This window comes from Primulina huaijiensis, chromosome 2 (assembly GCF_012295235.1).
Source record: "Primulina huaijiensis isolate GDHJ02 chromosome 2, ASM1229523v2, whole genome shotgun sequence".
Lineage (NCBI taxonomy): Eukaryota > Viridiplantae > Streptophyta > Magnoliopsida > Lamiales > Gesneriaceae > Primulina > Primulina huaijiensis.
Genome location: NC_133307.1, coordinates 21,126,160 through 21,195,084, shown reverse-complemented (window position 1 = coordinate 21,195,084; position 68,925 = coordinate 21,126,160). Strand labels below are relative to the sequence as shown.

General features: G+C 33.8%; 10 protein-coding genes and 1 long non-coding RNA gene across 15 annotated transcripts; 6 read left to right on the top strand and 5 right to left on the bottom strand.

Annotated features, from left to right (window-relative positions):
* Positions 1-3,241: 3,241 nt before the first annotated feature.
* LOC140959807 (GATA transcription factor 7-like) lies at positions 3,242-4,751 on the top strand. Of its 2 annotated transcripts, none has more exons than XM_073417825.1 (3): positions 3,242-3,376; positions 3,476-3,807; positions 3,904-4,751. In XM_073417825.1, exons 2-3 carry the CDS (start codon positions 3,502-3,504, stop codon positions 4,570-4,572), a joined length of 975 nt encoding a protein of 324 aa, XP_073273926.1. In that variant the 5' UTR covers positions 3,242-3,376; positions 3,476-3,501; the 3' UTR covers positions 4,573-4,751. The 2 variants fall into 2 exon arrangements, with proteins under 2 accessions (XP_073273926.1, XP_073273934.1); XM_073417833.1 differs by having other exon boundaries at positions 3,289-3,376; positions 3,498-3,807.
* A 3,292-nt stretch (positions 4,752-8,043) lies between these two features.
* LOC140959797 (cytochrome P450 84A1-like) lies at positions 8,044-9,993 on the top strand. The gene is made up of 2 exons (XM_073417814.1): positions 8,044-9,103; positions 9,284-9,993. Exons 1-2 carry the CDS (start codon positions 8,156-8,158, stop codon positions 9,902-9,904), a joined length of 1,569 nt encoding a protein of 522 aa, XP_073273915.1. The 5' UTR covers positions 8,044-8,155; the 3' UTR covers positions 9,905-9,993.
* A 2,803-nt stretch (positions 9,994-12,796) lies between these two features.
* LOC140969155 (protein FMP32, mitochondrial-like) lies at positions 12,797-16,632 on the bottom strand. Its single transcript, XM_073430424.1, has 7 exons — positions 16,092-16,632; positions 15,376-15,507; positions 15,177-15,236; positions 13,893-13,969; positions 13,752-13,808; positions 13,592-13,658; positions 12,797-13,046 (listed from the first exon to the last, which is right to left on the bottom strand). The coding sequence occupies exons 1-7, from the start codon at positions 16,317-16,319 to the stop codon at positions 12,918-12,920; spliced, it is 750 nt and encodes a 249-aa protein (XP_073286525.1). The 5' UTR covers positions 16,320-16,632; the 3' UTR covers positions 12,797-12,917.
* A 1,611-nt stretch (positions 16,633-18,243) lies between these two features.
* Positions 18,244-22,127, top strand: LOC140969142 (uncharacterized). Of its 2 annotated transcripts, XM_073430413.1 has the most exons (4): positions 18,244-18,365; positions 20,012-20,212; positions 20,620-20,712; positions 21,342-22,127. In XM_073430413.1, exons 2-4 carry the CDS (start codon positions 20,088-20,090, stop codon positions 21,874-21,876), a joined length of 753 nt encoding a protein of 250 aa, XP_073286514.1. In that variant the 5' UTR covers positions 18,244-18,365; positions 20,012-20,087; the 3' UTR covers positions 21,877-22,127. The 2 variants fall into 2 exon arrangements, with proteins under 2 accessions (XP_073286514.1, XP_073286505.1); XM_073430404.1 differs by lacking the exon at positions 18,244-18,365 and having other exon boundaries at positions 19,194-20,212.
* A 5,208-nt stretch (positions 22,128-27,335) lies between these two features.
* LOC140969124 (epimerase family protein SDR39U1 homolog, chloroplastic-like) lies at positions 27,336-33,014 on the top strand. The gene is made up of 13 exons (XM_073430381.1): positions 27,336-27,431; positions 27,568-27,638; positions 27,823-27,898; positions 28,076-28,135; positions 28,542-28,660; positions 28,922-28,966; positions 29,080-29,158; positions 29,313-29,374; positions 29,478-29,580; positions 29,885-29,945; positions 30,291-30,361; positions 32,459-32,598; positions 32,688-33,014. The coding sequence occupies exons 2-13, from the start codon at positions 27,597-27,599 to the stop codon at positions 32,790-32,792; spliced, it is 963 nt and encodes a 320-aa protein (XP_073286482.1). The 5' UTR covers positions 27,336-27,431; positions 27,568-27,596; the 3' UTR covers positions 32,793-33,014.
* A 226-nt stretch (positions 33,015-33,240) lies between these two features.
* On the bottom strand, positions 33,241-36,000 carry LOC140969134 (uncharacterized). Its single transcript, XM_073430392.1, has 9 exons — positions 35,741-36,000; positions 35,532-35,606; positions 35,082-35,106; positions 34,961-34,993; positions 34,719-34,840; positions 34,518-34,648; positions 34,050-34,273; positions 33,684-33,925; positions 33,241-33,488 (listed from the first exon to the last, which is right to left on the bottom strand). The coding sequence occupies exons 1-9, from the start codon at positions 35,747-35,749 to the stop codon at positions 33,396-33,398; spliced, it is 954 nt and encodes a 317-aa protein (XP_073286493.1). The 5' UTR covers positions 35,750-36,000; the 3' UTR covers positions 33,241-33,395.
* Positions 36,001-38,627: 2,627 nt separating this feature from the next.
* On the bottom strand, positions 38,628-40,699 carry LOC140969116 (uncharacterized). 3 transcript variants are annotated; one of them, XM_073430359.1, is made up of 3 exons: positions 40,458-40,699; positions 39,191-39,861; positions 38,628-39,160 (listed from the first exon to the last, which is right to left on the bottom strand). In XM_073430359.1, the coding sequence occupies exons 1-3, from the start codon at positions 40,621-40,623 to the stop codon at positions 38,873-38,875; spliced, it is 1,125 nt and encodes a 374-aa protein (XP_073286460.1). In that variant the 5' UTR covers positions 40,624-40,699; the 3' UTR covers positions 38,628-38,872. The 3 variants fall into 3 exon arrangements, with proteins under 3 accessions (XP_073286460.1, XP_073286470.1, XP_073286449.1); XM_073430369.1 differs by having other exon boundaries at positions 38,628-39,100; positions 39,254-39,861; XM_073430348.1 differs by having other exon boundaries at positions 38,628-39,861.
* Positions 40,700-50,941: 10,242 nt separating this feature from the next.
* LOC140969111 (probable alkaline/neutral invertase B) lies at positions 50,942-54,989 on the top strand. Its single transcript, XM_073430334.1, has 5 exons — positions 50,942-51,158; positions 51,703-52,177; positions 52,466-52,897; positions 53,499-54,057; positions 54,546-54,989. Exons 2-5 carry the CDS (start codon positions 51,722-51,724, stop codon positions 54,839-54,841), a joined length of 1,743 nt encoding a protein of 580 aa, XP_073286435.1. The 5' UTR covers positions 50,942-51,158; positions 51,703-51,721; the 3' UTR covers positions 54,842-54,989.
* A 1,255-nt stretch (positions 54,990-56,244) lies between these two features.
* Positions 56,245-59,713, top strand: LOC140969095 (uncharacterized). The gene is made up of 6 exons (XM_073430319.1): positions 56,245-56,608; positions 57,587-57,786; positions 58,267-58,407; positions 58,512-58,592; positions 59,098-59,222; positions 59,324-59,713. The coding sequence occupies exons 1-6, from the start codon at positions 56,386-56,388 to the stop codon at positions 59,370-59,372; spliced, it is 819 nt and encodes a 272-aa protein (XP_073286420.1). The 5' UTR covers positions 56,245-56,385; the 3' UTR covers positions 59,373-59,713.
* On the bottom strand, positions 56,633-57,412 carry LOC140969106 (uncharacterized). The gene is made up of 2 exons (XR_012173887.1): positions 57,272-57,412; positions 56,633-57,131 (listed from the first exon to the last, which is right to left on the bottom strand). It is a non-coding gene; the product is annotated as an uncharacterized lncRNA (long non-coding RNA).
* Positions 59,714-60,179: 466 nt separating the features above from the next.
* On the bottom strand, positions 60,180-64,394 carry LOC140969087 (5'-methylthioadenosine nucleosidase-like). Its single transcript, XM_073430308.1, has 8 exons — positions 64,104-64,394; positions 63,947-64,010; positions 63,526-63,617; positions 63,261-63,367; positions 62,683-62,757; positions 62,068-62,142; positions 60,952-61,044; positions 60,180-60,593 (listed from the first exon to the last, which is right to left on the bottom strand). Exons 1-8 carry the CDS (start codon positions 64,192-64,194, stop codon positions 60,396-60,398), a joined length of 795 nt encoding a protein of 264 aa, XP_073286409.1. The 5' UTR covers positions 64,195-64,394; the 3' UTR covers positions 60,180-60,395.
* Positions 64,395-68,925: the final 4,531 nt, after the last annotated feature.

Genomic DNA, 68,925 nt, shown 5'->3' with positions numbered 1-68,925 from the left:
ATCAGCGCAGATGAGGAAGGGATGAACTCAGTTGCCCCGATAGAGCTCGAGGCCCCGTACTCAATACTCAGAATGACGGCCTCAACGACGACCATAGCCTTCCATTTTCGATGGAGGAGAGGGGTGAGGTCTTCAGAAGGGAGAATGAGTGCCCAAGCTCCCTTTCCTCAACTTGAGCTCTTTTTTCAGGTTTTCGAGCATCAATAGCTACCTGAGCTTGCTCATTTCTTCTCCTCGGCCGCTTTCTCAGCAGTCTGTCTCTTGACAAAGGCTTCTACATCTTAACAGCCCGTCTCTTGAGCACCCAAAGCGACAAATTCATCTTTTGCTCTGTCCTAAGGTCCTCAGCCCGGACGCTAAACCCAAAGACTACCAAGTTTTCCTCAGAGATCAAGAGGGAGTAGGAAAATTTCTGCTTTTCTACAAGCTATTTGCACCAAGTATAGGGTTCTTCATACTTTTATGCCCTAGGCAGCTCGGGCTAGGTAGAAAGACTAGAAAGGAAACCTATTGGACACTCTGGAGGGGAGGGAATATTGAATAAGAATAACTGTCCTTTCCATCCCTTTGGAGAAGAAGGAATATCACGAATGAAACTTTTATAGTTCCGAGAAGTTAGAGAGAAAACACTCTCATTAAATCGGCAAATAAAGTAGTATTGAATTATGAGATGGTTGATGAGGAAGTTGTTCATTTTAAAGAGCACGAAGGCTGAGCCATCATGCGGAAGGAGTTGGGGGTAAAGTTGATTTATACGGACCCCAAAAAATTGGGCCACCTCAATATAGAAGAAAGGGATGGAAACCGGAGGTCACTACGGACCTGATCCTTGAAGAAAGTATAATATCTGTCTGGGGGCTGATCAATCTGGTCCGAAGAAACTTTAAGAATGATGGTATTGAAAGAGGGGATGGACCCAAGGACTCGGAGGTCCTCGTCGGCCCCGGGCGGAGAGTACCGACCATGGTAGAGAACCATAGGGTACTAAGGGCCTCGGTCTTAGCCTTATTGGGAGCCCGAGCTTTGCCTTTGCCTTTCTCTAGAACCTGAGAATGCCTGACAAATTCATGTGAGGACTTAGGTTTTTCGCATTTCTTGACAGGGAGGGCTAGTATGGATTTTTTAGAAGTGGTGGGGAAAAAGAAATGAGGGGAGCAGAAGCGAAGTTTGCCAGACTCCAGGTCCAAGGATCAACAAACATTAGTAACAGAAATAGAAAATGTAGAATTTGACATGATCATAGAGAAAAGAAAACTTACGGAGTAAAATGAAGGACTAATTGGTCGGAAGGAAGGAAGGAAGGATGAGAGTTCGTCGGAATCTCAGAAGCAGGAGAGCAGAGCGCAAGGATGCAAAAGTGTGAAATGGGGTGGAACAATCAATATTTACATGTGAGGGAAAGTGATACCATCCGTCGATCTAAGAATAAGCGAACGAATGAGATATACATCAGAAATTGCACCGGGTTATTGAATAGGCATGCTCGGAATTCTAAGAGACTTATGTTGGACATTTGTATTTTTGGCTGCTAAGGTTATCGTTAGGCTGACATCATCCCTACCCGTCAATTGAAAAAATATCAACTTGTTTTCCACCCGAATCCAATCTGATAACTCGAGACAACGAGTAAGACTCTAGCCCGACTATTCAAGGAGGGATTGATGATACCCCGGAAAGTACCTGGGTCATGTTATAACTCAAACTAGGGAGGGGTCGGAACCCAAGACATCCTATAACTCAAAAGCCATTATAAGAACCCGCTTGGGCACCATTCTTGAAATTGCAAAAACCAAATAAAGTAATCGGACCAGCATACGCTCGAGTGAGCCCGGGCTCTCAGCCAATGTAATAAGACTTGAGGAGATCGGCTATTCATATAGCGATCATAGCACAAGTATTCCAAGACGTGGCAATCTTGGGCTCGCGGGTATGAGAGGTCATGCTTTGAAATAATTGGCATTTCATTGAGCACACACAAAGTTGGTATGACAGTACCAGAGACAGTATGAGATGTCAGTTGTGACAGTACCGAAGGCAGTATGAGAAGTCAGTTGCGACAGTGTCTGAGGACAAGGTATGAGCAGCCATCAAGCCGTCAAGAGTGGCTGGACACTGAAAACAATGTCATTTTGCTTATACCTCAATAAATACCCATGTTTTGTTAATTATGAGGCATTCAATTCATTTACTATTTCCACAAGCACTCAATATACATTCTTGATATTACATTTTTCCTTTTCAAACAAACATTTGAATGGCTTGAACGTCAGAGTAGACATACTGGAAAACCTTTTGACGCCCCANATTTATTTTAGTAAATTTATAATTTATTCATAACTATCATATCATATCCGCCAAGAATCCATATGTTTAATAGCAAGATGAAGCCTCAAAACCTATGAAGTATTGAATTCACATATCACTTGTGTGAGTAGTTAGTTTACTAGTTTAAATAGTTTGGATAAGAAATTTCTCACCCACAATTATATATAAAAAATAACTGTCATATTTTTTTTCTTCCTAAAATTGAAATATCCACAAATTATCTTTTTAAAAATACATTATTAATATAATTATATTTTTATTATCCTTATAATAATTACAATCGACAATTAAATAATCACAAATCTTAGAAAAAAATAATTGTACAAGCGCAACTATGCTACTGGTAGATTAACTAACACAAAAGTATCACAATCTCATCCGAAACTAAATGCCCGCATCACCCATCATCCAAAAAATATTCTTTAACACCATATTTTTTTAATTAAAAAATCTTATAGAAATATAATATACAAGTTTAAATCTTAATATAGTTTTAAAATATTTACCCAAAAGTTGATTTAGATAAAAATATATATATATATGTAGAAATTGTATGACAAATATACAAATCATTTAATGAAATTCGACATTTTATCTAAATTTTACAAGAGTAGATCTCTTGTGAGACGGTCTCACGAATCTTTATCTGTGAAACATGTCAACCTTACCGATATTCACAATAAAAAATAATACTCTTACTATAAAAAATAATATTTTTCATGAATGATCAAAAGAAGAGATCCGTCTCACAAAAAACGACACGTGAGACCGTCTCACACAAGTTTTTGCCTTTTTTATCATAGTTAAAATTTAAAAATATTCATATTATCTGAATAGTCTCATCTTATGATCCAATAGAAATGCATATTTTCTGATTTTGGTAAATTTAATTTCATTTGAGACAGTATAATTAGATAAACAAAATAGAAAAAAAGAAAATTAGAGGGAAAAGTCCAAAAAGGAAAAGTGAAAAAAATCCCAATAACTAACCACCAGTTTCGCCCACGAACCAGTCTTGAATACCGTGCTCTACCTTTTCTTCATTTTTCAGGTATTTTCACTCCCCATGCATAAATTAACAAATTCTCGTCTTCGAAAATTCTTCATATTTTGGTTGGTTTCTCGATTTTTTTCCCTTTTTTATTTTCAGTCGTGGGAATTTGAAATTTCAGAATTATGGAATGCATTGAAGCGAGAGCGTTGAAATCCAGTTTTCTCTCGCAAATGGCCATGAAAACGAATTCACAGGTGTTTTACAACGATGATGGATGGTGTTTCGCTGGAATGAACAGTGTCAATTCCGATGATTTCCCCGTTGAAGACCTCCTTAACCTCGATTCTCCTGAAAAGGAGTTTCAGGAGGGCTGTGTTGAAAAAGCTTATGACGAGATCAAGAGGCTGCCCCAGGAAAGGAATGTTGAAAATTCTGACGTAATTTCCGGTGAATTTCAGAGCCTTTCCGCCGGTGACCTCGTGGTTCCGGTAAGCGTTTAAATTTTTATTAATTCGTGTTTAAATTTAGCCTTCGGAAATGGGGGAAAACTGATAAATGCATGGATTTTCTGAAATTTGTTGCAGGTTGATGAATTGGAAAACCTTGAGTGGTTATCACAATTCGTGGACGATTCCACTTCAGCGTTCTCTCTGTTGTGCCCAGCTGGGAATTTTTCTGGTAGAAATGGACGGTTCTCCGGGAAACCTCCGCCAATCAACATTTCTGCGATACAGAAACCCCGGTCACCGTGCTTCCCGTTGCCTCTTCCCACGAAACCAAGGAGAAACCGGTCCAGATCAAATGGGCGGCCGTGGTCACTGCCGTCGCTGCCGTTGAGCGCCGCCGAGTCTTCTTCAACATCCCTGTCTTCACACGGTTCGTCCACTTTCAACCCCTTGTTTTTCGAAAACCCGGTTCAGAAAACTCACTGGTTTTCACCTCTGGAAAAAACTCCGGCGAAGAAGCAAAAGAGAAAACCGGAACCCGACGGCGTCGTAATATCCGGAAGGCGTTGTTCGCATTGTCAGGTGCAAAAGACCCCGCAGTGGCGAGCCGGACCGCTGGGCCCCAAAACATTGTGTAATGCTTGTGGCGTCCGGTTCAAATCCGGCCGGTTATTTCCCGAGTATAGACCGGCTTGCAGCCCGAATTTCTCACAGGAAATTCACTCCAATAGTCACCGGAAAGTTTTAGAAATGCGGCGGAGGAAGGAGAATGTGGTTGAACCAGATCTGTTGGTTCAGAGTTTCTGAAAGCATGCTAGGTGTAATTTGACCGGTCTTTGAAAAAACCGATGGCGGTGGGAATTACCGGTTTTTGTGGCGGAATGTAGGGTGGTAAATTAGAGAGATTATACGCTTCATAGGACTAGGAGGTAAGAGTTAATAATGGACATGGATTTTGTATAATCAATTCATTTGCAGGTTCCTAATTTAATTTTAAGTACAATAATTATGAATTTCTAAAACAATAAAATTAAATTAATGATTAAATTTATTACAAATTAATAATTTTATGCACTCATAATACCATTTCAACTTTACTTTTAAATCATTTTAAAATTCCAATTTTCGAATTTGGACCATCTCTGCAGTCAAATTTTGTGAAAGAATTTATTATTCAAGGTATAAGGATATTATCCGTAGAAAAACGAGAATCTCTCATTTAATATAATTTATATTAAAAATAGATATTTTTAATTTTTCACAAATCAAATGGATGTAATTGATTTTTAAATTGATAAAAGAAACTTGTTACTTTTAATTTCATAATTTAACGAATGAAATTATAATTTATCTTTTAAAAAGGAAAGATTGAGATGAAATGGGCCCATTTATAATTTATCTTCTTTGAAATGTCTAATTCCAATCTACCTATCCATTTCGAATTTAATAATATTATTAATGACGATGATTTTAATAAACACAAAAACTCATACGACATGATATTATAAATCAATTTTTGTGAGACGAATATCCGACTCATTTATAAGTTTATGTTATATTTTTTTTATGNTATATATATAATGACCAAGGTTCCACTGTAACTGATAATTGAATTGGGGTGGGTAAAAGTTTTTATCATGTGGTTGGTTACCCATGAAATTAATCAATTATTGGTGTTCCATAAAGTTGCACTGCGGCATGCCATGTGAGAATGGTTATGAATCAACTACATTTTTTAATCACTTCTCTATTATTATGTATTATGCACATTTTTACTCAAAAAGGCCGTTTATATTAATTACAGTAGTATAATGGAATATAATTTTGGTTTTGTGGAATTAATCCATTAATTTGTTTAAATATCCTAAAATTTGAGAACATCATCTATAATAGTTGACTTGCAAGATCAAGACCAAATAATTTTTTATTTGTTTCTATATGAACAAAAATAATTTAGTGACAAAGTCAAATTAAAGCTATAGTCGACGAGTAAATCTCCAGTGTCATTGTCTCATATATCTATAACCATGAGATATGTTGAATCGATTCATATTTTAAAAAAAAACATATTTTTTTTACATAAAAAATAATATTTTTCATAGACTGGATCAAGTTAGAGATATGTATTAAAAAAAATTCATGTGATAATCTCAGAAGAATTTTTGTAATAGTTGACATAACCAGTGTAATTTTGGAATTTGAATTTTAAAATTATTTAGAGATGGATTCATTACATTTCAATAGCTAAATAGAGCAATAGAAGCTGCTATCAAGAGAGTTTACTTTCAAGACTGTACTTTGATGGCAGTGGTGTGGATGTGTATCTACCTTTGGTTTTCATGAAAGACAATTATCAACTTTCTTGTTTCTAATTTGTCGTTAGATGTCCCATCCTCTAGATTAGGATATATAAAAAAAAGAATTTGTCGTCGATGTAAAAAAATATATTGTACGACATAAAGGGTGTATTCAAAATTTATTTTAGAAAGTAATTGCAGATTTTTTGGATTAAAAACTTATGAATTTAAAAGAATTTTTTAAAAAACTTTGAAATATTTTTCCAAATTAAAATACGAGAAATTGGTCTTCAGTCCTCAGCCGTCGATTTTTTTTGTGTTTAGTCCCTGGGTACTTTTTTAGTACCACATTTCAACATNTTTTTTGGATTAAAAACTTATGAATTTAAAAGAATTTTTTAAAAAAACTTTGAAATCTTTTTCCAAATTAAAATACGAGAAATTGGCCTTCAGTCCTCAGCCGTCGATTTTTTTTGTGTTTAGTCCCTGGGTACTTTTTTAGTACCACATTTCAACATATTTGTACCACATTTCCACATGAAGTGTACCACATTTTGTATGACATAGTACCACAATTTTGTGGGTAGTGAGTGAACCTAAAAAAATATTTGGATTTGGGATTTTTCAGCAACTTCCCCATTAAAATATCCTTTAACAGTAAAAAAATAAAAAAATAGAGAAAAAAAATCCTTATTCTGATTTATGTGAATCAAATTGAGCCAGAATTCACCACACTATTTCTTGGGCTTACAAGCCCAACATATGTGTATAACCAACCTTTTATCTGTACAAAGCCAGAAGGAAAGAAATGATTGGATTTGGAAAAATCAATCTAATTTTTGGACATTCATATTTTATATATGAACGCATGGTTTATCTTTACCAGATAATTTTTTAAATTTATGTAATTAATCTATATTATTTATGTATATATCTAAGGACTGTTTGGTTGTTTGCAACTTCTACTTTTAAAAAAGTTATTAAATTTACAGATTATGAAGATATGAGGAAAAATCATTAGTGAGTAGGGTTGAAAACGAAAGTGAAAAACTGAAAATCAGAAATTAGTAGTATTTTCGTAAATAAATTATTATAGAGTTAATTTTTATAATAATCATTTTTGTAGAAACAAAATCAACATCCCACCAATTTTTGGGTTTAAATTAAACTAAGTAGAAGGTAACACATAATTTGAGTTTAAGGATTTTGATTTTTTATTTTTTTTTAATTCAAATGCCAAGCATTGTTATGACTTTTACTAACAACCTTGGTCACCATATATAGATTGCCTAAAATACCTTCCTTATTTTTGTAAAAAAAAAAATATAAATTGTAGAAGCTATAAATTTTATAATAAAATAAAAATCGAAACTTAAATTTGAAGTTCAAAATTCATTAAAAAAATTTATATAAAAATATAATGTTTAACGCGTGTGATGATTCTTAGGTATAAATGAATCGAGCGGTTCGTGAGTTTTTCGAGCCTGCTCAAAAAATATCGAATTTGAGCCGAACTTGAACACGTTCAAATTTTTTTCAAACCGAAAACGAGTCTAAATTATTTCGTTCGTTAGTTTGTGTGCCTTAATATTTTATCAATATAATATAATTATACACTAAATTAATAAATATCGAATTTTCGAGAACTAGAACTCGATCTTTAATTCAAATTAAACCGAATTTGAGCAATTTTTTTTTAAAAAATTTCGAGTTTCGAATCGTGCTCGAACTCGAATATAACTTATTCGATCCGAATTCGAACCTTACATTTTTCGTCATATTCAAATCGATTGTGTGTGTTTATAGCGATATCCTAATCATTTATAATATGTATATAAATGGACAGCGTATCAAATAATTAATTATTTAAAAAAAAGGAAGAATCATTTATACTCTTTAAAATTATCCAACCGCGGCAAAACATACGTCATGCAGTGATTATTTTCTTTCTGGAAGTATACCCATGCATTTAATTTAATCAGCCAAAGAAATTCTCCATTATAGAAGAGGATCGCAGTCATGGATTTTGGTCTTGCCACTAACTTTTCTTCTCTATATATAGATATGTGTATGTATATGTAGAAAAACCTGACATGTATTTGCACACAAACACAACAATGGAGAATTTTATCCCATTCAACCCAAACTTATCCTTAGCCTTGCCAATATTACTTCTCCTTTTCATCACTATCTGGTTGAGAAATTCTGCAAGAAGAAACCCTTTTCCACCAGGGCCAAAGGGTTTACCATTGATAGGCAACTTGCTCATGATGAAAGATTTAACCCACCGCAGACTGGCGGAGCTGGCGGAGGTCTACGGCGGATTGTGCCACTTGAGAATGGGGCAGCTTCACATGGTGGCGGTGTCCACGCCGGAAATCGCAAGGCAAGTCTTACAAACACAAGACAACTTGTTCTCTAATCGTCCTGCCACGGTTGCAATAAGTTACTTGACCTACAATAGAGCGGACATGGCTTTTGCACACTATGGACCCTTTTGGAGGCAGATGAGAAAGATTTGTGTCACTAAGGTTTTCAGTCGAAAAAGGGCCGAATCGTGGGCGTCTGTTCGCGAAGAGATCGACTCTTTTTTGAAGAATGTCGATGCTAGGATAGGTTCATCTGTCAATATTGGTGAGATGGTGCTTGGGTTGACTAGGGATATCACTTATAGGGCTGCGTTCGGATCCATATCAGAAGAAGGGCAAGAGGAATTCTTGAGGATCATGCAAGAATTTTCCAAGCTTTTCGGGGAATTTAATGTTCTCGATTTCATGCCTTGGTTGGGTTGGATTACTTACCAAGGGGCAGATTTACACAAGAGGCTTGATAGAGCTCGAGGATCGTTGGATGTATTTATCGATAAGATCATAGATGATCATCTAGATAAGAAGACAAATAGAAAAAGTAATGAAGTTTGTGATGGTTTTGAGGATGATATGGTTGATGAGTTAATGGAGTTTTGTGATGAAAATGGAGGAAAAAGTGATTTAGGGTCGGCTATAAGTATTACTAGAGACAACATCAAAGCCCTGATCATGGTAATACTATTTTAATTTATGTGTCAGCCTATATTTTTGGAGATGATCATGCTTTAGTTTAATCTTAATTATAATATATATAAATATATCTATTTGATTTCTAAATAATATTCTCCCCCAAAATATCGTAATCATTCCATTGACATATTTTCTTGTATGGTTTTTTTCCATTTTCTAAAGGATGTCATGTTTGGAGGGACCGAAACCGTGGCATCGGCCATAGAATGGGCCATGGCAGAGCTAATGAAGAGCTGGGAGGACCTAAACAAGCTACAACAAGAACTAGCTAATGTAGTGGGATTAGACCGAAAAGTCCACGAGTCCGACCTCGACAAGCTCACGTACCTCAAATGCGTCGCCAAAGAAACCCTCCGTCTCCACCCTCCGATCCCGCTCCTCCTCCATGAAACAACCGTCGACACCGTGGTTGATGGGTTCAGGATCCCGGCTAGGGCACGCGTGATGATCAACTCGTGGGCCATTGGCCGGGACAAAAATGCATGGGATGATCCCAGCACATTCAAGCCCTCAAGGTTCCTAGACGTTGGTGCACCGGATTTTAAAGGAAGTAACTTTGAGTTTATACCATTCGGGTCGGGTCGAAGGTCGTGCCCTGGTATGCAGTTAGGGCTCTATGCATTGGAGTTGACCTTGGCTAACCTTTGCCATTGCTTCAATTGGACTTTACCGGATGGCATGAAGCCTAGTGAGCTTGATATGAATGATGTGTTTGGACTCACCGCACCTAGGGCAGTCCAACTTGTGGCTATCCCGACTCGTCGTCTCACTCGACTAATATAGCGTGATAAATGGAATTATATTTTCGTACATTAATTTTTATTAATGTATATTGAAAATATTATGGATAAGGATTTTATTTTGTTGGTTTATTACAATCAATTCAAATCAAGTAAATCACATTCATGAGTGGAAGAATGAAGAAAAGAGGAAAGTAAAAAAGTTGATTATTTCATTGAAGAATATAATGAATACGCTAAGCTTGTTATTGATGTATTTACAATGGTTAAATAGGACTAAGTGGAAGTTATCCTGATGTCTATTTTTTATTTCTTTTTTCCTTATTATGAAATGTTTAATAAAAATTCAATATGTCTTACTTTGTTAATATTAAACTTGTACCTAATTTAATCTCAAAATCTAACTAAAGGGGAGGATTGTCTAAGTTAATATATGAAATTCCCAGGAACTCTATCTAACTGATTTGAGATATCTTAACACCCCCTTATATCTAGGAATAAAACTGGAGCGTGAAGACATTAAAGAGTGATCCAACTATAGACAATCTAACACATAACGGTGAGCATGAGCTCTGATACCATGTTAAGATTGAGACTTGGATCTAACTCAACCCAAAAGGCTAGCGCAATGGGTGGAGGATTGTCAAATTCCATATATGCAACTCTCATAAACTCTATCTAACAAATGTTAATGGACATCTTAACACACTCCTCTCACGCAAAAAATAAAAAACTGGAGCATGAAGACATTAATGAGTGGCTCAACTATGGTCAGTCTAAGACATAATGGTGGGTATCAGCTATGATACCGTGTTAAGATTGAGACTCGAATCTAATTCAAACCCAAAAACTAACTCAAGGAGGATGATTGATCAAGTCCATATATGCAATATAATTCTCAAGAACTCTATCTAACCGTTGTGGGATATCTTAACATACTTGTGACATGACAAATATTTTCAATGTAACATTAAATATAAAATTATCTAAAAACTTGAAAGAATTATGATTCCATGCAATATGAAAATCAATCAATCATCCTCTATAAAATAAAAGATCCAGTCAGTTTTACATCACCAAATTGCAACTGATTAGCACAGCTAAAAAGATCATAATTAAGCCGCCAATTGAATAAATTAAAATCACTCAATATAATCTCAACTAATCCACCAGCATCGCTTTCAAAGGACCAAATTGATAGCAAACTCTCTTCCTTTAATATGTCATAAAAAATAATATTATGTTGCACTCTTACGAAAGGATTTCAAGAATGAATTTGAAATAACACTCATATTGTGTATATTTCAAATCCATCATAATTATCATTATATCTGTATAAATTTAAAAATTGACGTATTTGAAATTCACCAAACATGGATGAAACACAAAGTTTCAAATTCTTCAATTCAAATGCACCCTTAAATTAAAAATATGAAAGGTGAAAGTTATGATAAATCCTATTTGGAAGTAATTGTGTTTTAGTATCTTAAATATATTTTATAAGAGCACACGTAGAACGAACGTATGCGGACCGAGATAAGAATGAAAACACAAGTGGCCGGCCCAACAATTTAGAGTAGTTGGTGAATAATTAAATGAATTTCTTGGAAAAAGAAATTTTTGACTACTCAATTACACTAATTCGAGTGGTTGTTTGTGACGGTTTCTTGAGTTTTCTTTGCGTTTCCGAAAGATTTCATGTAAGGTTTCAAGGGAGAACGTTTCATATAGCTTTTGAGATATTGCTATGAGTTTTCAAAAAGATTGGAGGAAGTTCAAACATGTCATTACCACAATCAAGGGGAACTTGAAGAATAATTTGCACCAAATTCCAAATATCGACTTAAGTTTAAAAAGAAAGTCATTTAATTGTTACAATATAAGTGTACATTTGTATCATTTAATGGAGGATTGTTTCTCCTTTTTTATGTGGTCAAATTTTAGCTCTTGAATCATCAACACAAATCAATTTTATTAATAAACTCACGTAATCTAATTATATTTGGATATCTCACGAATCTTTATCTGTGAAACGGGTCAATACTACCGATATTCACAATAAAAATAATATTCTTAACATAAAAAGTAATATTTTTTCATGGATGACACAAATAATAGATCCGTCTCATAAAATACGACCCTTGAAACCGTCTCACACAAGTTTTTGCCTAATACGAAATAAATCATTACAATTTTTTTGGTTATTAATTGAATACAAATCGATATATTTTAACATGCGATAATATTTTTTTGTGTTGAATATTATTAACATAAATTTGGACAAATAAATTTAATTATTCATTAATTTATAAATTTTTTATTGAATAAATATAAAATTATATATTTTCGACATGTTCGATCTGGATTGTACTCGACGGGTTCGCAGGGCAGGACAGGTCTCGTGTTTGACCACACCCGCCCAACCCGGAGCCATTGACATCCCTAAGTGATTCTGAGGTGTAGATTTCATCGAACCTTATCCTTTTTTACCTTTTGTTTGCAGTTAAGTATACATATAACACGAACTATATATAATGTTTACTCTAGTCTATCTCGATCTCTTAAAATAGGGGTAGGTATGTTAAGATTGGAACTTGGACCTAACTCAACCCCAAAAGCTAGCTCAAGAGAGGAGGTTTGTCCAAGCCCATATATACAATTCCCATGTATTTTATCCAACCGATGTGGGACAATTAACACACCCCTCTCATGTCCAGGAATGAACATCTAGAGCGTGAACTTTACAAATGAGCCAACTATGGGCAGAACGGGTGGTCCAACGCATAACGGTGGAACCTGAGCTCTGATACCATGTTAAGATTGGAACTTGGACCTAACTCAACCCCAAAAGCTAGCTCAAAGGAGGATGATTGTCCAAGCCCATATATACAACTCTCAGGTATTTTATCTAACCGATGTGGGAACAGGGTACAACTTTAAAAGAACACAACATAATGAATGATCACATTAAGGAACAAAACAATTTTACAACATGCTTTCCCAATATAAAGAAAGATAAATGCGCTAAGCAAGCTCAGAATGCCTGAATCATTGCCTTATTGTTTGCTGGCGAATATGCGAATCATTCCTATTCCAACAGCAGATAAAGATACGAGGGTCCCTATGCAGTACTTGATCACATCATACTTTGCTGCTTCAATTTGAGCCCTCAGTTCATGGATTTCCTATAACAGTCAATAATCCAATAATAATAGAGAATTAGTAATTTTAGTGTTTTTACTGATGACAATTATCATTTTTGGCACTAAAATGTTGTATAGCCAACACATTTGATTCTTCATGCTAAAAATAGTTAATTTTGTAGTCAATTCTTTCCTTAGAAACTATTTTTGCTAAAAGTATGCTGGACATTTCTCCAAAAAGAAAGTGATAAACTTGGAATCATCATATCGAATTCCAAAGTTTATCTTGAGATGGGGTTATATTTTTAATTTATGAAATATCAGTCCAATTTGAACCTACTAAGACATACAAATTACATGTAAAAAATATTACTCGTACCAATAATACTCACAATTTTCAGAAAAATGATAACATGTGTTGCTGCTCGAACAATAGTCACATGAATAAAAATGGAAGCAGCAACTAAGAGACTAAATTGGCCACTTAGGAACAAGAAAATGCTATTTTTCTATTTAACATGTGAAGTAAAATCACTTCCTAAACGCAAATGCAATTTTATACAAGTAAAAAAAAATGAAAAACTCACCCGATCAAGCTTGTTTGTAAGGTTTGCTGTTTCTGCACTCTGATTAGCAAGCTCATCACGAATCCGACTTTGTTGTAAAAAAATTAATTAAACGAGAACAATGGCATATAAAGTAATCAGTGAGATGAAAATACATCCAATTTTATTCTCACATCCTTACCTTCTTTCGAGATTTAAATCTAGGCGTTGTCCAGCAGTAGCTTTGTCAATTTCATACCTATCTCAAGGAGCATTAGTCAATTGACTGACTGTTGACATAGTTCATGCAAAAATAAAAATGGGATTTAATAAAAAGACAGACCTTAGTTCACCACGCATTTTCTCAATATCATTTCGGAGCTTTTCAGCCTCGCGTTGAAGCAAAGAAAAATGATGGTCCTGCATCATCAGAGGCAGCAAAATGGATGTGAATGATTGTGACTTCGTAATTTCTAGCAACTATAAAACCGTTTGACATATTACATATTTGTTTCAATTGACCCTAGGATTTAACTTTTGTGACTCGTGCTATTGGTCTTCCCTATGATAAATGCACAAGAACTTCTAATTTTGAATTCAGTTCGTGATCTAATGTTCACTGGTTTGATCAGAAATGTTCACTCAAAAGTTGATGCTAACCTGATGTTCATTAACTTCTCTTTTTACCCTTCCACAAAATGTTCATGATTTGGTAAAATAAACTGTTCAAACAGTTTCAATTCCCTCATCGTAAATTTCTAGGCCATAGGTTAGGCTTTTAGGGGAGTTCCCATAAATTTTAGAATAAATTGATGAATGTGAAATGCCAACAGGCTTTTTAAAATATCAGGTTAAAAGATGGTGGAACTTGAAATCTCTGGGACTTGAGAGCACTTAAATATGTAACGAGTTTCTCCTCAGTTACATATGAAACCATTTAAAAGAAAAAATGACAGCATTTTTACATGATGCGATAGCTTTACATGACATTCATATTGGTCATACAAGAAGACGTCCTCAACTAAGAGTTCAATTAGAACAAGTGTAAACCGTGACCATCTGCATTTCCCCAAAAGGTGTAACAAACATCTTAAAATCGGGCACTGAAAACAACAAACTGGCAAACAATTGAAACAAAGCTACTCCTAATCTGGGTACCCTATACAAAAATGAAGAAAAATTGATGTCAAAAAAATTTGGATACAAAAAATCATTAACTTCATCCTTTTTCATGCCTTATGTGATGATAGCCCTCAGCCTCCAATATCCAAGAACAGAGATATGTTTTCATGTTTACATATCTAGTTAAAACACCTAAACCATAAAATGAAAGTCTTCTTTGCAAACAAGCAGCAGATTCAGCACAAAATGGAACAAGAAACAAATTTCAGCTAGTGCATTTTGGGGATAGTTCCTTCACCCCAGGCTTCAATTGATCAACATCTTAACTAAATAATTAACCTCTATCTAATGGACAACACTTGCAATATGGGCCCTCTAACCACTCTTGCAATATTGGTCTTCAGAAAGGGTCTCAAATTCAATAACTTAAAACTAAATCGTTGCTGAGATTATAAATGAGTCGGCATTTAGTAGATCAGTTTCTGACACGGAAACAATTTCATACCTGAGAACTTTGTATTTCAGACTTAAACTTGGAAAGACTGGCTTCTTGTTTCATCTCAATCTACAATAACAAAAATTAAGGAAAATTTCCATCTAAACACAGGAAACTAAAAGCTAAACCTTACATCACAATTTACATAAAAACGATTTGAGTGTTCAATGAAAATATATGCACTGGAAAACATTGGAAGAACTCTTACTCGCTGCATCTCGGTTCTTGAAATAAGATTTTGCGATATATTCTCCAAACTGTCATCCAAAACCTCAGTTATAGCAGATGTAATTGCCTCAGCATGCTTTGAAGGTATGCCTTGTGCTTCTAAACTCTTCACCTGGCCACAAAACAGAAGCAACTAATATTCACCCCTCCTTTAGTTTATTTTGCTACTATAATTAAGGGTAAGAATAAAAACCTAGGAAGAAGTACAGACTGCCATTTACTTATTAACAGTATAATCCCATCACCAATTGGTAATCAGTGTTCAAATAATGTTGGATAAGCCATTCGCCTAAATGCTGAATGCATCCAGGCATTTTACTTTTACACTTTAATTCTTATCTCAAGCAAAAGCAAATTAATAACACACGAACATGTAGAAGAATAAACATCATAAAGACATTTTCCATATCATTGTCAAACATTATTGATTAGAAATGGAAACTGATATGCTGTAGGTCACCCTTCAATTTTTTTGGCAAAAACAGCATTTGACGCAGTAAGTAAACATGAGTTGCAGCCAGAATTCCGTAATGAAATGAAGAATCGGGATTAAATCACCACAGCATCTAAAAAAACCAACCTTGTTAGTTTTCAGAAGACCACATCTCACAATCACTATTACCTTAAAATGGGTAGCTCCATTCCTCGTCGCAACAAACAATAAAAGAAACATTAACCAAAAGTTAAAAAAGATACCAGCGCTAGTGTGTCAACAAGATAAACGCGTCTTCCACTAGGTTTAACGAGCTGAGAGATCTGCCTGTAGTCCAATCGGTAACCATACGAATTCGAGGACAACGAACCGTAGGATTTGACGGAAAACCGCCCAGATTGAGGCCTATTTACCGACAAGCCTCCAGCATTGATCTCTTGAAACTTTGACAAACGAATCCACAATTGAAGCGCGCGTTTACGCGCAGCCATTAAAATTCCTCGAGAAAAAAAATCTAAATATTGGAGTATTCCTCAGATTCCAAAGAACGCAACTTCTGAAGGATCAAAAGTGCAAAATCAACCGTTCTCTTGGTTGCAACAAATAATTTTTCCTACAGAGATGGGGAAATGAAGGAAATTTGAAGAAGAAATAGTCTGCTGAGGGCGGAAAAAGAAGAATTTCGGTGATTTCAAAAATTGTAGAGGGCTGCGGAAGAAGCTGATCGTCGTTGGTTGGCGGATTTTTCCACTTAATTAAATATCATCAGCAGCGTAATAACAAATGTCCGTGTTTGGGGTAATTTTCGGACAGTCGTTTTTAGTTATATTTCATCGAAGACATTTTTGTTTTAATTTTGAGGAACTTTGGACTTTGTATATAAAAGTCGCGGATTTAAAAATACTAATAAATATAATTTTTTTAAAAATGTTTTTATAAAATATTTTGAAGTTTGGATATATATTAATTTTTTATTTTTAAATAGAAATATGTTTATTAAAATAATGTTTGAATAATAAATATTACATGATTTTGATTTAATTTAAAAACAAGCATGTAATATTTTTGCATATTACTAACTAAAATTTGTATGTTCTAAATAATTTTCATAATTTTTTTTTGTCATCTATAAATTAAATATTAAATACTTTTATATTTTACCCAAGCTTTATTAGGAGTATAGAAATTATTCTTCAATTAATTTTACAGACACATAAAAAATGTTGAAATGTAAAAAATTTTGATTTACAAATAATTTTTAAATTTTTGGAGTAAAAATACAAAATATATTAAAAGTGAGATTTTTTTATTTTAAATCAAAATTTTACCAAATATCTAAAATTTTAGAACATAAAAATATTAATTTGAACTATATTAATTTACATAGAGACATAATAAATTTTAAAATTAACCCATATATATTTTTTTATGTTCTAAAATATTTATATACAAATTAACTATAAATTTGATTTTAAAATAACAATTTACTAGTACTGATATTTCTTTCATAATATAAATTTTAAAACAAAATTGAATTAATATTTTAAGCCACAATAAAAATAAGACGATATGAAGTAGACTATTAATAAAAAACATAGGAGTGTTAAACAAAATGATTCAAAAAATTTGAAATAAGAATAATTAAAATTAATGAAATATTTAATTAAAAGTATTTTTAATATTTATTTTGTGTATTTTTCTAAATCTAAAGATATTGTAACTAAACAAAATAAATAACTAACATAATTTATGATATAAAAATTGATGATGAAATATATTTTAACAAAAATTAGAGTCACGTGATATGGTTCACATTGTAATTCTCCAATAACATTTTATTTAAAAAAAAATACCCATTTTATCTCAAAAATCTATTTCTCAAAATATATATCGTAATTTATGTATCTAATCTATTTTAGAATTTTTTTTAAAAAACTTATAAAATTGATAATATTTTGAAAACTTGTGATATAACTCCCTAAAAAAGAAAGAAATACAATTAATTTTTAGACAAAATGATGCTATTTTTTTAAAAAAATATATATCTGTACTATATATATTTAACCACAATATTTATTTATACTAGTTATTCTGCACACGCGATGCGTGTATGTACAGTCTTTTTTATCATGATCGATGGACTAAAGTGAAATTTGACAAATTATGGAGGGACTAAATTGATATTTGAATTGTTGAAATAATTAAAAAAATGTGTGTTGAAATTTAAAAAAAAAACAAAAAACAAAATTGTAATATTAATATCATATAAAATTAAAGTTAGAAGAAAAAGTTCGTGTCTTTACTATATAGTTATTATCATATCTCCAATTTTAATAAAATAGAATAGAAGTTTAGATAATAACTTGTGTTTTTTTTATTTTTATTTATTTATTTTTTATTATCTAATATAGATTATAATTTCACTACAATCTATCCTACCCTTGCTTTTGAATCACATCCGTCTCACGAGGCTCTCCCTCGTCATATCCACTCCTTGCCTCCATTTGCCCAAGCAGCGCGCCTTCGCTTTACAACAGGTTTCTCCCTCTTTCTTCTTCCTTCGTCTGACCGTTGGGAATCCATCTGATTTTTCATTTCTTCACTTTGATTTTCCGGATTTGTTTATGATAAATTTTGTTTTATTCACTTATCTTTCTGGGTATTTTGTAATTGTGAATGGTATGGTTTTTGTTTTTTACTTTTAATGTTCGTTGATGGTTTATTCTTCGGAGGACGTGTAATCATGGGCTCAGATTTGTTTTAATTTTGAGATGTGTAGTGTGATTCGAGTCATTCGACTCATAGTCGTTTTGATTGGTTGATGTCTTTTGAGCTGTTTTTGGAGCTACGTTTGTGTTTATATTTCTCAGAATTTATGGTGGTTCCTGGTTTTCGTCACGATTACATTTTGGGGTTTCAGATCTGTAGTTTGAAGAGTAGCTGCTAGTTCTGTTTTAGGTATCTTGAAGTTTGTTAATCTGGATTCACCCATTTCTTGTCTTAATTGAGTTACGAATAGACTTGTTTATATCCAGAAGTTATGCATCATAACTATGGTTTGAAATCTGTAATTTGATGACTAGTTGTTGGTTCTTTTTTGGCGCCTTGGTGTATCTTAATATGGGTAGATTTTCCGATGTTTTGAGGTGTTATTAAGGTATTTTTTTTAGGGATTTGTACTTAACTATAATGTTTTCATTTTCCTTACTCAGTGATTGTTCACTGGAATAGTAAACATGGTATTAAATTTTTTTATGATATTTAAGGTGTGTTGTGGTTAATTTGAATAATCTTGTTTCCTGTTTTCTCTGCTATTTGTTGTTCCGAGAAATTATAATTCATAATTATGGTTTCAGATATAATTTGATGGGAAGATGTTGGTTCCATAGTTTTATTATGAACCGGAATTCCAGTCAATTATAGTTTAGTGTCCTGCCAGATGCCATCCAGTGATCCATGAACATGAGGATCGTTGATCCCATAACATGGGAATGGATATCTGATCTTTTTGTTTTGTTGATAATGGGAAACAAATTTGGTCTCAAAATTAAAGAAAAGACAAATCAAATGACAGCATACTTTATAAATGAAGGTATCGACTGTTTAGTAGTTATAATTTGTTAAATTTACTGTAAGATATTAAAAGATCGGTTAATTGAATGAAGGCTAAAGATTAGATAGAAATTTTAATGTTTTGTATCCCATTGAAGTGAACCACAGTAGACTCCCCTGTCAAAATTAACAGTTTGCTGTTCTTTCTGATTCTTCCACTTATCTGTCTAGTATGAGAGTGTTGACAATTTGATCACTGTTTAATAAAACCATTCAAGAATAAAAAGTTAACTGTGGAGATGGTGTGAGCAGCAGAAACTCTCAACATCTGAAGGCTGGAATGTCTGAAATTGAAATGAAGTAGTGTTCAGCTTCTGTTATTAGTTGTTAGATGTGCTACAATATCAAAGGAGATGCTTGTAATACCAAGGATGTCACTGGTACATGAATTTTTGAATTCAAGAATTTAATGGTGTTGGTTCTATGTATGTGATTGATGTTGGGTGGTATGCGTATGTTGAAATATTATACTAGTGTGGTGTTGGATTTTGGTGTTTCAAATCATGAAGGTAAGGTGAAGATTTTCTGGGACTCATTGACATGGTATTGGATGTATGGTTGTGGTGGACAGGGAAGAGGCAGCAGCTGTGGTGTTGGTGATATCGTTGCGCGTAGGTATTGATTTGTTGATTGGGATAGTTTTGAAAATGAGCTTAGACAACCGAAGCCGTAGCAGGAGCAGAAGCAGGAGCCCAATGGATCGTAAGATCCGTACTCAGCGCTATTCCTATCGTGATGCACCCTATAGGCGGGATTCAAGGCGGGGTTTCAGGTTATTTGGTCTCAATTCATTCCTTTTTTTGTAACTCTTTTCACTCTTACATGTGTTGGTTGAGAAGGAGGGGGCAGTTGATGTATGGGATCAACTTGAATGGAAGCAGCTCCAATGTCCCTGGTTGCTAGATGTCTTTTGGATCTTGCTTGAATCTCCTTCTTAACTAAACCGCTTTTAGAAATTCATATGAATGTTTTTGGTTCCTCGTGCTTCATCCTTCACTCCGATCCCAAGTTATTAAGAAAATACTAGAAAAAGCTCTACAAAATGGATTGAATTATTTGTGTTTACTGCCTTGTTCTTCCCTATGGCATTGCAGCATCATGAGATGGTGTCCTTTTCCATTTATTTAGAGAGTTTTTCATCGGCTGTTTCCATATATTTAGAGAGTTTTTCTTTTGCAGTGAGAACAGCTTGTGCAACAACTGCAAAAGGCCTGGCCATTTTGCGAGGGAATGCCCCAGTGCTGCTCTCTGCCACAACTGTGGTCTTCCTGGGTAAGTGCCCTTACCCTTGCCGTTCAAAGATACTGTATGTGTATAATAATGTTGTAACAGCTAGTATCTCATTATTATTTTTGAGAAATTGAGTACGCATACTTGAAGTTTGGCCCTTTTAATAGTAAGAGGTTCTCATCTTCTTGATGTATTTAGAATCCAGTAATTTTTTCCTTTTATTATTGTAAAACATTTTTTGAAGATGGTAAACGTTTCAATGTTTAAAACCTGACATAAAATTTTTATGATGTGTCTCCATAATTTTTTGAAGATGGTAAACGTTTCAATGTTTAAAACCTGACATAAAATTTTTATGACGTGTCTTCGTAATGCATAGGAAAAATGATTCTTGATATAGTACTTTTTTTCCTTGTGTCAATGCTTGTCCACTTCACCTTCTGGCAGTGTGAAGCTGCTTCGTAATAGTAATAGTCTGCTCCGTTTGCCTTGAGACACACACACACACACATATGTATATATATTAAATTTCAAGTCTAATACCACTTGGCTAATGATGTTCTATTTTAATCTTTTACTTCAGTTTTATTTATAATTTGGACTCACCTGCCCTCTGTGGAGAGAAGTCTCGTTATTTTTAACCTTCCACGGTGATTTGAAATTTGAATCAGGCATTTCGCATCAGAATGCAACACAAAAGCTCTTTGCTGGAATTGCCGAGAACCTGGCCACATGGCTGGAAACTGTCCAAATGAAGGCATTTGCCACACTTGCGGGAAAGCTGGGCATCGTGCCAGAGACTGCACGGCTCCTCCAATGCATCCTGGCGATATGAGGCTGTGCAACAACTGCTACAAGCAGGGCCACATGGCAGCTGACTGCACTAATGACAAGGCCTGCAAGAATTGCAGGAAACCAGGCCATATAGCTCGTGACTGTCAAAATGATCCTGTCTGCAATACATGCAACATATCTGGGCACATGGCGAGAGACTGTCCCAAGGGAGGCCACCTGTTCGAAGATAGGATTGGTGGGATTCGTGGAGGTGGGTTTCGTGATGTCGTGTGTCGGACTTGCCAGCAGGTGGGGCATATGAGTAGGGACTGTGTTTCAATGACTATATGTCACAACTGTGGGGGAAGAGGGCATATGGCATTCGAATGCCCATCTGGGAGGTTCCTGGACCGTCTTCCGCGAAGGTACTAGAAGAAGAAATCTCTGTGGCCTGTGTTAGACAAATCGTTGTTCTCTTTTCTAGCTCTATGAACTAAGTTGATGTTGCACTTTTTCCTGATTTTCAGTCGAACCTCATTATAACTTTTTATTACCAAGACAATTTATGAATCATGTACGCGGTACTCGTTCAAGTCGAAGAGCATTTAGCATCTGACTTGTCGAATGGTGCTTTATTCCCATGATGAGTATTTGGCTTGTATGAGAGAGCTATGTTTATGTTACATGGTTTGTGTGGAGATATATCGATATATCTATTGTAACATAGATTGTTAGATAGTTGCATCACAATATTGTGCGGCCCATATCTTTGCTGACTAGAAAGTTAACGGTATGTAATTGTGAAAAATTAATATTTGACATTGCGCAAGAGTTTCACATCTCAGTCAAGATTTTGAAATTGTACAAATTCAATAGTGATGTTTTAATTTTTGTACAACATAGATATCTGCATAGAACAGGTACGGTGGTTATATTCTCGCTGTCCCAACATATTAGGAAATATCTTGTACTTTTTTTTATTATATTTTCTTCAAAATCAAGCTTACGTCTTCAGCTGTTTGTGTCGGAGTTGATACAACCTATTTTGTTTTTTGTTTTTTGTTTTTTTATCGGTTTTCTAAAATAGATGAAAACGAAGCCATGGAAAAAGAAAACTTTAAGTAAATCATATTAACCGTGAAAAAGTGTTTTAGATAAAAATTTTAAGTTTTTTTTATTTATCATAAATTAACTTTTTTTTTAAAAAAATTTAACTTTATATTTTAGTATGAGCTTTACCTTTTTCACGCTTAATTTCATATCAAATCAGTTTAAATTTATAAAGTTTGAAGCGCATTTAAACCTTAGATTTTAGTATGTATCTTGATTTGCCAGGTATGGACGAAACATGATGCAACTAAAATTTTAGTCAATAATATTCACATTTATTGGTAAAAAAACAAAATGTAATTTTGTGCCAAAATTTAATATTTGAATATTTAAATATTAATCCACTTTGTGTTAAAATATTGGGATTTATATACTTTTCATGCCAATGAACCCTGTATTATTGTTTTTTTGGTAATATTATTGAACTTTTGAATGATCATCATAAATCATAATAAATTGGCAGCCCCTCCCCTGCTTAGATTTCAATTTGTAAGCATAAACCCTAGTTGCCCATATTTCTCTTGAGAGGCCTAGATAGATTCTCACTGATGTCCTCATTTTCTCAGGTGGTGTTAATCGTTTTCGAACTTTTACTCCAATTTTTTGTGGCGTTTAACGAAAATGGAATGATTTGATATGCATTCTTGGAAGAAATAATGGAATTGTAACGCGGTAGAGATCAGGATTTGGTGTAGGTGCCATTTAATGAGTTTTGGGTTGAAAGAGGTTCTGATGAATTCAGGGCATGGAAAAACTCGAAAAATGCACTGCTTGACAAGCTAATTTACGGTTTAAATGACCTCGCTTTGAGTCCAACTTTTCACTCACATTTGTTTTTATTGTTTCTTGTATAGAATACTAAGTTCTATGGTTCTTGTTTTTCTCTTTGCATGTTTATATAGTTGCAAGGTCTCTTAAGTTTCTGACTTTTGGTTGTATGGATTGGTCTTCATTTTGACAGCAGCTTTTGTCAAGCCTCTGCTCGTGATTCTAACCTGTTTGAACAGAGATGGGTGCCTTTGTTTGTTTCATTGTTTTGGGAAACTAATGATTTTGTTGCTAAATCAGAGTTTCTTTATTTAGATAAGCATAATCTTTGGTATGTTGTTTTCTAATATGCAAACTGTAAAATTTTTCTTATTTGTCATATATTGTCAATATTTTGAACGTCTGTTTTTCACATTGGGAGGTTCATTTTACTGTTACATATCAACATTGCTATAATCACGTTTTTGTCTTTTAGGGAAGGGATTTGCAATTTAGAAATACCATTTATAATTTGTTAAGAATATAGCATCCAACGTATGATGAATCTAGCCTTTGCAGAATTTGAAAGCTTTTATGCATACATTGAATTATTGAAGATTATGAAACTCTTTCATATCCTCTTTTAATTAAATTTTTTTTTATATATTTGTGAGATCAGGTCCTGAATAGCTTTTCCGGCGTCCGCATGTTTTTGCCATGGATGCTGGTAATGATATGACAGAGCCTAGTGTTTCTTCCTCGGGTCTCAATTCTGTTGATTTTGGCCAAGGTGGAGCAGTGCATTCACCTGAAGATGTTGCCTGGGCTGATTCTTGTCTTGCAAAAGATCCTGAAGCACTGGAAAACGGATGGAATTCTCTTAGTTATGCATTATTAGAAACTCTCATTTCCCAGCCTGACTCCTCGGCACATGAGATGGATAGTACTCATGAAAGTGACAAAATGGAGGTTTTTTCTTGAAGTGAGGGGACAGGGGATGTGCAGAATCTTGAAAAAGCAACCATAGCTGTTGCATCTAGTGGAAAAGAATCTGAGCCAAGTAGCAGTGATAGTTCAAGTGGTAAGAATGTTGGTGGGTTCTGGTCAAGACAAAACTTAGATGATGTTTTCCTTCCTACGTATAATGAAAATTTGGGAGAACTTGGCGCGTCTGATCCTATAGTGGATATGGTTTTACAAACATTCGAAAAAATGACTAAAATTACATAAAATAACAAAGATAACGGCTAAATGTTGATATTTGAAAACATGGAGTATCAAAATCGAAAAAATACAAATATACAACCTAACTAATTAATATTGCCGTTTTCCTTTATTTTTCATAATTAAATTGATAGTCTGTGTATATTTCAATTAATAATAAACTAAACTATACAGTCAATCACGTGAAATTCATTGAATTGCAAGAAACGTTTCAGGTTTGATCTTATTTTTCTTCATCTACCAAGCTCAGTCGTTTCTGGCAACTTAGACAGAGAAATTTATGGGGGACTTGTAAATTGTAATATTATATCACAGTTGATCATCAGGGACTACTCACAATATTATAAATAATAATAATTATATATACATAAATAATTAAAATATTAAATTCCATTGCTATAAGAGATAACGACTTTTTTCCGAAGTTTATTGATAAAATAAGATGACACGGATATTAAATTCCACGTAGAAACTCATTGAAACGGTTTTACGAGTCAATTTTGTGAAACAGATATTTTTCATGGGTCACCCACGGAAAATACTACTTTTTATGTCAAATATATTAATTTTTATTGTAAATATGAACATGATTTATATGTTTCACGAATGAAGATCCGTGAGACCGTCTTATGAAAGACTTACCATTGCTATAAGAGAACGATTTTTTTACCAAAGTTTATCGATAAAATGGGATGATATGTATTTTAGAAGTAAATTCAAATTTCTAATTTTGAAATAAATATTTACATAAATTTTCTTATGAATGTACTATACTTGCGTTAGTTTATGCTAGAATGTTTCTCTCCCTATTTCAATAATATCAGATCATATGAGTAACTCATATTTTTATATAAGATAACATATATGTTGATGATTCAAGGACTAACATTTATTCATAGAGTGGGTCTCATATGAGACCGTCTCACGGATCTTAATCTGTGAGACGGGTCAACCCTACCCATATTCACAATAAAAAGTAATACTCTTAGCATAAAAAGTAATACTTTTTCATGGATGACCCAAATAAAAGATCCGTCTCACAAATACGACCCGTGAGACCATCTCACACAAATTTTTGCCTTATTCATATTATATACTGAGAAATAGTTCATATATAACATAGAATAATCCGAACACGTGGGTTTAATGCCACCATCCTTCCTCTAAAAGGAAGGGATTTTGAGTTATAAATAACACTCCTCCAATATAAAACGAAGGTAACGTTGTGATCAACGCAACTACAAATTTTCAATATTACTCCAAAATGTCAAACATCTCCATCTTTATATTTTGAGACTTTGAATGTAAAGCCTAAATTGTACAAAGATTTCCGAATAAATGAATTATTTATGCCGAGTCGTCATTTACGACCTTTCCTTTGAAAGAAAGACGTAAATTGTAATTAATTTTTCTTTCCAAAATGAGATTACTCATTTTTTCAAATAGAGACGTTTTCATATTTTTTTTTCCATCTTTCAAAATAACACGATCAAGCACTCGAACATAGTCGCAACTAATATTTTATTTTGTGGGTTTTTTTTTTTTATATAAATATTTCTACTATAACGATTTTGAAATCGAGAAGTTGAATGAACATTTTTTTCGAATATGAGAAACATTCTTCATATATCATAAATTTCATTTCTAAATAGTAAATACTAGTCTTTTGGCATAATATGCATTACATAGTTATATAAAATTCAAAAGATTATAATAAACAAAAATCCAAAGATTTTTCAAAATTTTACTTTGAAAATTTGTTTTTATTAAATAAGTTTTTCACATGATGAGTAATTTTATATTTCGTATAAAGATTTTTTAATTTTTTTTAAAATAAAAGTTGATGTAAAAGTCTAATAGTCATATCTTTTGACTTCTTAATTATCAAAATAATTTTTTGGATGAAAAAATCAAAGTTTTTAAAATAAAATAACATCTTAATTAATCTATTAGACATTAGCCATATTTTTTTGACTTTTTAATTATTAAAATATTATTTTTTTGGATTAAAAAAAAGAAATTTTCAGCCAAACGCACTCATCTCAGTTTGGATAATCTCCTTTTCAGTTTTCACTCTTTGCACTCCAGAGACTAATTAAGTATCTAAGATGTTATTTTAATTTTTTTCTGCTATATAAATAATAAAGATATAATAGTCTTTTTTCTTTAGATAAATTACTTATAAATAAAATACAAACAGATATAATCAAAAGAAAAAAAATGAATTTCATATACACAAGTTTTCGTACCATTTCTATCCATAATTTTACAAACTAAAATTCATCCGTTTTTCGCTTCTCTTACTTTTATATATAATTTAAAAAAATAAATTTTAAAAATTGAGTTATTTTTGCATTAATATTAACTTGATATTATTGATCTTATTAATTTATTAACTAATATCTTATATGTTTCTAATTTAATTTAATATAAACTTTAGCAAGTAATTTAAATATACCATGAATTCTTTTTATGTAATTTTATAAATTAACGTACACGACAAAATAAATTTTATGTATATAGTCTTGGTGCTTCAATAGCTAAGAAGAAAATATTTTTATATCTTGATATTTTATATTGTCAAATTTTAGTTTTAATTAGTTATATATATATTTTTATTTTTAGTCATTTTTCTAATGTGATACGTGTACATAAACACAATCGATGAAAAATGATTAAATTTATCAAAAATAAAAAAATATGATACCAAACTGAAATTTGATCTACCAAAAATACAATTAAAAAATAAATCTTTCGCTGTTGGTGACAGTCGTTTACTTCAAGCTCACATTTTTATATGAAAAATGCGCGGTCAAAGAAGGCAACAAAGCAAGCACGAACCAAACATAAAAAGAATACTTTTGCTGCCTTGATTTCTCCAAAATTTTGTGCGTATCTAGTAACAGGTCCGTTTCTCTATCTCACCACTTCATGCCAACACTCGACTTTTGCCTTTTTTTTTTTTGCTGAAAATAACGTTGTTTCTTGATGAGTACTAATTTGATCGTCACAAGAAATTTTTGTTCTGTCTCATTTTTGTAGGAGTTATTTTGGAAGGGTGGTAAAGGATTATGTCTTTCAGTGGTGGCAGTGATTCTGGGGTACCTCGGAAGGTGATGTTGCTTCAATACCATTTATCCTTCTCGTTTAAGATTGTGTTTTTGCCCTTTAATATGTCTATTTAGCTAAAAATATATATTCTGATTAGGAAATTTGGCCTTGAGCGTGGGCATATACGTTAAAATGCTAGTGGCCCTCACGTGGTAAGATTTTACTTTCTTTTTCCTTTCGATGCAGGCCAATGAAATGGTTGTTTCAATAACTGGAGCAACTGGGTTTATCGGTAAAAGGTTGGTGCAAAGATTGCTTGCAGGTATACGATCATTCCATAATGGTAACTTCATATCAGAATATGCTGCTCTGCATCTTATCTTTCTTGTCGAAATATTTAAAATAATTGACTCAGTGCGCTGATTGCTGGTGTGTTATTCCCCCGATTATATAGTGAATGTGTATAATCCATTTTCTATACATCATCTTCGAAATGCAGATAATCACGGTGTTCACGTTTTGACGCGGTCTAGATCAAGCGCCCTGTCAGTTTTTCCAGGTAAGAATTTAATGAAGTTATATTCTTGAAATTCCTTTTTGTGTTCATTAAAACGGGTTAGCTTAGCACGAGTTTCATGAATTGTGATTGTAAGGCTTGTGAAATGAGATAGATAACACGAATCTCATGGTTTTTGTGGGTTATTATAGAGCTTTTGTTGTAAAATAAAGTCCCTTTCTCGTTTGCTCTTCGAATGAGAAACGAAAAGCTGCTTAAAATCCCTTTTTAGTTTCTTTTCCATTCATCTCTCCTTTTTCTTTTCTTTCCTATTTCGTTCTTTATAAACTTAACATGATCCAAGAATACAAAATTTGTTTTCCGATATCATTTTCAACGTTCTTTCTCATTTTTGTGGAAGTTTCAAAGTCCATCTGGTTTCATAATTTTTTTCTCACGAAATGTTTAGTCGAGGAGTTTCCCAAAGTTGTGATAACGGAGGAGCCGGAGTGGAAAGACTCCATTCGAACTTCGACGGCAGTAGTGAATTTGGCCGGACAGCATATAACCACGAGATGGACTCCTGAGGTATGTTTTGAGATACCTAAAATAAAATTTTATTTTTTGTTTGTTTGATGGTACAACTGGCGAGTACTAGTTCATCTGTGTTTTCAAGTTCACTCTAGGTGATAGCTGCTTCTTTTTTCTTGCAATAAATGATTCTTAAATTGCTTTGGACTTTTTTTAGTACTTTTTACTGTTCAAAATTTGAGTGCATGAGCATACCTGTATAACTTACACATCAAAAGTTTGTTTATGAACAAATTGATCTTAACGCAATGTTTACAGGTGAAGAAAGAAATCAAGGACAGCAGGATTAGGACAACCTCAAAGGTTTGTTTCATTATACTCTAAAAATTTTTGCCTAGTCATGAATTTGATACCTAGAATTAATGGTATCCCCTTGTATTTACTGTTTGATCACTTGAAAAAATTGAATTGTGTAGGTCGTAGACATAATAAATAGTTCACCAGATGAATGTCGTCCAAAGGTTTTGATCAGTTCATCTGCATGTGGCTACTATGGTATGTTTAAATTTCTATTTTCATCTAAGTATTTTGTATTCATTGGATAAATTTGTGATATCCAATTTTTTTGGCTAATGAGATATTGAACCATCAAACTTAAATGGTTTATCATAATGACTTCTTATGGAATAATTGCAAACATAACTCTCAGGCACTAGTGAAACTCTTACATTTGATGAGCAAAGCCCACCGGGAACTGATTATTTGGCTGAGGTATTTGAGACTAAAATTTTCTAGTGTCATAGTTTTTATGACTTGTTTATAAATATCGACATCAATATCCATTTTATATACACGAAGTTTTATGGTTTTCCAGGTTTGTAGAGAATGGGAAGAAGCTGCTCAAAAAGTTAATACAAACGTTAGACTTGTGGTTTTTCGTATTGGTGTTGTACTCGGATTAGAGGGTGGTGCTTTAGGTCTGGTTTATTTCTTTCTTAAATCCTTGTCAGTTTTTTGCTTGGCTTTAAATTGTGTCTTCTTTGTTGCATTCTAAATGCTTCTCTTGAATCGATATACTCGCGTGAACAAATCTACTGAAAGTTTGGATGAATGAATTTTCTTGGATTGGTAATCCACGAAATTAGTGCAATTGATCAAAATCTTCAACTCTGTGTTTGATGCGGCTGCTAGCATCCTGGCAATGAAATAGGTGTCTTTCACACTATTCATACAAGTCGTTTTGATGTTACAACTGATGGGACTCTTGCTGAATCTCTGCAGCTAGTATGATACCTGCCTTCAAGAAGTATGCCGGCGGGCCAATGGGCACCGGAAACCAGTGGTACTGCCCCTAAACTTTGTCTCACAAGCAAAATAAGAACCAGAAATTTGATGAGAGGGTTACATTAACAATCATATGAAACTATATATCATAAAAAATAAATTAACTTTCTTTTTTTCCGGAAGTGGGAGGGCCAAACTAGTACTTCAGAAACAAAATCAACTATGCACTTTGAGCTATGTATCGGCCTCCTTGTTGGGTCTTCCCCTGCTGTTTGCCATTTGTGAACACAATTTTTTGGGTTGTATCTCATGATCTTGTATTCACCGGTCGCTGTGAGTTGCGTCTCTGGACGTCATAGTTTCTTGTTTTTTGAAGCAAAATCTGGCCTTTCTTTTTGTGCAGGTTTCCATGGATTCATATGGATGACCAAATAGACATGATCCTTGAAGCTATGTCCAATCCTGCTTATACAGGTGTGTTTTTTCCTCCATATCTTTTTTGGGTTATGAACTCGTGTTGTGTGGATGATCTTCAAATTGTGACGGGTTAACAAGTGTACTAAGTCCCATACTTGAATCCAAAACTTGTTCCTAAGTTGACTCATATTTAATTAACAGGATTTCAATTGCTTAACCGCAAGTTGTACTAAATGGATAAGATGAGAGGTCTGATTTTTTTATTACACATTTACGTAGAATTGCGATTTTTAAGAGAAGTGGCAAAATATTCTAGCAATTTCCAAACGAACCAAAAGCATTGGTTAGTGATTTTTTAATTTTTTTTAAAGAAACAATGGTTAGATACTCCTTATTAGCTAGGTTTAATACATATTGACTACATAAAAGCTCAAAAGTAAGGTAGCGAGTGAACAAGTGTTTCGTGGGTTGCTTCTTGCTTTTGTTTGTCGGGTAGGACTCTTTCCCGACCAGTTGATGGTAAGCGCAATAGCATATTTCTTCTGGGAAAAATAGATCTCCTTTTTGAGTAGGCAACTTCTATTCCTATGAAGTATTTCAGAGTTCCCAGATCCTTGATCTCAAACGTCTTACAACAATGTGCTTTTCCACTATTTTATTGCCTCGACATCATCCCCATAAGGACAATTTCATCAACATACACCACTAGAACTAACGACCGAGAGGCACTAATTTTTGGGTACTAATTGAAATAATTAAATGAAATTGCAATATTTGCCGGTAAGAAAGAAACTATGGAGAATAGATATATTGGTTGGCATTGTTTTAGTGTGGTCTGGGAACCTAACAGAGAATAGGAAGAGGAAATGAAGGCAATGTATTCTTGATGTATTCCTTTGCATCATTTATTGCCTTTAGGTAATAATGTTATCGATAATTCAACTCTCACGTAGCATATTAAGAGAGTGTTTGAGAGAGTTTTTGTTTATTTTAAAACGATTCTTCTAGATATCATTTATCTTTTTAATTATCTAAATTTTTGTACACACTATTTACATTGTATTTATATAATTATTATTACCTTTTAAATATTTTGTATCAAAATTAATTTATCTTTTTATAATATGAATGCTTGAAAATTAATATAAGATTAATAAAATAACACACAAATTTTTTTGTATAAATGCAGAAAATTATGTAAATTTTTTTTATGAAATGAAAATTATACAAAAATGCAAAATATTTTTTTAAAACTAAATGCTTGTCATAAAATATGATTGGAATTTTATGAGTTCCATTCGAAACTCTTAAAAACGGATAGATAAATAAAATTTATCATTTTACAAAATCTCCAAAAATATTTATAAAAATTAAGAGCAATTGTGTAATATGATAAATTTTACTTTAGTTTTTGGTTAAAAATTATAGAAGTCGAAACAAAAACTGACATTTACGAGCACCTCAAAGTACTCCCACCCAACTAAAATCTTAAAAATACTTCCTAAACTCTTCCAAACACTCCCTATATGAACTGCATGCTGCGTGATTATGTCTGGTACGTTAAACGCAATAAGTCAAAGATGACAAACTTGAACAATGCATTACAAATTAATATTTTACACTAATTAAGCTATGTTTGCACGCAAAATCAAAAATAATTGAATGATAAACAAACATTGCTGACTTGCATGGAATCGACATGGATCAAGCTGAACTTCGTGCAACTTTTCCAACTCTTTGGTGTTCTCCACGACTCTTTTGATGTGTCCTTTGGCTTCAGTCAATCAGGCACGATATTTGTGGGCTTTTCTTCATATTTATGTCATTTTCTCATTCTCAATCAATCTACACACACGAAAATTTAATCGATACACATTAAAATAGGAATGATCAGCTCCACCTAGCCTCCAGATTATAACCAAGAACCTGAATAAAACATGCCAAATAAGCACGAGCAAATGCATGCGAGATAATTCGTACTTATCAGTGAGCAGTTTGAAATACATGTAATTTATTTACAAGTTAAAAAACACTTGAATTGTTCTGTGACAGTTGTTTATACCACTGGTTCCCAAAACTCAATCATGTTGCCCTCGACCTTTTTCTCTCATTTCATCCCTCAAATTATCCTAATTTACTACATCTAAATAACAGGAGCCTTCAACACCTCTGCTCCAAACCCTGTTCGGCTTTCGGAATTTTGCACTCATCTGGGATCGGTCTTGGGTAGACCCTCTTGGCTGCATATCCCCTCTTTTTTCCTGAGATTTGCTCTTAAAGAAGGTGCATATGTGGTATGATCTCTTCTCTCATTCCTCCTATTTAAGTTAAGTCTTAGGTGGTGCATGAGCTGACATATTACAATGTTTGGCACTCGTTTAAGCTTTTGGAAGGGCAAAACATGGTTCCCAAGAAGCTGATGGAACTCGGGTATGTGTTTAAATATCCCAATGTAAAGGATGCTTTGAGAGAAATCTGCCTTGGATAGACTGATTTGGTATATGTGGACTTTAGTACAATTTACGGACTTCCTACTGGAAAATTTTTGTATTGTGTGCGACGAATAAAGATTGATTGGATGATTAATGTGTGGACTTTTGATTTTCTTTTTTTCCCATTCTAAAGTTATTTTTCCATGTAATCGTTCAAAAGAATATTATTTTCCATGTATAATATGAGCCTTGAAAAGGGTATTCTGTATTTTCGACAAGACGACAACAAGCCTCAATGGTCTCAGCGTGCATTTAGTGTTTTAATTCATCTCTGAGACAAATGTGCATGTTTTCCACGCCAAGTATTTAGTATTTAAAATCTCAAAGACATGTTTATGATTCAAGTACGCAAATATGTGGGTGATGCCGAATTACTCTTTTTGGTTTAAACTTGTTTTAACTAAATCAGTTCAAATATATTTTAAACCAAATTTGAATACCTATTATTTTATTTTTGATAGTTTGCGAGCTACGCATATTTTCAATAAAGTTCGATAACCAAGTTTGGATCAACAACTATTGCTCTTCCACAACTTTGAACGATGAAGTTTCAGCGCCAAAATAACATGATAAAATATAAAGTTTATACGAACATATAATCAACCCATCAGTGAGTACTTCTTCCCAGAAAAGGCCTGGAATTTTGGTTCTTCATTCTTTGGCGGCTCTTGCTTGGTGCCTTTTGAAGTGTCCTACAGTATAAGAAAACCATAATGAAACATGAAGGAATTACAAGAACATTGGTTTTTTTTTAAAAAATTTCTTACTTTTAGCTCCATAACTGAAATTATTTGATCATTTACAAATATACTAATACTAAAAATGAAATATCTATGTTGGTTTTTTGTAAGTGAGAGAGATACAATGAGGTGGGGGGAAATAGAGACCTTTGAGGCTTGATGAGAGCGTTCTGTATTTGAGCCAAATACGAGCCTCCCTTGAGAAAGGCGATCTTTACTTAGTGAACTGAAACTTGCTGTCGAAGCTTGCCCACTAGCAGTAAGAGCATCAGTTTTGACGTTTGATGTAACTGGTGCAGGCTGGGTTATCAGAGGATTCCCATCTAACCGTCTTGCAACACCGGTAAAAGGACTGAATTTTGGTCCGGTCTCAGCTGGAAGCTCCAGACCTGCACATCCCAAAATGGGCATAAGATAGTTCAGCTGGTAATTCAAGAAAAATATCGACACATGCCCTTGATATCATAATGCCAAGAAGAGCGCATGTCAATAGGGCAATTATAAAACTTGTACCTTCTGTTGGTGGTTTGCCTTTTGGGATGGATACAGAAGGTTTTTCGGGCTCCTTGTAATCAAGAGGAGGAGCAAAGTCCACTTCACAATCAGTTTCAATAATACTTATGGCATTAGAAGGCTTTGCATCGATGATATCTACGTAATACTTTCTATTATTATAGGCCACCATGATGCTATCCCCAGTGCTTAAGCAGGAATAATTCCTCAGCGTTGTCTCCAAGCTGCAACAAAATTTTAATTGAACATCAAACTTGAATGATGTCTTTACCATAGATAAGAAAACGAAGTTTTTCAAAACAATGCAACATATATGTGGGTATGTGCACACGCACTAGTTTCTTATTCACATCCAATTATCCAAACAAGCAAAACCTGTGTGTTGCAAATTGGGTGCGCTAAATGTTGCACATACGTTTTATGTTCAAGATTCACGATAGGCTTAATAAATCTTATCTCAACACTCACATAGCTTTTGGATTAGAGATATCCAAGAAGTCCTTTGTGTGGGGTTGCAATTTAACATATGTACCCTTGGGAAGAGTCACATTTTTCACTTGTACAAAATCTCCTTCTTGTAATAACAGATTCTCCATCATCTGTAAGATGACATTACAATCAAATGTTGTCCAGCAAAAGTTGTAGAACAACGAGATGTTCTGGACATACCCAGTAAGGCATGTACATCGTGCCTTCTTCTGCAATGAACTCCAGAACCCCACAGTGAGAAACCCGCTCAGTGAAAGCATTTTGAAGCTCAAATAACATAGGATAATCAATATGAAGTGATGCTGTATGATAAGGGCAATTTCAATCTATATTAAACCTTAAAGACCAAAAGCTAGTCAAGCATCGGAAAGGTACCCCCAAAAAAAAAGAACAGTGTGAACCACACAAGAAAGGAGAACTACCGAGACGATCAAGAGCTGATGGAGGCATGATGACTGGAACAAGAACAAAAACAAATTAAAAAAATGAGCCAATGAAATATCCATAACTTGCCAACAATGGTAAAAGCACAAGTTGTTTTACCTTTGTCACCATTTTCTATCTGAGACTGCAAAATCAAGAAAGTGAGAAAATTAAAATCATCCCAAATCTAATAAATTGACAATATCTAAGTAATGCTTGGCATAAATAATAGCAGCAATACTAAGCGTATTACACTATTACTAGTTCTGTTCCAAAGAAAATCTTGACATTAGAGGACATAATCAGAGTTACAAGAGTGCAATATATTAAAGTAGCCACCAACAGAATCGGCAAAAAGACTCTAATTTTGCCTCTAATTGCTTGGGTGGTTTTCAGATCCATGAACGCAAATCTTAAACTTTAATTATAAGAAAATTTTCAATTCAAAACAATATGGTTCAAATCCTCAGTTATAAAAATCACTTCAGATACATTCTTCTAAATCCACTTTAAAAATAAAATGCTTCAATCCAAGAGGAACCCAAAAGTTTTAAAAGGAAGCCTTCCAACCTTGTCAATAAAGGAAGCAGGATAACACCGGTATGTTTGATCAAATGATGCTCCATGGTATCCATATTGACCAAACTGAAATAGAATAGATCACTTGAGATTAAAGTAAAACCATCTGATACCCTAATACCAATATTTTATCTATCGTCATAATTGAAACACAAAATTGTGAATAAATCTAAATCTGAATTCTTTTTCTCAATGCATACCACGTCCATGTTTAATTTATCCCAGCCAACACCAACACGTGCGCAAATATCTCGGTTTTCGCGCAAAAAAGTAAAGAAACTCCCGCGAATTGTCAACTCGGGCAAACAATTTGAACCGTAGAAGCGGAAGCCCAATTTCGGAAAGTTTATTAGGGTTCTAGAGAACTTCAGAATCCAACTCAATCGCAAGTGATTGCAGGAACCAAACTGAAGTGGGATTTATAAGCCTCGAGACGAGAGTTGTAAGACATGGACTCTTTTTATGCACGCAGGATTTCATTGGGCTTGCGACTCTTATTTAACGTAAAGCCCATTTAAAATTGAAATTCATAAAAAGGATTCCCATATTTAAAAAAAATTCACATTTATCAATTTTTTGTGACACACATCTCCAACTCGATCTGATTCATAAAAAAAATAATGACCTACTATTATTTTATTCTTGTATATAAATATGAAAAATTACCATAAAAACCCAGTTAAGAAAGTTTCATATTCAAAACACCTTGTTAACTAACAAAAATGTATGATAATAATTTATTTACTCAATTATGCTTACTTTATTTGATTCTACAATATAAATTCAAATATTTTACGGGGCGAATAATCGACTTACAAATTTTGGAATTCTACAACAAGAGTAACACTCAATTATATTTAAATAAATACTCAATCGAAAATTGTACACACATATATAATGAAAAATATGCTACATTTTATCTAATATGTTTAATTACTCGGTATGAAATTTTATGAAGTAAGTTTATACAAAATGAATAATTTGTATTGAAATTTTCAAGACTAGGTTTTAGGATAAATTTCTATTTTTCAAACACGGAAAATATCCAAAGTGTCATCTAATTAATTTGCTTATTCTGTGTCTTGATCTTATAAATATAAATGATGTTATATTTTGACTTTTGATTTTCTTAACGGAGTGCGGGGTGGGCTCGAAAAATGTTGATACGTCCAGAGTTACGTCCATGGTTGGCAGAAACGGTAGCGGAACGGCTGGAAAGACAGTTCCAGAACGGGAACTAGATCCACCGTGACGAAGTTCCGAGGTATGAACGTTGATGCTTTGGGTCGGCGTTACATAGATAGAAAACGTCGTGTTATCGGTGGAACTCAACGGATCAGAACGGATCGACTAAACACGAAAAGGGCCTTAAAAAATTGGGTCGAGCTCGACCCAGGTGTGACGTGTGAAGAGCTCGACCCACTATATTGTGTATGTAATATTTCAGAAACTATGGGTCGAGCTCTTCATTGTGTATGTAATATTTTAGAAAATAAAAACAAATCAAAACGTTAAACTTCATCCTTATTATTCATATTTTATGAATAATAATATTGTTTTGAGATTTTTTAAAGTTTGTATGCTCAAATTCAATCATACAGTAAAGTTTGTTTATTATTATAATTATAATAATTTAATGAAATTAGGAGAATTTTGTTGACTTAAGAGCCTTAAATTCCTGGAGGATGTCATTGAAGATAATCAATGATTCACCTGGGTCGATTGGGTCGAGGTGCTGGGTAGAGCTGTTCATAAGAAGAGTGAAAAAAAAATTAAAAAATTTAAAAAAAATAAAAAAACTAGAAGAGTGGGTCGAGCTCTAAATTTTTTTTATTATTATGTTTTTATTTTTTTTCATTCTTCTTGTTATGTGGATAAATGATTTCAAAATTGATACATATAATTTGTATAGCTCGATCCACTCTTCTTAATTTGTATAGATTTCATAAATGATACATATTATATGAACTTTTAACAAATTGATAGAAGAACATAAAAGTACTCGATCTATTTTATCAATTATTTGTTTAATAAAGTTAATTTTAAAAGAATATCTAAAATATATTAAAAATAGGTTTAAAATGTAAATTTAGAATATAAGTGAAACTTGTTATAGATTGCAATAATTACATATTAATTTAAATAATATGCAAATTTTGAAAAATGATATTGGTCAAACTATTTTTTCGAAAAAAAATCTCTTGTTTCAATTACACTAGGAATGATTAGTGTTTTTTTTTTTGATATTTTTTTATCAATATCATTTTGCTAACTATGTATATATTAATATTTCATATTCGATTTATTACATTATGTTGAAGCTCACCTTTTATAGCATATCTTCATTAAACATATAATGAAATGACATTTTCCTATATATATAGATAAAATTTACTATGTAAATTAAAACACACCATAACTTTCTTTCCTGCTTCATATTATGGTATTTTTTTTTTAAAAAAAAGAGATAATAAAAATGATTTGTTCATGATAAATCGAAGTGCATATAAAGAAAAACAATATTGCTCCTTTTTTATTTAATGGTTTTATATACAAACAATTTTAAAATTGACGATTTATATTTTTTATCCCAAACCATGAGTTAAATTTTGAAGTTTTCTTTGTATATTTTTTTGTTTGATACAAAAGTTTAATTAATTATAATCCAAAATTTTTTAAATAGTATATTTCAATTTTGAGAAAGTTGTGAAAATTTCGATATATAACAAAGATATGTTTTGTGATTCAATAAGACGTAAATAAAATTTAAAAAATATATTTACAATTATTGTTTTAATCAAATAATCAATTTAAATGATATTAATTTTGATTTACATATTTTTGAATATTTTCCAAAATTTTTAATTTATATTAATTTTAAAAAAATATCCGTACTGTGACAGTTCCGCGAAATGTCATAAAAACTGAAACGGTGACATCTACGACCGCGATTGCGAACCATAATTACGTCAGTACTTCATATAAAAAAAATCATAAACCAAAACACAAACTAATTTATAAAACCAAAATCATATCAAATAATATATAAGTAGTTCGTGCGTGAAATAGAGGGACTTTTTCAAGAAATGTACAAGGAATTGAATCTGATTTTCAAAGCAAAACAAAACAAAACAAACTAAAATAAGACCGTACGTACACAACTTACGAACCACAACAAAACACATTCTTTAGTCTTCAATATAACTTTCTCTCATGAAACATGGAGAGCCTTTATCCATAAAGCTGCAACCTACTTCAATTTCTTACTTAAACCCTTGTAAATCAATCAAACAACATTGCTAACATCCTTTAAATCGGATTCGAGAAAAGTTTTAAGGATGGTGAGGGGGCAGTGGTGGGAAATTAAATCCATATTTAGGGTGGTGGAAGTACTTTGGAGGAAACTTAGGCAAAGGAGGAAGCTTAGGGAGCGGTGGGCATGGAGGCTTGTACGATGGAACCGCCGGAGGAAGTGGCTTCACTTCAGGAGCAGGCTTGGAGACTGGTGGCTTTGGCTTATAGACGACAGGAACTGGTGGCTTTGGTTTGTAGACAGGAACCTGTGGCTTTGGCTTGTAGACCGGAACCGAAGGCTTTGGCTTGTAGACCGGAGGAGCCGGCTTGGAGACTGGTGGCTTTGGCTTATAGACGACAGGAACTTGTGGCTTTGGTTTGTAGACAGGAACTGGTGGCTTTGGCTTGTAGACCGGAACCGATGGCTTTGGCGTGTAGACCGGAGACGGCGTGTAGACGGGGGCCAGTGGAGGGAGTGGTTGGACTACAGGCGGCGTGTAGATGACGGGAGCCGGCGGTTGCTTGTGGTGGAAGAGAGGAGGAAGCGGCGGAAACGGGGAAAGAGGAGGCAAAGAATGGGAGCCTTTGAGCCATGGGTGGGGGCTTAGTGGGGGAAGTGGAGGCCAATTATAGCTTTTGAGCCATGGGTGGGGACTGAGTGGGGGGAGAGGAGGCCAAGAATGGTAGCTTTTGAGCCACGGGTGGGGGCTCAGCGGGGGGAGAGGTGGCTGGTGGAAGTAGGACGATAAGGTTTTGGAAGCACACGGGGCCGTGGAGAACTGCAGATTTGTGGATAGGCTGAAGGTTTTAGCGCCGTTGGTTTGGGATTTGAGCACGATCTTGGAGGCGTCGAGGCCGCCGTGGGACAGGCAGGGCACGGCGGCGGCGCTGTGGAGCTGGACGTAACAGTTCTGGTCGGGTTCGTGTGAGATTGAGATCTTGAATTTGCCGTTTTTGTCGATATCAGCGTCGCCCATTCTTTTGGTTTCGCCATTTTCTAGCTTGCAGTCCACGCTCACACGAAGCCCTGCATGCAACGTTGCTTAAATATCTCTTTACAAATTGATTTTCTATTATTAAAAAAAATTGAAAATATATTAAGTTTCTGGTGAAGATCAGAACAATAACTCAAGATTAAGAATTGGACTACATATAATAATAATAATAATAAAATTCTCACGAATTTTTCAATTTGGAAAAGTGTAAATTATCACGCCGCTGCATGAGAAAATCCAATCGAACGAAAGAAAAATCGTATAATTAATCATCAAATACAAAAAATTATATTATATGTATAATTTGTATTTGAAATATTAAAATAAATGTTACCATCAGTATTATATGTTATACTCAACTCCCATATTTACCAAGAGGATTAGTATATAAAAATCCAAAAAATGTTTAACAATATTTAATATATATAGCGTAAGATCATATTACATATATCATATAAGATGGATAAAATCAACATAAATTTTATATAAAATCTATATAATGAATCGCAAAATCCAAAATTTATATGACTAAATTAAATATATATTTATTACCGAACATTTAGAAGAATTTATAACTCAAAATTTCCTGTGCATGTATTGTGTCAGAATGGTATGCAAGAGTTATTACCTGAAAATGCCTGAGTGGATTTAATGTTGTATGTCTTGCAATCAGCACATTCTGCAGTCCCTACGACTTCCACTGCTACTGTCTGTTCATCTGCACTGCATAAACTCACTGCAAATGATAGACATACCAAGAAAATGCCCCAACAGGCTCTTTCACAAGCTCTCATTTGAATGGTTACAATTGTATATTTTCCTGAATGCAGGTTTGCAGAACTGAGTTCTTGGTTATATAGACCACATATCCTTGGGGAAATATATGTTATTTTTTAAAAAAATTAAAATAACACGGACATATATTAATGGTGTCACATGAGTTTAGGTCCCATTGATCATAACTCTAAAGAACAAAAAATATATGTATTAGTTGGCAGACTCGTGAATCATAATGACTGGCGATTTTGTATATTTTTAGAGATTAAACGTCATAGTTTTTGAATAATTAGAAGAAAAACAATGGAATTTATATGTTTAAATGAAGAGGATTTAGCAGGAAAATGTGGGCACATGCAATGGCCTTTATTATGCTCATTGAATGAGATTCAACTGCTCCTTTCCTCCTTTCTAACTGTAAACCTACTTCCCAACTCTCTTAAAGACAAGACTTAAAAATGGACACTGAAATCTTGAATGGAATGCATGGGTGTTCATTGCTTGGGCATTATCGCGTAGTTGAATAAAAAAAATCTTAACCGTGGATGATAACTCTAGATCTTGCTTTTGAAATTAATTCCATCTCCACAAAATGTAACCTAGGGTTTTCAATTCCCAAGATTACTATATGGTGTACCTAAGTAGTTAGGTTATCTNAGTGTGTGTGCGTGTGTGAGAATTAATTGGTCGCCCACATTTAATCCATCCTTAAAATGAAATATTAAGACGCTAATTTAAAGCAGATGATAATAATTACCGAAACCTATAAGTATCCAAAATTATATAGTAATAGGCAATGCTTTCTGTTTAAGAAACATTAATAAAGGATTTTATAGGCATGCATCACGATCTTGAAGGTATTTTGATATTTCTCTCTAAATTTTTATTTATACCTGTATATTAAAATATTCTTTCATATCTAATTTTACAATCCAAACTTTACTAAAAAAAATTATATTATTTCTTTCAATATTTTAGAAAGAAAGGCTTTATCGCCCTTGCTTTCTATATGTTTACATAAAATTATACTCAAAAATATTATTTTTCATGTTAATTATAAACCATATCAATCTATTTTACATATATAAGTATAATATATGAAAAATGTTCCCAAGAAAACTAATCATATGTTTATAAAAGATAAAACAACATTATTATATCTTTATATCAAAATATATTTTCTCATTGTCTGTAGAAAGCAATAAAATATTTAATGCTGATGTTTATAATTTTGTGAATATATTGATTTGACGTATGAATGTACGGTTAATATTTATTGGGAGAAGCCAATACATTTACAAAATTATAAAGTCCAGCAGGCATTAAATATTTTATTGTTTTTACGGACAGAATGTGGATGTCATTTCTCTATGTATCAATTCAAGCTGAAAGATCGGTCCAATACTTTCCGGTTTGGAGATTTAAAAGTGATATTAATGAATTATCTCCAAAAAGTGATATTAATGAATTTGGCGAGGCAGTTAGAATATTTAATTATTGTAACCGAAAAATGTTATGTTTAAAAAAAAAAAACGGATATTACAAAATTGTTTGATGTGATTTTGCTTGTCCCAAAACAAAATTTATGGTACCATTGGCTAAATGTGGATATTACAACAAGTAGGTGACACGCCACAACCAAAATTTAGTGTCGAATGGTACCGAGATGATTGGTTAATAAATCCAAATATAAGGAAAATCATGGAGATTTATAGTTGTTTATAATAATCAAACGGTTGTTCATGGAAAACTGGGAATGGTTGTGTTCGAAATTGAGGAATGTCCTGGCAACGCAAAATTGTATAGCTTTCTCGCAGTCTACATTCTTTTCTGACAGACATAGTGTTCTTGTTAAGACAACCCTCAATAGATTTACCGGAAGGCATCATGCATATTGTGTAAGATACTCCGTGGATAATTTTCGTAGGCAAGTAAATTCTATTACAATTCATTTGTTTTTAAATAATATCTCTTTGTAAATGAGATTCTTAATGTGTTGTTATTAAAAAAAAAAAAAAATTAGATTTTGAAGAAGTGTCCATTGCACAACAAAAAATTTGGGAATCCGTATTCCACAAAGCAGCATACGTGGCAATATAGAATGAGTTTATTGGTCATATTACCTGTATAGTCAAGTCAATGCCTCTTGCAGAAGAAGTTATTATAAATTTGGAGCTTGAAAATTGGGCAAATTTCTTATTTTCTGGAAAAATATTCAACAACAATCAAGAAAAATGGATTTGTTTTGAATAAATGGACATAATATCTTCACATGTCCATTCCATATTATCTTCTTCCTTAATTTCCAGTGTGTAGACTTTGTGAATAAATTTGCTCTGTGAATATAAACGGAAAAAGATTAGGAGCACTGAATCAGCTATCGGTTCTCTCACTTTGTTTTGTTTTTATCAGTTGTCGTTTTGTCTTGCTGTTTTTATGAAATATTTTGCTTAATTATAATTTTTTCCTTTCGAACAAGAAACAAAAGCTTGGGGGAAAAAATTTCTTGAAGATTTGTTTTGACCCAAATGCCACAGCTTTTGAAAATGAAACTAGATGTCATCAATTAATACATTTAATGGATTTGTTCTTGTTCGGGCAGTGAGATCACAAGCTACGAAACCCCCTACCATAAAAAAATAGGTTTTTTTTTTATAAAAAATAATATAAATTTAAAAATTATTTATTAAAATTTTGCAAAAGTGAAACTGTTATCAAAATAGTGTAATTCCGACAGATTTTTCCGGATTCTAAATTTTTTTAAAAAATAAAAATAAAAAAAGATCATGGATTTAAATGACACACTGGCACGAATTCAGAATTTGTGACAGGGACTCCATCCGCCTTTATATTGCACCCATTTCGTAGATTCATTTGCGCAAATTCTTAAAAGTTGTCATTGATTCTTGTTTTCGATTGTGCTTTCTGACTACGCTGCATTGGTTTATCGAGCATCAGTAATTTTGAAGTGTTTGATAGGTATTAATTTATTTTTATTATTATTGAAAATTTTTGTTTTATAATGTAATTTTTTTTATAAGAATTTTTAACATTGTTAGGTAATAATATTGTTTGTTGTTTTGTCATCTATTTCATTCGAGCGACTCTTAAAAAATAACATTATTATTTTTGTTGATAATATTGAAATTATTTTCGTATTTAGTGTTGTTATTATTATGAGAACAATAAAAATTTTTATTTAGAGAGTTGTTAGTTGTACGAGATAAATTAGTATTGTTTGAGAAATAATTAATTATGAATCATAATTTTGTTTGCAATATGAGATATGCATCGTATAGTTTTAAATTTTGTTTTTTCTTGTTTGAATGACTGTAATAATATTTGAGTTAGATTAAAATATTTTGGATTAATCAATATCAATATATGGCTCAATCACAAGTGATTTTCATTCCTACATGATTAGTAAATGAATTATTTGTTATGTTGTGGTATACCAAATTATAAAATGTACTTGTTTAAATTTTCGTTATAATATTTTTATTGAAATGACTAATTCTTATTTTTTTTTTAATATATCCCAATTTTCTTACTCGTTTTGGAAGTATTTTTTTTGTTTAAAACAATTTATATATATTTTATATTAAAAAAATTCTTACAAATTGAAAGAGAGACAAATTTTTAATTATAGAAGGTTGTATTGTGAAATATTTAGCAAACTGTACTAATTTTAAAATAGCATATTTAGATAAAGTATGATAATCATTTTTAAAAAAATTGTATTTTACTATATTTTTCGATCATAATTAGGAATAAACATAAATATATATTTTTCTATAAATAAGATTAATTTAAATATCTATATTATTTTTGAATATATTATTATGTAATACACATTTTTAAAAATTTGATTGACTGAATTAAATATTGGACAGGATAATATAATAACAATATTAATTTTTTTTAATTCTTTAGTTACTTTTAGTATGATATAGTATGATATATATACTACAAAAATATTTTAAATTAATATTCTTTAATTAATATTAGTTAAAGACAACTTAATCATTTAAACCAATTAGCTTATTTACATATTAAGAATTATTAATTTTTTAAAAAAAATAAATTAATCACCTTTATAACATTTATCAATTCATCGTCGGCATCTACATTTTACTTTTTATGGTCGGAAAACAAAATAATTTTATTCAATATAAAATATGTAGTTACATTTTGTTGATAAAAAATATAATATTTGTTATATCCTGATTTTTTGTTTGCAAGATGGCTGAAAATACGGATAATGTGTTGTATTTGTGGGGTAGACACATTTCAAATAATATTAACGATGAAAACATGGATGCACTTATACCTCCACGTCAGTCTGACAAATGTCTTTGGAGATTGCATAATGCTCTGATTCACCTCCGTGTCAGCCTATATCTAGCACGCATGAGTTTCTATAGTGTCATTCAGTGTGGTCCTATTAGAAATTATGATAATCAGTTCCTTACAGTAGGCGAGACAACAATCACCTTGCAATACGTTGCACTTATTTGGGGGTTAAATATTAATGGCATGTCCATCACTGGTGTAGATACCGCGTACGACAAACATATGTCACAACAGCGTAAAAGGAGATCGGTTATGGTGCCCGCTTGCGCAACGGAAGTTTCAAAAATATTTTTATAGCAAGAAAAACCGAGCACCCTACCATAGTGTGTAGCAAATAACATAAAACACAAAATGACATTCATAGTGTGTTTAGAAATGTATCTATCAATCACAAGGATTGATGTTTTGGCTCCAACTAAATTGTAAACAACTTAGCTCTTGAAAGTAGACAATCTACAAGCTTTCAACATCATTCCTTGCTCAAATGGACTCCTTCTTTCAAAATTAGGTCCACCACTGACAAGGTAGATCCACTCTAATTTTGCACTAGAAAAATTAGAGCATTTTTCTTTGAGAAGAGTGTGCTTTCATCAACAATTGAAAAATCAAATTGAGGGAGAAAAATGATTCAAAATTTCGGCCAAAGCATTGTGCTAGGAGAGAATGGAGTGTTTTCTTAGTTGAGTAAAAAGTTGAAGTGAGCATGTGCATGTCATGCCTAGATTATTGAAAAAGTTGCTCCAACCCTTCACTTCCCAAGCATGCAATTCTATTTGGGCTTGTAACAATTACAAAGCTCATGGACTTTTATTTAAATATCTCAAACTCATTTGATATCATTTAAACTTTACTTGATTTTACTCAAGCCCACTAGTTGAATAATTATTTCCTATTGGGCTCTACAAGACCCAACATTATTTAATTAATTCAACATTTGAATTAATTTATTTATTTGGACTCTACTAGGCCCACTAGTGTTTAGTTAATTCAACACTTGAATTAATTTAATTTATTCCATAATAATGTTTATGAAAATCACAATTTTCAAATACATTATTTATTTGATCAACTTTTAACTTAAGAACACTTCCATAAATTAAAAGGTTATATTTCTCATAATCTTCTTATGGAAGTCATACTTCTATTTTTCTTTATGCTTATAAACTCTTTTATACACTATAAGAAAAATGATTTTCCGCATCACGCCATCAACGGCATGCATTAAAAGCACGCTGCGAATATTACTTTTAATGGCGTGCACCCATATGTGCGCTGTTAATATTATTGCACTTGACAGTATTAACGGTGTGCATTAAAAGCACGTTGCGGATAATAATATCCGCGGCGTGCATTTATGTGTGCTGTTAAAAAATTATATAAACGACAGCGTGCATGTTTATGTACGCTGTTAACAGTAAAAAAAATCGTGTCTAGACATTAACGGCATATATTAATCGCACACTGTCAATATTATTATTAATGGCACACATATTATGGGACGCTGTGAATATTCAGCGACAGTTTTTTGAAAATCGTCGCAACATTTATATTACCGACGGTTTTTTGCAAACCGTCGCTATATTAGCAACGGTTTTGGTTCAACCGTCGCAAAATTCAAATTAGCGACGATTAACAAAATCGTTGCTAAGAGCGACGGTAAAACCAAAATCGTCACAAATTGTCTTTAAATATCCACAGTCTCGAACCATTTCCTTCCACACCACTTCATAACACTTAAAATTTTTCATCACACTTAAAATTTTTCTTTCTAAGGCGATTTTAGTTTCGATTTAATGTACGTTTTTTTGTTTCAAGTTTTTGTAAATTTTTAAGTGTTAGTTAAGATGAATATTGTTATTACAGTGTACGTTTTTTTAGATTTATTAAATTATAAAAGTAATTTTTTTTATTTTAATAAAAACATTAGCGACGGATTATTAAATTATAAAAGTAATTTTTTTATTTTAATAAAAACATTAGCGATGGATTTTGTCTAAATCGTCGCTAAAATTAGCGACAGTTATATTAAAACAACGGTTTTTTATAAACCGTCGCTAAGTAGCGACGGTCTTTTTAAAAATCTGTCGCAATTTAGCAACGGGTTTTTAAAAAAACCGTCGCCAATTAGCGACGAAATTTTAAAACTGTCACTAATTTTAGCGACAAAATCTTAAACCGTCGCTAATTAGCGACGGTAATGATATGAATATCAACGACGTGCGTAGGCGCACCGCGGATAATAGTATTAACGGTGTGTCTACGCACGCTGCGGATAATTGTATTAACGGCGTGTGCGGATAATCTTGAACTTTCAACAGCTTGCAGCTTTGCAGCGTGTAATGTGCGCCGTGGAAAGCGAATTTGCACGCTGCGAAAAGCCATTTTTGTTGTAGTGATAAGCCATTCAACACATTGAACTATTTTACTTCTCAACGAGATCTAAAAAGTTAGCACTTGTGTGACCCTCAATGGTTCAATGATACAACTAGCCGTGGGTTCACATCTCAATGTGATTCGAGATTAAACATGTCCTTATATGAGCATACCCCAGTTGCTCCATTCTTACTTATCAACTCCTAGATAATAAGAACGTCAAAACTCAAGTCTGATAGTACCCAACCAATCATGTTAAACGCATAGCAGTATCGCTTGCATGATTCACTGGGCATCAAATGATAGTGCCTGCAAGAACCATTCTATTATGGTTAGCGTACAGTACGGTCCCTTCATCTCATATATCCCGACCGATTCGACAGCTATTGGTATATCGAGAGCTGTTAAATAATTGATACTGTGTGTCATGTCGTAGTTGCATCGATGGTGTAATCTATACCCGAAGGTAAGCGGCGAATCCCGACTACAATGCATCGACTCCTATATGTTTCGACAGAATATCCAACTTTGCCACCTGATGACCCCATATGAATCGGTAAACAAGTCAAAGTGCAATGCCAGCATATAGAGTCTCAATATTGTCCCGGGTCAAAGGACTAATGGTGTACAACCATAAACTAGGACATTTCCACACGATAACTGAGAACCACTTGGAAAGTCCTTTATGGAGGGTTGTTCAGTGAACTCTACCAGGAGCACTTATATGCATGGTCGGACATCACAATGTCCCCTACCAATGAAACTTGGTACTCACATCGCAGATACTAGTCTCAAACTCGAGCGACCTATATCCTTCTCAGTGGCGGATGAATCGACTAAGAACTGTTTAGAATATACGGTATTCCAAATATGAGTTTCATGATACTCATCATATGAACATCGCATATTCTTTCTACTATTTGTATATATCAAGGACTTTATCTATGCAACTAGCATGGATATACAGATAAAGATGTGTCAAAACAATAATTTCAAATATTATTAAAATAAAGATTGTTTATATATAGAGTTTCAATGTGAAACCTCCTACTCTAACACAGCGCTGCGCAATTTGGTTGGATTTTACGCTTGCTTCTTCTCATATTAAAGGTGCATACCTTTATCTGATCTCTTTGCAAGACTACTGCCTAAATAATATTATTAATGATTACATCACTGAAGAGGACGTGACACAATATTCTCTTTGTGTGGCATTAATGATTATTGGTGGTTGTATGTTTTCAGACTTGGAAGGTGCTGTTGTGAAACTTATGTATTTGCAGTTTCTCGAGGACATAGAAATGGTGAATATGTTTAGCTGAGGTGGCATATCGTTACAGAGAGTTGTGCGACACATCAATGAGATTAAAGATCGATTTGTGTGAGCCTGTTCAGATACTCATGTAATGTCTGGTTACTTGTACAAATGATTAATGTGTTTATGTCGTTTGTTATGCGCTTATCTATTCATTCTTATCTATTCATTATGACTTACATGAATGATGCCGCTAGTGCTCCTTGTGTTATACATATGGACCTATTAACATCGATTGATATATTGATATTGAGATTGAATATGATTTCTATATTGTCCATGGTGTCTTGAGAATGAATATGTGTCTAAATAGTGATAGTAAGATGTGTAGGTAAAGCAGTGTAATGGAAGTTGGTATGGAAATGCAGGAAATGAGATGAAAATATGACAGTTCTTACGGATTTTGTATAATGATTTGAATATTGATCCAAATTGTGTGAGGCGATAATCATTATAAAGCTAAGCTATAAAGTTACAACTTTTATGTTTTGAGTTTTGTCCAAATTCATTGGGAAACAAGGCCAAAATCATCCCGAAGTGTGTATCATCATTCCTGCACTGACACATGTTGGGAGAATTAGCATAACGTTTTACTCAAACATTCAAATCACATGAAACCAATGAGAGATGCAAGCCAAGACATAGTGCTACAACTTTCATGTCTACTACTTTTTCAAATTATGAAGGGAAGAGACGTTTCTGGAGCGATCTTTGATGAAACAGCGTGCAAAGGCAGAATGTTCGGTGCCCGAGCACCCCTGTACCATTAATTCAGCATTTTACAGAAAGTTCCGTGCCTGAGCGGTAGAAAATTACCGCCCGAGCGCCACTGCACGAAATTTTTAAACATGTGTAATTATAATTTATATGTATATTAATTTTTAATATTAACGATTTTAACAATTAAGAGTATCAATAAATTTTTAAACAAAATACAACATAATAAACAGACAAAAAAAATCCTAATTTACAATACAAAATTATTTTTTTTAAAATTTTTTTCTACGTAACCACATAATAAAATTTGACCTTAAAAATTAATTTAATTAATTAAATAAAATTTAAGTAAGTTAATTCAAAATATATCATTGGATAAAAATATGTTAATTACAATTATTAATTCTTATATTACTTTGCATTAACATCAACAAAATTACGATATTATAGATTATATTAACATAACCGAAGTTATAGTGTAACTATTTCCTATTTCATACTAAAACAATTATAAATTTAGTTAACAAATGTAATAAAATACTTTATAATTTCATCAGTATTAAGTACACTAATATTAATTTATTTTCATATTTAAATAATATAATTATATTTAAAATATTAACCTTGAAAATTATTTTCTAATATCACAAATTTATATTTATTATTACTTTCTTATTAATAATAATATTATTATTATATATTTTTTATAATGTGATTAATATTAAAAATATAATATTTAACAAAATTATACTTACGCGCAAGTTAACAAAATTATAATTCTATAATACAATATAAATAATATAATTAAAATATTAGAAACTACTTAAATTATTTTTTCAAATATAGTAATACAGAATTTGTAATAAAATCAACGAATGATGTTAATACCTGCAATAAATGACAAACATTATCAGAAATATTAAATAAAACAAAATATTTTTAATATAGAAAGAAAAAATAGAGATATTTTATACGTAATAATATTATCTCTTAATATATAATTATAATATTATCAACAAAATAAAAACATTACCTCTTAATATCTCTTTGAATAACATTATCAAATATGTTATGTTCGAACATTCATGACGCTATACTCCTGAATTAAGAGTGAGACTCGGCTGCTATACTCCCAAATTTCGAACTCTGATACTCAACGTAATTCTCTCGAATTCTGAATTCATATCGAGACTCGACTGAAACTCTGTGTAATTTATAAGAGAAGAAAAGTCACTGCTTTTTTTTTTTTTTTTTAAAAAAAATGAATCTGGACTTTTGAATAACTGATTGTCATACTTTTATAACTTTTTACAATTTACAATATTTTAATACATTTTTTTAATATTATATTATTTTTTAAAAAAACCCTTATATCCCTACCCGATATTATATCATTTTTCCTCTTAGGGGCTCTGTGAAGGCAACATGTGTACAATCTGACACAATCCCTACGCATTATTGCTGGTACGCTCGAGCCCCAATGCAATTTCGCCCGTCTGTTTTCATTCGTACGCGCTTGTGCACGCACCCGAGGAAGAGTATTCCGTTCGGCATTTCTTGTTCGCTATACCCGCGTTCCTCTTCTCTACCCTCCGTAAGTAGTGTGTGACGCTTTATAACGCACGCAAATACTAAACGTGTGGTTTTTGATGTGAGTCATGTGACCAACCTCGTATTCTTCACGTATCTTTCATACCCTTCTTGAATTTTTTGAATAAATTACGGTGTTTCGACCGGCAAACTTTGATCTGTGTATTCTTTCATTGAATCGGTTCATCGTTGGATACGAACGAGGTAATTATCAGTGAACTAACGTGGGTTTTATTATTGTTTTTCTCCTTTAAATTTTTTTGGCCGTGTTCACGTGTTATTTGTTTATTGATTTTGGTTCATGCATGTGTAGACGAGTCTTATCCAGGAAATCTGAGAGATACATAGGATGGTGGGTTTTATTTAGCCGTTTCTTAATTATGTGGATTTGCAAATGGCATACCTTTTTGTTTATGATTTAAAAAGAATCCGTACGGGGGAGGAGAAAGTAAATGAGGGTTCGAGAAGAAAATGAAAATAGTTGTGGATCATTAATTCTGAAAAGTAAAGCAATGAGGTTGACTTTGCTTTCATTTTTGTTATTGATTTTTGGTTGACTTGTCCTTGTTTTTGATATTGCATGATATGTGTGTGTGTGTGTGTGTGTGTGTGTGTGTGTGTGTGTGGGTGGTGTGGGGCGGCCAGGTGGGGGGAGTGCACAGTAGTATTTGTGTAATGCCTAGTTGGATCTTGGTAAATGTGCATTCAGATTGGAAATTTAACTTGCAAGTGGAAAACTTTTAATTAGGTATTTAGAGCTTGCAAGAATGTCTACTCTTTCACGATTGTCGAACCTTTCCTCCGATGTATCACAAAATGGTTGTATCAAGACTGTTGATTCATCAAATAGTGTGGTTGAGTTGGAAGATTTTGATTTTTCAAAGTTATCTGATCGGCCGCGAAATTTGAATTTAGAAAGACAGCGATCATTTGATGAAAGGTCACTCACTGAGATGTCAATAGGACTTTCGCCTCATCCCCCTTCTAGAGCTGAGAACTTCATTCGAGCTTTTGACAATGTAGACAGTGTATTTTCACCCGTTAGAAGGTCCGGATACACGACTCCGTTGTTCCATTATGGATTTGGGATGAGCTGTGAGCCAAACCCCATGATAGCGGAGGCTTGGGAACATCTAAGGCGATCGTTGGTGTACTTCCGAGGCCAACCTGTTGGAACAATTGCTGCATTAGACAATTCTGATGAGAAACTCAACTATGATCAGGTGAATAGCAAAAACCATGGTACTTTCTTGTTGAATACGCCTGCTGTTTACTCTCAAATGCAATATTTATGTTGGATTTGTAGGTTTAATTTCTTTAAATTTCATGATTTTTACTTTCTGCGTTCAGCATGACACAGCTGGCTGGAGAAGAAGCATGAACAGTCTGTATATTAAGCATTTTTATTCATTACCATAAAACAAACAAGATCATCTAGGTTGCAACAAGCCATCTATAAGTTCCAACGCCAGCTACTTATTAAGGTTTTCCTTAATTTTTCTAATGTGCAGGTATTTGTTAGGGATTTTTTTCCAAGCGCTCTGGCATTTCTAATGAACGGAGAACCTGAAATAGTAAAAAATTTTATCCTCAAAACTCTTAGGCTACAATCATGGGAGAAAAAAATCGATAGGTTCCAACTTGGGGAAGGCGTGATGCCAGCTAGTTTTAAAGTCTTGCACGATCCCGCCAGGAATACTGAGACATTGATAGCAGATTTTGGTGAGAGTGCAATAGGAAGAGTGGCTCCGGTTGATTCTGGCTTTTGGTGGATCATTTTACTTAGGGCATACACCAAGTCTACTGGAGACACTTCCTTGGCCGAGAGGCCTGAATGCCAAAGAGGCATGCGTCTGATACTCAGTTTATGCCTCTCAGAAGGATTTGATACATTTCCAACACTACTCTGTGCTGACGGCTGCTGCATGATTGATCGTAGAATGGTGAGTTTCCTATCTTTATTAAGTCAATTTTGTGATTTTTTTTTCTTTTTTCCCCATTTCAGTTTTATTACAATTATTGTCTTCAAAATTAGCAGCATGAACTTCGTGGCAAAATATGTTTAATGTCTTGAATATCTAGTTTCATGGTGATCATCGACATAGCTTAGTTTCTTTTCATGTATATACGAGTTGTTGATATTAATTTGCTTTAGAATTCTTGAAGAATCTCATAACCAGTACTGTTTTTATAATGAAGGTCACTAATTGTGATATGAGTTTTCCGTCCATGGGATAAATTATTAAATCTGGTGGATTTACACAATCAATAAAGCTCAATACAGCATTCAGGAAGATCGCTCATAGTTACAGCGCCAGTATATCTTGAATTTGGCAGTTTATTAGTTCTTTTATTGTTGTATCTTTTATTCTTAGTTTGCCTCTTCCCATGGCAATTGGATTGAATCAAGAAAATGTATAATAGTTACTAATATCTTGTAATTTTCTTCATAGGATCAATCATTTCTTCTTTGGTGAATTTGTCTGTCTTTTTGTCCTAAGGATTGCCAATTATATAACTGCTTGCAAATACACGCACTTGTAGGGAGTATATGGATACCCGATCGAGATTCAAACTCTCTTCTTTATGGCTTTGAGATGTGCCTTGGTTTTACTGAAACACGATGCTCAAGGGAAGGAATTTTTAGAAAGAATTTTTAAGCGTCTACATGCTTTGAGCTATCACATGAGAAGTTACTTTTGGCTAGATATGAAGCAACTTAATGATATATATCGATTTAAAACCGAGGAGTATTCCCACACAGCAGTCAACAAGTTCAATGTCATGCCAGATTCTCTGCCAGAATGGATTTTCGATTTCATGCCAATGAATGGAGGCTACTTCATTGGGAATGTCGGCCCTTCAAAAATGGATTTCCGTTGGTTCTGTTTAGGCAATTGTATTGCAATACTTTCATCGTTAGCGACACATGAGCAGGCTACAGCAATTATGGATCTTATCGAATCACGTTGGGAGGAGTTGGTTGGAGATATGCCACTTAAAGTTTGTTATCCCGCTATTGAGAGCCATGAATGGCGGATTGTGACGGGTTGTGATCCTAAAAATACTAGATGGAGTTACCACAATGGTGGATCATGGCCAGGTACTCTCTTATTTTGAATAAACACCATGCTTTTTTTCCTTTTTTGAGTTTGAGCTCAAGTTTATCAAAGCCTATTAATTTTCGTCTAAGAACACCAAAAACCATTTTGGTTACGGCTTGTGCTCGAACTCCATCTTTTCAAGTTATGTTCCAGCTTGATAAATAATCTTATCAAAACAAAAACTTGAACTGTGGCTCTAACTCAAGAGGCCACTTAGTTTAATTTATTTACTAGTTGTAAGTAAATATATTGAAGCTTGTGTATGGCTCATGACTTTTTGTTCAAATTCGGCTTGCAATATTTTCGACCAAGCTCGACTTCAGTTATTTTGGATCTCGAGGTGAATCATGATTCTTTGAAATTCCATCATCTTAACCAACCACTGCCATTATTCACTGAACGCATTACAAAATCAAAATCATCTTGCCAGCTTGAACCAGCAGAAGAAAGGCAATCTTCTAATTTGTGTCTCATTTTATGAAAACAGTGCTTTTATGGCTCCTCACCGCAGCATGCATCAAGACAGGACGACCCCAGATTGCAAGACGTGCCATTGAACTTATTGAATCCAGGCTCTCGAAAGATGGTTGGCCAGAATATTATGATGGAAAGCTTGGTAGATACATTGGAAAGCAGGCTCGAAAATACCAAACATGGTCCATTGCCGGCTATTTGGTTGCAAAAATGATGATCGAAGATCCATCTCATTTGGGTATGATCGCGCTTGAGGAGGACAAACATCTGAAGCCCGTCTTAAAAAGATCGGCCTCGTGGACTACTTGAACGTGAAACTAATTCGACTTTGGTTTATTCATTAGCTCCCATTTTTCGAACAGGTGAAACTTTAGTTTTTTGGAATGATATTGAAAAAGTTTGTAGCATGAGGATAATTTATATTTTCTTAGGGGGCATTTATAATTTTTTATGTGAATTTTTTGTTTGCACTTCTTGAATTAGTGCGTTTGGTTGGTGAAGTCAAACGATCAAAATCACTTTTTTTTTAAAAAAAAATTATTAAATATTATTTGGTTACAAAAGCTATTTTAGAAAATCACGTATTCGTTGAAATTTAATATTTTAATATTGAATATTTGAATGTTGAAAATTAGGTAAAATTAAGTATTGAATATTGAATTTTGTGTGTGATGATGAAGGTAATGATGTAATTTATTTTTGGATTATTTGTAAAAATTTTCTATAAATAGATATCTCATTTGTGAAGAAAATCACAATTGAGTTGAGAGAAAAATATTATAAAGTGTGTAGTGTGATAATTTTGAGAGGTTGAGATTTTTACTTTTTACTATAAATTTTTACTTTTTCACAACATATTTAAGTTTTTTTTATAAGCCATAATTTTTAGCTTTTGTATTTTTTTTTACTTCTATTTAAAATAAAAACAAAAGAACTTTCTGACATTTATCCAAACCTCAAAATAATTTCTACTACTTTCTAATTCATTTTCCCCTCTCATTTAATAATCCATCGGCCAATTTTTTTCTTCTTATTTTATGAAGACATGTCAAAATGGATTAGTTTTATCGAGCATATACGTGAGCTAGATCCACAATTTTCCAATGCATTAAAATGACGGCCATGACTTCCTTGCCTAATGGTAGGTTGCAAGCAAGGCCCGTCTTAACCTGTCTAATTACATAGAAAATCGATTATATTCACTTTCATATAAAATAGATGAGTTGGGTTGGTTTCAAACCCGTTAAAGAGACAGGCCGATCGCCTCGCCTGATGACAAGACTCGTCTTAACCTGTCTAATTACATAGAAAATCGGTTATGTTCACTTTCATATAAAATAGATGAGTTGGATTTAGTTTCAAACCCGTCAAAGTGACAGGCCGATCGCCTCGCCTGATGACAAGCTATGACAGGTTGCAAGTCAGCCGTCTCGTTAGCGTGTTTTGACATCTCTTAAATTATTAGTTATCTGAGCAAAATCACAAGTTAGTCACATTAAGTTATTAACAACAATATGGCAACATAATAACAAAAAAATAACGATGTAAAACTAAATATTTGAAAAAATATGGAAGCTAATTGAAGATGAATTTTATTCCGAAAAAAGCCATAACAATATAATATTTGGAAGCTTAATTGAAATAAAATATTTTTTTACTTAATTAAAGTGAAAATTAGATTTTGTTTTCTAATTTTTATTCGTATTTTCACACCTTCACCAAATTAAGGAACCCCCATTTCCCTTCTTCCAGGCTTTCACAGACCCTCCCTTGAACAAAAATATTTCTTTCCTATTTCTACATTATATGTTATATTTTAGACAGCCCACGAAACGCACACATACGCAGAGAAGATGAGACCAACGAGAAGGCCGTTCAAAGCGGTGTGGTCCTGGATGCGGCGGCAGCCGCCCAAGGTTAAGGCTTTTCTCGCCGTCATTAGCGGCATGGTGGCGCTCGTTCTCCTTCGTGCAATTGTTCACGATCACGATAATCTCTTCGTAGCTGCTGAGGCGGTTCACTCGATTGGAATCTTGGTTCTTATTTATAAACTTATGAAGGAGAAGACTTGCGCTGGTAATGGGTTCTTTTTTGTGTGTGGGGTTTTTTGATTTATGTGTTTGTTGGTGTGGGATTGCTGTTTTTAGGATTTAATTTTGGTGGGATTGATCGATGGGTGAAAAAGTTTTGGACTTTACTGATCACGGGTGGTTATGTTTCCATTATGGTATATGAAATTGGAGTATAGCTGAACTTTTGATGGGTTTTGGTTTTCTTAGGAAATCTTGCCACTGTTTTAATTCATTTTGTGGTATTTTCGAATTGGATGGTAAAAGATGCTCTTTTTTTCCCTTTACTTGGAAAAAGTATTGTATTGGGGGCTAGTTTTGCGCTAACAATTGCCATTCGATTTCAAGGAGGAAAACACTCTAATTTCTCTTAAAATTTATTTTCTTTTCTGGAATTTCTGATCACGAGTTCCTGAATTTTGAAATTGAGGTTCACCCTTATTTGGACTACTATAATTGCTAAATGATTTACAGCTTCAATCAGTTGTCCTTGTGTTGCTTAGTTATTTTCGTCTTTCAGTGGGCAGTAACTTGGATGTAAATATAGGTCATGTGATGTAACTAACGACCACATTTTTTCGCATCCTCCAGTCGTTATAAATTGGGATGTTAAAAATTACGGAAGTAAAGACTGCAAATCTTAAAAATCATGTGTTTATAATTTAGAGGCCTTGGATTGTTGTGCGAACAGAGCCTGTTGTTCTTTTAATGGCCTTTTGTCCGATTATGTTTGATTGATTATCTCATACCTCTCTATCAGTTTGGGTGATGGGAAACTAGAGACGATGGGTTTTTATCAGCTCTTGCTGTGTCATGGTGTTTTTCTTGGTATACATATTTCACTCGTACTGGAAGAACATGTGTGCTATTTATGATCTTTTTTTTACCGAAAAAAGTAAATGTTTATTTCGATTATGCTCTTTAATCTGCATTATGGTCTCTCTCTGATACTCATATCGTTTAGTTTTTGTGGAAAATTTGGCAGGGATTTCACTGAAATCCCAGGAGCTAACAGCTATATTTCTGGCTGTTAGATTGTATTGCAGTTTTGTTATGGAATATGATATACACACGGTGCTTGACTTGGCTACACTGGCCACAACCTTGTGGGTTATTTATATGATTCGTTTTAAACTGAGGTCGAGTTACATGGAGGATAAAGACAATTTAGCTCTATATTATGTGGTGAGTTTTACATGCGAATGATACCATCCTTTTCTTCTGCGGCTTTGAGCTTGTGTCTCAGTTTTATGGAAGTTAATATACCATGATCGAAAGTTATTTGAAAGTCAAAACACGAGACTGTTGGTTTTTATTGAGTTTTAAATGTAGTAGAAATATAGTAAAGAAAGAATCAATATGACACAAGATTTAAGTAGTTCAATCATAAAGGTCTACATTCATGACACGATGTTAAAATGGCTAAATTGTATTGACCTCTCTCAATGTGGATAGAATCTTGACCACTTTATATAGCTAACATATCTAGGGATAGATGCGGTAGGAGATCTTTTTGTGCTATAATCTAATCATAATCAAACGATATAGGAATATATAATGTTATCAAATCTTCCGAAATATATTTTCTGATTTCTAACTTCAATATGTAGTTGAAACAGAAATTAGAATTGAAGTTGATTTTTAACAGCGTGCCTGTCTTTGCAGTTGCTTCCTTGTGCAGTCTTAGCTTTACTAGTACATCCATCGACATCGCATCTCTTCGCCAACAGGATTGCTTGGGCTTTCTGTGTCTACCTGGAAGCTGTTTCTGTGCTACCCCAACTTCGCGTAATGCAAAACACCAAGGTAGATTTAACTTAAATGTTGCAGCACTACATGCATGATACTGCCTTAAATTTGGCTATTTGTTGTGCATGTACTTGTATAACATTGTAACTTCTCAATGACAGATTGTGGAACCATTTACAGCTCATTATGTATTTGCACTGGGTGTTGCGAGGTTTCTGAGCTGTGCTCATTGGGTTCTCCAGGTTTGATTCACAAAATTTACCATGCACAATTGCTTTAAGAATTCTCTAGTCTGCTAAGTGAAGAATGCAAACAACCATCCATTACCTAATCAAGATTCTAAAATCCATTATTAATTTTAACCTGTAAGTGAGGTTTGAAGATGCTCAATGGGAGCATGAGCATAATCATATTTACCGAGTATGTATATGTAATATCCATTTTAAAATTTTTATAACTCCAGTGTTTAATGGTCTTGTGATCCTAATACGGAAATAGATTGGTTGAAATAATATGCTTATGTTATCTACAAGAAGTATTGTTTAATCAGAAATCGTATATATAATTATCATAATGTTGACCCCTGTTATGGTAGTTAAAAGTTACAAACATTTCCTCTTGTTAAGATCCACCTTATTGAATCCTAGTATCCAATTTATAAGGCAACTTGTAGGATTAATAAGATGGAGTACATCTGGTCATCTAGCTGTAGCATTGACATCAGTATTTCCCATTTGTCTTTGCCAGGTTTTGGACAGTCGTGGTCACCTGCTTGTGGCATTAGGTTATGGACTATGGCCTTCAATGGTTCTTATCTCAGAAATTGTTCAAACATTCATATTGGCCGATTTTTGTTACTACTACGTTAAAAGGTGTGCATTCTTCTGCCCTTGTATTCACATTGTGTATGCGTGTGGATATGCGTCTTCGGTCGCTGCATCATTTCCTTATGCTCGATTTTGTTCATTTGCAGTGCTCTGGGAGGACAGCTTCTTATGCACCTTCCTTCGGGGGTGGTGTAGTTAACAGTTTTACAGACTAATTTTTTTGTTGTTGCACGCCTCGTGGTGGATACTTAGGTGTTAACATCTGGTTGGGGTGTCAGGGGAGCAATTGCATGTGCAGTAATTTGGTTTAGATTTTAGATTTTTCTGTAAGGAACACTTAAATTCTAAGTCAGTTATTCTAAGTCAATTCTCACCATATTTTTCGTGGACTTTCTGTCCCTTCCCCTGCTACCTTTTGCAGATTTCGTATCTCTAGCTTGAGGTTGTTAAATGTGAACCTTGTCATAAAGTGTCTACTCAATATACGTGTCATCTTCCCTGATTATAATACTTGAAATTTGAAAAAAGCTTTATTATTCATGAATTTCCGAACTGGGTAATTATTTTTGAGGAAAAGGCGACACTTAAAAAATAATAATAAATTTGATTATTAGAAATAATGAAAGATACATTTATGGAGTCAGACATCAGAATGATGGATATCAGAGCTAATCAAGGATCATGTTTTGAACTGTATAATCTGCTCGACTAGTGTTGGATAATTTATTGCTTAAGTTTATGTATATCCAAAGAAACTATACTTTTCCAACTCTTTAAATGTGTCGATTTAAACTCCGGCACCAACATACAAAGTAGTTGTCCAAGTTCCTCAAACTCGAGCGTTGTTTCACTTGTCACTACAGTGTCATAACTGGATGCAGCAACTAGTGACATAATTGGATGCAACTTCGGATCGAATGTAACAAATTTTAGGCATATTATGTTTATGTCAGCCAGAAGAGCATGTACAAGCTAAAAAGTCAAGTAAAACAGTCTCACATGGATTTTCTAACAATCAGCTGACACAAACGGGAAAGCGTATGCAGGTAGGCAGTACAAACTCTATGTAGCATTTAGGCACGACAAAACGTACGCATAAATGTGCAGGTTAAAGTAAGATACATTACCTTTCTAGTTACATAGCATAAGCCAATGAATCGAGTAGCATAAAAAAGACATGATTATATTATAAACATGTATATGCTCCAAATGAGATGATCAAATTTCTGAGAAACTCTTTCCGTTGATAAAATCCACGACTCGGGTGACTGTTTGATCAAGTGACAGGGTTACTGCCGCCAAATTTTGCAAAAATTCCTCAGCTGTTGGCTTGTCGCCGTCAATAATATCCGTCACAGCTTTTAAGAATATCGTAGGAACTTTCAGGAGATCCGCTACATAAGCAACAGCAGCACCCTGAATATCCAAGACAAATCTACAGATGAAGTCCTTTGCATCAATTGGGCATAAAGAAGCGTATTGTAACGTTGTCTACAAGAAATTTATTCTGGTAAAAAGACACTATATTATACTATTCCCGCCAATATTTTGACAAAATAGGAGGTTCAATTTTTTTCATTAAAAAAATTATTTTTGACAAAATTCAGGTGGAAGGATGTGAATCAGTAATGTCCTAGAGAAAAATAGAAGATTCAATTACTAGTTGCTACAGATGTGATTCAAGTATTTTGTGGCATGCAACAACCGCATTTGCAGAAGAACTCTTTTTGACTTCACATCAGGCAACATGATAAGCTCAAAAGGTAATGCCAACCTCCATATCTTTAACGGTTGCATCATTTGCAAGGATTGCTGCTTCATCCACTGAGGACATATCCAAAGAATCGCCAGTAGACAATTTGCCAACCTAAAACATGCAAAAGGTACTACTTTAACCTCAGCTATGTTATTCTAACATCCTTTCACATAAATAACGTAAGTGAACAAACTCAATATGTGCACACAAGGCACAATTTTAGTTGATCAGAGAGGGCTAATCAGGGGAAACTCTACGATGCACCTATTAAATTTCATACATGCAAAGATAATGTGTAAACCAAAAAAAAATGCAGCCGAATCTCAATTCCTGTGAACATTCATATATACTGGAAACATAAATAGACACCATCGAGTTCAGACATCATTGAAGATCAAGATAAAGGGAGACAATCTAAATAACTGGACTTTTTTACTACACATCATTGCATGTGTAGGAAAGATATGCTACTCCATTAGATTGAAAACTCAAGTCCATAAGATCCTATATTTTACTGATTAATTAAAATAATAAAGCTTTAAGATCGCAGGGGCATGTCACCAATCTTAATCATCAACATCATTATCATAGCACATTCCCGCTAGTTGCGTAGTAGGCTACATGGATATTAGTTTTCCAAACTAAGCGATTTTCGCACATGCCATCTCTTAAACCAAGATTTTAGATATCATCTTTAACCATTTTTATCCAAGTTTTAAATGGTCTACCCCTTCTTCTACTATTTACATCTAAGATATGTAGGATTGGGGTCATATTTGATTTCCTCTTCGCATGACCAGACTATGTTAGACACTCTTCCTAATCTTATCCTCTATGAATGCTACACCTAAATAGTTTATAATTCTTTCATTTCTAATTCTATCCTTTTGCGTTTTATCACACATAAATTTTAACATACGCATCTCTGCTATCGTCATTTTATGCATATGTAGTCCTGTAGTGGCCTAACGCTCCAAGCCATAAAGAATAGCTGGTATAAATTACCAATCTTAATCCGAGACTATAATCTTTGTAGTTCTGAAACTTCTGATAAATGAACTTTGAAAAGAAAAAGAGAGAAAGAGCACTCAAGGTACAAAATGATCACTAAATGAGCTTCTAAAAGTAAATAACCTTCAAATTCAGCTCATTTGCAAGGTTGGGGGTGTAGAATGCTTGACGAGAGCCGACGCCATACAGATCAAACACCTGGAGACAAAAAAAAAGGCTTGTGAAGATCTGATGCAAATAAATGTTAAACTTCTTCATTCAGGAAACAGGATTACTGACTGTCCATAAACTACTAACGCATGTTTGCAACCAGAAAACAACAGCAATGCATTATATCATTGATCATGAGGTAAAAGTCTCATCGATTTCCATCCCCGGAGATTGAGAAAGTGAGCAATAAAAAAAAATAATTTACATTCACTTTCTCAGAGGTTTAATAAAGAAGTACTACCGCCGGTCACACTGGTATGCACCGTGTAACATAGATCAAAATCTTTAGAGGTTTGGAATCATTTTGGGAAAGCATGACAATGAAATCGTTACTGGGTAAAGATGTGAAACACCAAACATTTCCACAAGTATCTAAGAGTTAGAAATTAAATATTCTGATACATGGACTAGTAACCCGACCAGTTAGGAAAATAATCACCCATCTTCAAAAAGGGAGACCTATTCCATAATGTGCATACAAATAAATGAAAAATAAATAAGCGAGAAATATGAATGCAGTGTACTTACAGGGATGGGAATTCGTCTGTCATGGAAAGAGACATCTGATACAAGAAATACATCTCCTATGGAAGCACCTTTTGCCTGGTAAATTCTAGATATCAATGCAAAAATATATTTAGAGTTATTAGTTACATGCTCTACACAGAGGGCATGTCTGAGTTTCCCTTTCCACTTCAGAAACTAGTTGAAGTTTTGTAACAACAATTTAACCGCTACTTTATGTGCTGATAAATTTATGGCATACAACAGCAAAATACGAGTACAAATTTCATCAAGCAAGATAATCGATCATATTTCTCACAATTGAAAAAAGTAGTTAAAATTTCTGAGGGTTAGAAATAAATTTTTACTTGACAAGCACAGAAGCAGTGAGTCCAAAGATATACAACGATGAAGAAATTGGAGGAAGACACTCTCATGTACAGTTGTACTCCGAACTATAAATGCACACAGATAAACTGGAGCCCGAAAAATATTAGCAGCAGCTGACCAATCTTGAATCTTGATGGTCAACAGTGAGGTTCAAGTAATACAGATATTGAAAATTGGAATAATTAGAACCATAAATCATTTATCTGAAATACCTTGAACCCTCCAGCAGTGCCTGCATTTATGATAATGTCTGGCTGCAATGCTTGAACTGAGGCATAAGTCAGAAGGGATGCAGACACCGTGCCTACGCTGTCAACACCTAATAAGAAATAGCTCATGAGCTCAGTAACATGAAATTCAAGAGTAGTATCAGCCGAAAATCTTTGTTACCGGTACACATTCCATAAGAAGAGGAAGATTACACAAGAAACATACACTAACGTTATCAAAAGCTACATCAAGAAAAGAAATACAGACCCAAAGTGTTGTCTTTTCCAGGGCAAACAACGTTGATGCTCAAATCTTTGTATTTACCATGATACCTCACCCATGGGACCCCCTTTGGAAACCTGCATTAACATGGAAGGTGGAAAAAAGCAACTCTACGATGAGTTAACTTCCAGAGCAAAGTAATAATAATCGCTGTTGTAAAGTTTAATAGAAAATAATCAAACGTAAAGAAAAAAGTGAATCACCTTTCAAATAATTAAACTCACGATTTCATATATAGTTTAAATCCCACACTAATTAACTCGTGACAATAAGCTTAAACTAATACAAATGATCAAGAAGTCACCAACTTCCTATTCCTCATGCTGACAAAGAAATGAACTATTCAACTCCAAATCAACTAAACAACAGAAACTAATGAAAAAAATCGATCAAAAGGAAGGCGTACACAGAATCAAGGTCCTCGGTGAGCTGGAACTTATTCACTAGAGGTGACGCCTCAGTCTGCATAACTGAACACAGAATTGAAATCAGTATATTACAGTATTTAAAAAAAAGAGAAAATTTTTGTCGAAAAAACACACACTATAAGATAAAAAGAATACCGATTATAAAGAGCACATTGGAGATGGAGCGCTTAGAATTTGAATCCTCGCAAACTTCTATCTCAGCTTTTTCATCGTGGGGAATATCCATTGGATTGTAGTTCAACTTCAAGTCTTCGAACCCCGTGGTGGCCGATGAATCCCCGATTTAATCATAGAGCTACAGACGGAATTTCAATGCTCTCTCCCTCTCCGTCGACGCGACTGAACAAAATTAATGCGATTTTATGAATTTGAATCAAACTGGAAATAATTGAAGTGTCTAGAACCGGAGAGGGAATGAATGAAAGTGGGACTTGGTGGGGACCACGCTTTTCTGTTTTTTAGAGCAGGCAAACAAGATTTTTAGTTTTGACCAATGGGATAGGTTTGAGGAAAAAAATATTTAAACTAAAGTTTCAAAATTAAAAAAAAAATTATTATTTTTTCCGAAGGACCCATAATTGGGGAAGTTGGTGAAAAATCTCCAACCAAAACATTTATTTGGGTTCACTCCCTACCCACAAAATTGTGGTACTATGTCATACAAATTGTGGTACACTTCATGTGGAAATGTGGTACACTTCATGTGAAAATGTGGTACTAAAAAAGTACCCAGGGACTGAACACAAAAAAAAACGGCGGCTGGGGAGTTAAGTCCAATTTCCCGCCCATAATTTTTAATGGGATTTTTTTTTTAAACATCGATCTTGAGTCATATATTTGCAAGACATCCTTGGCCTTGATGGTGTACAAGGAAACTATCGCAGCGGGTGTCACGCCTGCATTCCGAGTTTTGAGAGGAACCTCTTCCTCTATGTTTCCCAACAACTCCATCATTGCTAATGTCATGTTTTCTCCATTGTTGTTTTGCGCCACAAGAAGGAATTGGTATTGACTTTAAATCTCCAACTTATCTCCTTTCTAAACCTCCCTTCCGCTCTCTATTTGTCCTTCCTTGCTCCTACTCGCACATGCATATTCTATACCAACATACAAATATGATCCGTTTGTTTCATATATTAATTTTTCTTCAGCATTCAACTTTTATTTTGGTTAAGATGTGGTGGTAATACCGTGAATTATACATTTGAACTGATGGATGCAAACAATTGTCCTCTTGACGGTGTTCTTAAAGGGCTCAAGTATCAATTAGCTGCTGGTACCCTCTTACACTCATTGGTGTTGCTTTATTTAATCTTTGTTGAACTCTCCTCTCTGCAACTTTTTCAGGTGCAAAGTTGCCAAACATAACCATTTTACTTCCCATAAAGAATGCACAAATTAAGACACCTTCTCTGCTAATTTGATACAAAAGTTTTCGGTACGTAATGGTGCGGTAGATAAACCAGTGTTTTCTTCTATTAGTGGATTATAGGAGCCAAATCTAAGACGAAGAATTTCGAGTTGACTTTCACAATGAGCCACTTGATTTGAGCTCAAATTTCACTGATCCTGGAGTTTACATCTTATTTATGTAAAGATGAAGATTAAATAATTCAAAAAACAGTGACCTTTTTTTTTCTCTGCTTACAATGCACAGTGCTATTATCGGACATCAAGTTTGAATAATGTTTACCATAAATTAGCAAACTGATTAAGCATGATCCCATAAACTCGATGACAGTTTGTTTATGGCCCTTTGAGTAAGCTCTGGAGACTTCAGAAGATTCTTTTGTAAATTTGGACTTAATAATGATGTATTTATATATATATTTGTTCACTTTCAATTGAGAACAGTTATCAGACTTGCCTCTTCAAAGCTTATCATTTCCTATCCCAGTAAGGTTGGAGGATTGACTTTGCACTTCTTTTGAGCCCATTTTCATACTTCGATGTTCTGAATCGGTTTAAAGCTTTGACTCCAAATTCTTCTCCCGTAGTTAGGAATGAAAAATAGGCTTTCTATGAAGTAGTTTCCCAGGAATTTTGATCATATTTCTTATTACTCCTTCAGAAAAATAGAATAGACATCATATTTTAAAAATATTTTTTTTACCAAAATCTTCTGTTGTGAAACAATCACGGAATTTATCGATCAAGATGAATCCAAGAACTCAATTACACACAAAGATGATTCAATCGCACCACTGTATAAAATCATAGACGCAAGATATATAGTGGTTCGGCTAATAGCCTATGTCCACTTTCGAACCAGGAGCAAAGGATCTTATTAGAATTCTCAAGAACGAATTTACAGGGAAAGCTTCTGTCAAGAAAAAGAAAAACAAATGCATGTGCAAGCTGGAAGAAAAGAAAACCGAAGGAGACTGATCTCATTTATTCACATCAGCCCCACATATATACAAGTCAAGTGTCTAACCACTTTTCTAACTGCTAATCCTTTACTTAGCCAACTGAGCATCCTATCAATCTTCATCTTGACTCTGGTTGACCTGTACATGCCTTTGAGAGCTGGATATAATACATTGGTCATTGGTCAACAAACCTCCACCTGAGCAATGCATTAACTCCACTTCCCTCCTCCTGGTTCTGGCACTTCTCTATCTAAGGTGGTCTACCAACTCTGAGTAGTGCTCGGCAATGTTGAAATTTTGTTCCTGTCACTACCTTTGTTAACATGTCTGCAGGGTTGTCTTCAGTGGCAACTTTCTGAATCTTGACCTTTCCTTGCGACACCAGATCTCGTATGAAATGGAATCTCACCTCAATGTGTTTGGTCCTTTCATGATGTACCGGATTCTTTGCCAATTGTACAGCCCCTTGACTATCACACCAAAACACAGCTTCAGTTGTATTTCCTTCCAACTCTTCAACCAAACCTTTGATCCACAAGGCTTCTTTGAATGCCTCATTTGCTGCTATATACTCAGATTCTGTGGTAGATAGAGCTACAATTGGTTGAAGTGTTGATTTCCAACTAACCGTGTTCCCGTATAACGTAAAAACATATCCGGTTTGTGATCTTCTTTTATCTTTATCTCCAGCAAAATCAGAATCCACGTATCCAAACACCTTTTCATCACATTCATTCCATTTGTCACTGTAATTCAACCCAACTTCGTAAGACCCTCTTAGATATCTCAAGATCCACTTCACAGCATGCCAATGTTCACGCCCCGGATTGGACATATATCTACTGATTAAGCTTGAAGCATATGCAATGTCAGGCCGAGTGCTAACCATTGCATACATTATGCTGTCTGTGGCACTAGAATATGGGATTTTCTTCATATCATATATTTCATCCTCAAACTTAGGACTTTGTTCAGCTGACAATTTGAAGTGTGCACCGATAGGAGTAATTACTGGTTTGGAATTCAACATATTGAATCTGTTGAGAACTTTAGAAATGTATCCTTGTTGCGTGATGTGAAGCAACCCCCTTTCCCTGTCTCTACATATCTCCATTCCTAGAATTTTTGAGGCTTGACCCAATTCTTTCATCTCGAACTCAGAGCTCAGCAGATCCTTTAAAGAGTCCATTTCCATCACACTATTGCTTGCAATTAGCATATCATCCACATACAAGGCGAGGTATATTCTGGTGTTATCTTTCTGTCTTTTATGATAGAAGCAACTATCATAACAACTTCTTAGATATCCATTATTGACCATAAATGTGTCGAACCTCAAGTACCATTGTTTAGATGATTGTTTGAGCCCATATAAGGATCTTTTGAGGAGACAAGCCTTGTTTTCATCTCCTGCCTTCACATATCCTTCCGGCTGTGACATATATATTGTCTCTTCTAGTTCACCGTGTAAAAACGCTGTTTTTACGTCCATTTGCTCCAGCTCAAAGTCATGGAATGCCACCATAGAGAGTAGGACTCGGAGGGATGTGTGTTTTACCACGGGTGAAAATATTTCATTGAAGTCGACTCCCTCTCGTTGAGTGTAACCTTTGGCTACTAGTCTAGCTTTGTATCTTGCACTTTCAACTCCGGGAATCTCTTCTTTAACCTTATAGATCCATTTGCATCCGATTAACTTTTGGTTATCAGGCTTGTCCACAAGAATCCAAGTATTATTCTTGTGTAGGGATTTAATCTCCTCATCCATTGCTGACTGCCACTGCTCACTTTCATTACCATTCACAGCTTCTCTATAGGTGCTAGGCTCATTATTTATGGATGTAACAGCGGCAGACAATGCTTGGGCAGATATATCAGCATATCCATACTTGACAGGTGGTCTAATCTCCCTTCTTTTTCTGTCCCTGACCAGCTGGTACTGACTCAAACTCGGTTGGTCCTCAGAATGTGAAGTTTCAAATATTTGTTCATGTTCAAGTTTCACTCCTTGTTTTTGTTCCATCTCAGATTCAGATTCCTCACCTTCAATGGGATGATCATTGTGTTGCTCCTTATTATATATCATCGTCACAGGATCTGTCTTCATCATTTCTTGCTCATTGAATATCACATCTCTGCTTATGATCACTTTTGAGTTGTTTTCATCATTGAGCCAACATCTATAACCCTTCACACCATCTGGATAACCTAAGAACACACATTTCTTAGATCTAGGTTCCAATTTTCCTTCTTTAACATGGACATAGGCTGGACAACCGAAAATTCTTAGATTTGTATAGTCAACTTGTCTTCCTGTCCAGACCTCTTCTGGTGGCTTGAAATTTAGTGCTGTGGACGGTGACCTATTTATTATGTGGACAGCAGTAGCAACGGCCTCCCCCTAAAAGTGTTTCCCAAGGTCTGCAAAATTCAACATACATCTAACTTTGTCTAGGATGGTTCAATTCATCCTTTCAGCAACTCCATTCTGCTGTAGAGTGTGTCTCACTGTTTTGTGTCTTGCAATCCCAGAGTCTTTACAGAATTGAGTGAACTCCTCACTCAAATATTCCAGCCCATTATCA

What these genes read in the sequence shown, in the direction of transcription:
- LOC140969087 (XM_073430308.1), bottom strand. Translation starts at nt 64,194, where the DNA reads ATGGATATTCCCCACGATGAAAAAGCTGAGATAGAAGTTTGCGAGGAT. An exon ending in TGGAAAAGACAACACTTTGG is followed by an intron (nt 63,368 to 63,525) that starts GTCTGTATTTCT and finishes ATTTCTTATTAG; the next exon opens with GTGTTGACAGCGTAGGCACG. An exon ending in GCACTGCTGGAGGGTTCAAG is followed by an intron (nt 62,758 to 63,260) that starts GTATTTCAGATA and finishes AGAATTTACCAG; the next exon opens with GCAAAAGGTGCTTCCATAGG.
- LOC140969124 (XM_073430381.1), top strand. Translation starts at nt 27,597, where the DNA reads ATGTCTTTCAGTGGTGGCAGTGATTCTGGGGTACCTCGGAAG. An exon ending in CCACGAGATGGACTCCTGAG is followed by an intron (nt 28,661 to 28,921) that starts GTATGTTTTGAG and finishes CAATGTTTACAG; the next exon opens with GTGAAGAAAGAAATCAAGGA. An exon ending in ATTAGAGGGTGGTGCTTTAG is followed by an intron (nt 29,581 to 29,884) that starts GTCTGGTTTATT and finishes GAATCTCTGCAG; the next exon opens with CTAGTATGATACCTGCCTTC.
- LOC140959807 (XM_073417825.1), top strand. Translation starts at nt 3,502, where the DNA reads ATGGAATGCATTGAAGCGAGAGCGTTGAAATCCAGTTTTCTCTCGCAA. An exon ending in CCGGTGACCTCGTGGTTCCG is followed by an intron (nt 3,808 to 3,903) that starts GTAAGCGTTTAA and finishes AATTTGTTGCAG; the next exon opens with GTTGATGAATTGGAAAACCT.
- LOC140969116 (XM_073430348.1), bottom strand. Translation starts at nt 40,623, where the DNA reads ATGAGAGCTTGTGAAAGAGCCTGTTGGGGCATTTTCTTGGTATGTCTA. An exon ending in ATCCACTCAGGCATTTTCAG is followed by an intron (nt 39,862 to 40,457) that starts GTAATAACTCTT and finishes CGTTGCATGCAG; the next exon opens with GGCTTCGTGTGAGCGTGGAC.
- LOC140969142 (XM_073430404.1), top strand. Translation starts at nt 19,995, where the DNA reads ATGGTTGTGGTGGACAGGGAAGAGGCAGCAGCTGTGGTGTTGGTGATA. An exon ending in GATTCAAGGCGGGGTTTCAG is followed by an intron (nt 20,213 to 20,619) that starts GTTATTTGGTCT and finishes TTTCTTTTGCAG; the next exon opens with TGAGAACAGCTTGTGCAACA. An exon ending in CACAACTGTGGTCTTCCTGG is followed by an intron (nt 20,713 to 21,341) that starts GTAAGTGCCCTT and finishes AATTTGAATCAG; the next exon opens with GCATTTCGCATCAGAATGCA.
- LOC140959797 (XM_073417814.1), top strand. Translation starts at nt 8,156, where the DNA reads ATGTATTTGCACACAAACACAACAATGGAGAATTTTATCCCATTCAAC. An exon ending in ACATCAAAGCCCTGATCATG is followed by an intron (nt 9,104 to 9,283) that starts GTAATACTATTT and finishes CATTTTCTAAAG; the next exon opens with GATGTCATGTTTGGAGGGAC.
- LOC140969134 (XM_073430392.1), bottom strand. An exon ending in ATCTCTAATCCAAAAGCTAT is followed by an intron (nt 34,274 to 34,517) that starts GTGAGTGTTGAG and finishes ATTTTGTTGCAG; the next exon opens with CTTGGAGACAACGCTGAGGA. An exon ending in GCTCTCATCAAGCCTCAAAG is followed by an intron (nt 33,489 to 33,683) that starts GTCTCTATTTCC and finishes CTTATACTGTAG; the next exon opens with GACACTTCAAAAGGCACCAA.
- LOC140969155 (XM_073430424.1), bottom strand. Translation starts at nt 16,319, where the DNA reads ATGGCTGCGCGTAAACGCGCGCTTCAATTGTGGATTCGTTTGTCAAAG. An exon ending in CAAGAACCGAGATGCAGCGA is followed by an intron (nt 15,237 to 15,375) that starts GTAAGAGTTCTT and finishes TTGTTATTGTAG; the next exon opens with ATTGAGATGAAACAAGAAGC. An exon ending in TTACAAACAAGCTTGATCGG is followed by an intron (nt 13,047 to 13,591) that starts GTGAGTTTTTCA and finishes TGACTGTTATAG; the next exon opens with GAAATCCATGAACTGAGGGC.
- LOC140969095 (XM_073430319.1), top strand. Translation starts at nt 56,386, where the DNA reads ATGAGACCAACGAGAAGGCCGTTCAAAGCGGTGTGGTCCTGGATGCGG. An exon ending in GAAGGAGAAGACTTGCGCTG is followed by an intron (nt 56,609 to 57,586) that starts GTAATGGGTTCT and finishes AAAATTTGGCAG; the next exon opens with GGATTTCACTGAAATCCCAG. An exon ending in GTGCTCATTGGGTTCTCCAG is followed by an intron (nt 58,593 to 59,097) that starts GTTTGATTCACA and finishes TGTCTTTGCCAG; the next exon opens with GTTTTGGACAGTCGTGGTCA.
- LOC140969111 (XM_073430334.1), top strand. Translation starts at nt 51,722, where the DNA reads ATGTCTACTCTTTCACGATTGTCGAACCTTTCCTCCGATGTATCACAA. An exon ending in GCATGATTGATCGTAGAATG is followed by an intron (nt 52,898 to 53,498) that starts GTGAGTTTCCTA and finishes ACGCACTTGTAG; the next exon opens with GGAGTATATGGATACCCGAT. An exon ending in CAATGGTGGATCATGGCCAG is followed by an intron (nt 54,058 to 54,545) that starts GTACTCTCTTAT and finishes TTATGAAAACAG; the next exon opens with TGCTTTTATGGCTCCTCACC.